Below are 72,089 nucleotides of genomic sequence, written 5' to 3' on the forward strand. Positions count from 1 at the left end.
TTGTGAGCTCAAACGTAATCAGGGATCTCAGGGCGATCTCCTACATTCCAGTCAGCATGGATGCCGAGAACATCGGCCGGACGAAACCCAACTCGACCTATTCACAAATAACACCCTTAAAGCTATGGATCAAGACAGTAATGTACATGCAGTATTTCTTGACAATCGAGAAGTTTAATAACGAAAGTACAATCATATGAGGTATAAAGTTAAATTAATGGGATTGACGATTTGTTGGTATGGATGACGCAGCATGTTATTTTGGATGGAGAGTCATCAACAGTTGTAGAAGTAACTTCAGGCGTGTGCCCTAGGGAAGTATTTTGGGACCTCTGCTGTTCATGCAGTATATTAATGACGTGATAAACAATATTAATAGTAACCTCAATCTGTTCGTAAATGATGCAGTTATCTGTGATGAAGTACTGTCTGAAGAAGAAGATTCACAAATGTTTCCTTAGGTCTTGATAAGATTTATAAGTGGTGCAAAGGTTGGTAACTTACTTTAATTCTTCAGAAATATAAAATTTTGCACCTCACAAAAATCAAAAGTGAATAATTACACATACATGGCTGTAAAAAGTTATAGGGATATGAAATGGAATTTTTACACAAACATAGTCGTAGGTAAAGCAAGTTGTAGACCTTGGTTCATTGGTAGAATACTGGGAAAATAAAATCTGTCGTCAGAGGAGACAGCTTACAAAACACCCGTGTGATATATCCTAAAGCATTACTTACGCGTGTGGGACCCTTTCCAAATAGGACTACCAGGCCTTTTGAACACATACAGAGGGAGCACAAATGATGGCTGGCTTGTCTGACTCGTGGGGGAGTATTACCTCAACTGGCAGGCGCTTGAAAATGGACCCCAATTACCCTGCGAAAGCCTGCTTACAAAGTTTAAGGAACCAGTAAAATTTCTTTACTCTTGAGAATCCCTAAATATTTAATAAAGTCGTAACAACTTTGGGTCTTGAAAAGGACCAATTTTGTGTGTTCGCCATTTCTCTTTGGTGTACAATATGTACACAAATGATCAGCCACACCAGCCGAAAATAGAAAGATTCGTATATACAAATGACAGCGCTACTGCTGCTCAATGAAGAGCATTTCAGGAGTTGGAAGAAAAATGAAATAAGCTTTGAAAACCTTAGGGAACTACTGTGAGGAAAACCATCTGAGACCCAATCTAGAAAAAAACCTCAAATATCACTGATCCATAAGATTTCACGTTTTAGTTTTACAGAAACGTAAGTAGCTGTTCTGTATAGATTTAGATTCACTGAACGCAAATATCAAGGATAAAATTGTCTCTAGCTCAGGGTTAAATGTAAATAAGACGTTTACATTCCACAATCACACTTATGGGACATTATAAAAAATAATTGAAAGAGCGTTGTGACAAAGGTTCCTCTTCTGTTAGTGAGTGAGGTGGAAGCTTCCAGTCTAATCTGGCAACACTGCTTTACACTGTGACTCAAGTGCACAGTATCCAGTCACGTGAGCATTGTTGATGTAGAAACCAGACACGATTTAATTGTTGTTTGTCAAGGCCACGTGCTCTTACGCTGTTTCAGTTCACTTGTTACTAGAACGAGTGTGATGGAGGTTGACATTGAATGTACGTGAGGTGAAGTCTTGAAATTGAAGAATTGTGTTGTTATGCACATGTATGCTTTCACAAAAATGCCCTGCACCTGCAGTAACAAACCTGATAACTTTTGTTAAATTTGTGCACATGTTATTTGTGGTTCACGAAGGCAACGCTTGACTGAAGCAAACGCCTTGTATTTCGGGTGTCAAGTACAGATCAAGATAAATCGTGGGCTCTACACGTGTTGCATCTCGTGTTCGTCTACACTACATGCTTGGATGCATTGTAAAAACGTCTCCATCATGTTTCATTTGGCTGCTATTTGGCGTGAACCCACCAATCATGCACTGGATTGCTATTTTTGTATGGTAACTTTCTCAAGAAAAGGAATCTATACCAAGAGGAAGGAGGATATTCAGTACCCTGACATCTCATCTGCCATACACCCTGTGGTTCATGGTGAGGGTTTACCAGTTCGTGTTCCCCCACAGGTAGCATCATCAAATAGCGGTAGCGATAATGCTGAACTGACACATACAATCGAAGAAATGCAGTCATTAGCCAGTGACCCTGACCCTATATTTACACCAACATTGTCATCTGGAGAACCACATAAAATTACAAAGGTAGGAAGATTTTTCTGTTTAGCAAAAGTGACAAAAAGCAAATTACAGAGTACCTGACGGCTCAACACAAAAGTTTTGTCTCAAGTACAGATAGTGTTGAGGATCAGTGGACAAAGTTCAAAACCATCGTACAATATGCGTTAGATGAGTATGTGCCAAGCAAGATCGTAAGAGATGGAAAAGAGCCACCGTGGTACAACAACCGAGTTATAAAACTGCTGCGGAAGCAAAGGAAACTTCACAGCAAACATAAACATAGCCAAAGCCTTGCAGACAAACAAAAATTACGCGAAGCGAAATGTAGTGTGAGGAGGGCTATGCGAGAGGCGTTCAATGAATTCGAAAGTAAAGTTCTATGTACTCACTTGGCAGAAAATCCTAAGAAATTCTGGTCTTATGTCAAAGCGGTAGGTGGATCAAAACAAAATGTCCAAGACACTCTGTGACCAAAATGGTACTGAAACAGAGGATGACAGACTGAAGGCCGAAATACTAAATGTCTTTTTCCAAAGCTGTTTCACGGAGGAAGACTGCACTGTAGTTCCTTCCCTAGATTGTCGCACAAAAAAAATGGCTCTGAGCACTATGGGACTTAACTTCTAAGGTCATCAGTCCCCTAGAACTTACAACCACCTAAACCTAACTAACCTAAGGACATCACACACATCCATGCCCGAGGCAGGATTCGAACCTGCGACCGTAGCGGTCACGCGGTTCCAGACTGTAGCGCCTTTAACCGCTTGGCCACACCGGCCGGCCATTGTCGCACAGATGACAAAATGGTAGACATCGAAATAGACAACAGAGGGATAGAGAAACAATTAAAATCGCTCAAAAGAGGAAAGGCCGCTGGACGTGATGGGATACCAGTTCGATTTTACACAGAGTACGCGAAGGAACTTGCCCCCCTTCTTGCAGCGGTGTACCGTAGGTCTCTAGAAGAGCGTAGCGTTCCAAAGGATTGGAAAATAGCACAGGTCATCCCCGTTTTCAAGAAGGGACGTCGAACAGATGTGCAGAACTATAGACCTATATCTCTAACGTCGATTAGTTGTAGAATTTTGGAACACATATTATGTTCGAGTATAATGACTTTCCTGGAAACTAGAAATCTACTCTGTAGGAATCAGCATGGGTTTCGAAAAAAGACTATCGTATGAAACCCAGCTCGCGCTATTCGTCCACGAGACTCAGAGGGCCATAGACACGGGTTCCCAGGTAGATGCCGTGTTTCTTGACTTCCGCAAGGCGTTCGGTACAGTTCCCCACAGTCGTTTGATGAACAAAGTAAGAGCATATGGACTATCAGACCAATTGTGTGATTGGATTGAGGAGTTCCTAGATAACAAAACGCAGCATGCCATTCTCAATGGAGAGAAGTCTTCCGAAGTAAGAGTGATTTCAGGTGTGCCACAGGGGAGTGTCATGGGACCGTTGCTGTTCACAATATACATAAATGACCTGGTGGATGACATCGGAAGTTCACTGAGGCTTTTTTCAGATGATGCTGTGGTGTATCGAGAGGTTGTAACAATGGAAAATTGTACTGAAATGCAGGAGGATCTGCAGCGAATTGACGCATAGTGCAGGGAATGGCAATTGAATCTCAATGTAGACAAGTGTAATGTGCTGCGAATACATAGAAAGATAGATCCCTTATCATTTAGCTACAAAATAGAAGGTCAGTAACTGGAAGCAGTTAATTCCATAAATTATCTGGGAGTACGCATTAGGAGTGATTTAAAATGGAATGATCATATAAAGTTGATCGTCGGTAAAGCAGATGCCAGACTGAGATTCATTGGAAGAATCCTAAGGAAATGCAATACGAAAGCAAAGGAAGTAGGTTACAGTACGCTTGTTCGCCCACTGCTTGAATACTGCTCAGCGGTGTGGGATCCGTACCAGATAGGGTTGATAGAAGAGATAGAGAAGATCCAACGGAGAGCAGCGCGCTTCGTTACACGATCATTTAGTAATGGCGAAAGCGTTACGGAGATGATAGATAAACTGCAGTGGAAGACTCTGCAGGAGAGACGCTCAGTAGCTCGGTACGGGCTTTTGTTAAAGTTTCGAGAACATACCTTCACCGAAGAGTCAAGCAGTATATTGCTCCCTCCTACGTATATCTCGCGAAGAGACCATGAGGATAAAATCAGAGAGATTAGAGCCCACACATAAGCATACAGACAATCCTTCTTTCCACGAACAATACGAGACTGGAATAGAAGGGAGAACCGATAGAGGTACGCAGGGTACCCTCCGCCACACACCGTCAGGTGGCTTGCGGAGTATGGATGTAGATGTAGAACTCAGTGATCTGAGCTGAACTCTTGGCCTCATGGCTGCAGCAGTGGACCTTCTCGATTACACAGCACATGTGTCTATGTTTCGGGAGACTCAGAAAAGCTTGAGTGTCATTTCAGTACTGAAGGCTACATTACATTCTGCATTGCGTTGATGGTTTGTTGGATTACCTGTACGTTACATAGAAACCAAATGAGTGGAGACTCTTCATAGACAGCTCAAAAACAAGCCTGGACGCTACAAAGAAATGCTCTGGACAGCACCCAAAAGAGTAAGGCAAAGAAATGGTGCGAATAAACGAGGTAAGTTCAGTTAATGTACGTATCTTATAGTTTATTGTAGCAGTATACCCATTCATTCGGTGAGACTGAGGAAAGTGTTTTAATCATGATATTCGTGTTCAGAGCACTGAAATGTATAAATGCGCTCTTATTTGGTTTCTGCAAAAAATCTACTGTGGACCAGTGTATGTGCATTCCACCTGTGTAACAGAGAAGCCGCAAGACATCTGGAAATAGAATGGAGAATAGTTAGACGACACCACTGCACCAACCCAGAATAATTGGGAATCAAGTATGTGCAAGAAACAATATTGATAGAAACTGACTGGATCAACAAGGAGAGCTCAGCCTGAAGTTCTTTGACTATCAGCAGTGAGACTCTGTTTTACAGCCAGAGCCGGCCGGTGTGGCCGGGCGGTTCTAGGCGCTTCAGTCTGGAACCGCGCGACCGCTACGGTTGCAGGTTCGAATCCTGCCTCGGGCATGGATGTGTGTGATGTCCTTAGGTTAGTTAGGTTTAAGTAGTTGTAAGTTCTAGGGGACTGATGACCTCAGATGTTAAACCCCATAGTGCTCAGAGCCATTTTTTTTTTGCTCAGAGCCATCTGCCATCTTGCAGCCAGAGAATATTCAACACCAGTATTGGAGGCGTCTCCAAATCGTCTTAAATTGAGGAAGAGCATAATCCAACTGATAGCACCGCTAGAAGGTCTACCTGAGACCAGCCATGCATCTTTATTTTTGGACTCTCTGCAAAATACAAACCTGCACCTCAAAAAGGAAATCTGGCAAAGGCAGCAATTACAGTATAGTGAGCACTGAATATATTAAGAATCAGGAGTCGTAAAATGTAAAGTAAAAATGGTTAAGATGGCCAGTGTCAATGCGGGGAAACAGGAAAGACTGAATATATGCTCATTTGCCCGAGGGTGGAATTTACTTACACAGCGGTAGATCTAGTTTTATGCAATGACAAGGCAATTAAAGCTGCAGTTTTTGAAGAAGAGATTACGTTCCTCCGTCGCACACGGAAAGAAAGGTAAGTACGTAAGAACAGAATTAAGTTAGGAATTTAGGAATATTCTACAATCCCGTACGTATCGCTCCAGTAGGATCTGGGAAGAAAAAAATTTGACCTACTACAACACGTACAAAGGCATGTGAACATCATAGCTTCTACAACCCGTATGCGAATGAAGCAGGAAGAAACTTCAGTATATGGTACAGTAGGAAGCACCCTCTACCATGCTCTTCATAATAATTTTCAGAGTATAGCTGTAGATGTCACTGTAATTCAGTTTTGAAAGCAGGGAATTGAGTTGAAGCGATATATATATATATATATATATATATATATATATATATAAAGTTACAGTGTGGGGTACCTAACGTTGTTAGGATTCAACAACTAAATTTTTTGAAAGAAAAGTCATATTTTCAAATTTTTTTATTAAAATGCATTCATACAAGTAATAAATTATTTTGTACATTAAAAATAAATAAGAATGATTAACTTTCACATTAGTGTATAATCATTCCACTCATGCTTCATAAATATATCACAAAATGAAAAAAGCTTAAAGCTCGTTGTTAAGTGTTAAAAATATTCGTTCTTGGAATATTTGACTGAATGTAATAAATAAATAAATAAATAAGTAAATAAACATAATCCTTTGGAAGTATTTGTGGAGTTTTATACTGGCGACACTGCTATAATGATTCGTAAATGTTGGAGACTGAGGTACTGGAGCTGTTTCTCCTTAATGTATCAGTGCTGTCAGTGATACGTAATCTGTGATGCTCCCTCGGACGCGGAAGGTGAGTGCTGTCTTGTGTTCAGCAACGGGGTAATGTGACGTGACGTGACGTGACGTGACGCGACGACTAAAGGGAAACTGTACGATAACCGTGAGTTTAGTAAAGATTGTTAGGGGTTTATTTGTTCGGCCTTCGGATGCGCCGTGGGCAGTGTGGTGGCAGCGGAGCTCAGTTGCCGGAGGCGGGTTGGTGCGCCGAGTAGGCCATGGCGTGCGCGTCGGCGGGCTGTCCGTCGATGCTGCGGCTCCAGAGCCCGGACCAGCCGCCCTTGTTCTCGTCGTCGTAGTGGTGCTCGTGCTCGTAGTGGTGCTGGTGCTGCGCGTGCTCGTAGTAGATCACCTTCTGCGGCGTCTTCTTGTTCAGCCACTCGAGCCACAGCCGGAACAGCCCAACCAGCAGGTTCAGCACGGCCAGGCCCAGGAATTTCAGCTGCAGGATTGTGCCGAGCGCGCCCATCAGCAAGCTGATCTTCGACTTGATGAGCATGCCCAGCATGAAGAGCTTCATCAGCGCCTCCTTCTTCTTCTTCTTCTTGCCTCGGGCTGAAAATAGAATGCGACCGGTTTTATTCGCTTTTCTTCAGCACCAGCTTCAATTGCTTTACGAAAAAGGTTAAGGACTATCCCACTGGCGATCAGATTGTAGCCGAAATACTACAATTGTGGAATGTACAACTCTTTACCAGTAAGGTTTCTTTCGAGCAATCTACTGTTAATGTGATCGTTGCAAAGGGGTGAAGTTCCATTACAAAGTACGTCATTTACGGAGGTTTAACCTCACATAATTTGAAGAACGAAATACATTACACATTAAAGGATTATTGCCCTTCATTTTATACGATTAAAATGAGGACTACTGAAGCTAAAGGGAAGATTTATGGAATGAAAATCAATAGGAAGAAAACAAAAGTAATACGCTGGGAGGAAATACAAAGGTAGAGATAATGCTGAACGGAGAAGTATTAGAACATGAGCAAGGCTTTAAATACCTCTGAAGCAGGATAGAAACTGACTGGAAGAGCAGAATGGAAATTAAACCAGAATTAGAATGGTGAAGGAGACATTTTATAAGAAAAGGAGAATTTTCTGCAGGAATGTGGACACAGTTTTATGGAAAAGGCTAATAAAATGTTTTGTATGAAGTGTCCTCCTGTATGGTCCTAAAACAGTGACACTGAGGGCGAAAGATAGAGCAAGGCTGGAGGCCGTTAAAATGTGGACATGGCGGAGGATGGAAAGAGTGAGTGAGAAAGACAGAGTGAAAAATGAAGAGTTACTGAGAAGAGTCTGAGAACAAAGACAGTAGCTGGATGTAATAAAAAGAAGGAAACGAAACTGTTTTGGACATATATTAAGAATAAAAGAGGGGCTTATAAAAATAGTCTTAGAACGGTTGTGGAAGGAAAGAGGAGGCGACGGAAGTAGAGATTTGTGGAAGGAAAGAGGAGGCGACAGAAATAAAGAAAATATAGTCTTAGAACGGTTGTGGAAGGAAAGAGGAGGCGACGGAAGTAGAGATTTGTGGAAGGAAAGAGGAGGTGACAGAAATAAAGATTTAAAATCTTGGATAATGTGATGGAGGGCAGCATACATACCGACATTAAGATGGAAGCAATTGGAGATGGAGACGCAAAGAACCTGCTAATAAAGCAAAACTGATGATGATGACTGAATTTAAGAGTGGCCGTGCATCCATTGAATATGACGACGGTCATGCTGTCCAAAAATGTGAAGGGCTGATGAGATTGGAACAAAAATTCACAACGCTCTATTTGATTATAGAGTAGTACGCGACCTCGCTGGCATTTAAAATACCTTAATAGGTCATCTCCTTCACATGTTACACGACCGCTTTGGAATGACTATTCTTCTCACCCGACAAGTGCAGCGTATTCGAACAGCTGATCAAAAACACACTGAAATGAACATCGCTCAAGGGTGTTTAGGATTATTGAAACATAATTCCATCGAATTTCTCCAACATTTCATAACACTAAATCAAACATAAACATGTATTTATCGTTACACGACATTGATGATGGTATATTCTGAACAATGTGAGGCAAAGAAAGCAAAAATTCTTCTATCTGGAAGAGTCATGGCTAACGTTTCTGGGATTCTCTTGGTGTGGTGCTCCTATACACACAAGGGCAGAATCATCACCGAGGAGTATTAAGCTCATAAAATATTCCCTTTCGTAGGATCGTGATACGAGCCAATGGGAAAAGTTTTTCATTAGTTACAGAGTCATAGTTTCTACCGAAGAAGGTTAATAAGACAAATGCAACGTGTTATCGAAACAATGAACGTCGAGTTCATGATTTACAACGTTTGTTGGAATGGATCCTACACTGGTATCTTGGCACCTACACAGACTGAAACCACTGCCTACCTTCGTCGATCTGCCTGCCGGCCTCCTGGGATTCTTCTTGCTCGCTGCCCTCCTCTTCGTCGTCCTCCTTGGACAGCCCACCTTCTTCCTCGCCGTCCTGGAAGAGCCTCGACATGCCCAGCGACAACAGGTCCAGCAGGCCGTGGTCATCGTCGTCTTCCTCTTCTGACTCGCTGCGGGCACCTGGAAATTGAATACAAACCTCACGTCATCCCCAGCACCGGCGTTATTATGCAGAAAGTAGGAGTCTCGGAATAGTCCAGTCAAATGACGTATGCGCCTGAAGGTGGAGTAACACTGACCCGTGTTCGTGCTTCTGATAGAAGCACATTGAGTTGTTCCTTTATTTACGAAAAATGAAAACAGGAGCTTTATAGCAACCTATACAGGGTGTTACAAAAAGGTACGGCCAAACTTTCAGGAAATATTCCTCACACACAAAGAAAGAAAATATGTTATGTGGACATGTGTCCGGAAACGCTTACTTTCCATGTTAGAGCTCATTTTATTACTTATCTTCAAATCACATTAATCATGGAATGGAAACACACAGCAACATAACGTACCAGCGTGACTTCAAACACTTTGTTACAGGAAATGTTCAAAATGTCCTCCGTTAGCGAGGATACAGGCATCCACCCTCCGTCGCATGGAATCCTTGATGCGCTGATGCAGCCCTGGAGAATGGCGTATTGTATCACAGCCGTCCACAGTACGAGCACGAAGAGTCTCTACATTTGGTACCGGGGTTGCGTAGACAAGAGCTTTCAAATGCCCCCATAAATGAAAGTCGAGAAGGTTGAGGTCAGGAGAGCGTGGAGGCCATGGAAGTGGTCCGCCTCTACCAATCCATCGGTCACCGAATCTGTTGTTGAGAAGCGTACGAACACTTCGACTGAAATGCGCAGGAGCTCCATCGTGCATGAACCACATGTTGTGTCGTACTTGTAAAGGCACATGTTCTAGCAGCACAGGTAGAGTATCCCGTATGAAATCATGATAACGTGCTCCACTGAGCGTAGGTGGAAGAAACTAAAATGAGCTCTAACATAGAAATTAAGCGTTTCCGGACACATGTCCACATAACATCTTTTCTTTATTTGTGTGTGAGGAATGTTTCCTCAAAGTTTGGCCGTACCTTTTTGTAACACCCTGTATAATATGTATTATTCTCATCTCCGGAGAAGAAAAACAGAATAATAATGAACAATCAGTACTTAAGAACGATAGCTCCGATGAATGACGGACTGTCTGTATAAAATACGATGCTGTGGAAGGTGTATAAATGTGTATCACATTCTCGTGCAGCGAGATCAGCGTTGTTTAAAACTAGATGGCTCAATTGGCATTTTATGGTGAGACATCAATCGCAAATATTGTATTACATATGATCGATAGAACTGATGATATGAAAATCAGATTCGTTTGAGTGGATACCTATTACACGATGCTCGAAATTCCTAAATTCCGAAATTCCTAAATTCTCTATGTGAGTGACGGTAGTCTGTACTAAAATGTTTACTGAAAAAGGCTTTCATATTTGGAGTGTCATTTAACATAATGTCACGGGTAAACGGTGGATTGTTTTTAGAATCACTCCTATGTTTACAGAGAAAGTTTATTCTTTCACAACAGACACTGACAATCGTGGAATTGACTTTCATAACACCAAGATATTGTGGATAGCTTAGTTTAAAGATTCTGTCATGTGTTTCCTGCATTAATTTATCCGTCAAGAGTGACACAATACTTGAGCAACTGTTCGCCACCTGTTGCTCTCTTTACAAGAAAGATGGAAAAAGCATTTATATTCCTCTTGAACTCCTGTTCTCGTCTCTCCTTCTTATCACTTCGTATTACGAATTGATAACAGTGGACTTTGGCTTCACTGTATGAACAGTGAAACCAGTTTTTAGACTTCAGTTGCTGAGGTGTTTTCATATATTCGCCAACAATCGAATGAATTACAACGATGTTAATAAAGTAGTGACGTACCAAAGTAATACCCAAATGCATATGTCTTAGAGTTAGATTCAGTGGAAATCGAACACTGATTTTCTACGGGTTATATAATGTAAAATAGTCGCAGGACACGATACGTCTAAACGATGAGCAACAAATCGAGTGGGACTCCGTTACATCCTCCAACACAATCTTCGTAATTAGCAAGTAATTCTGGAGCCGATATTCTGCATCTACACAATTACTCTGCAATTCACAATTAAGTGCCTGGCAAAGATTTCAACGAACCACCTTCAAGCTGTCTCTCTACTGTTTCACTTTCGAATAACGCGCGGGAAAAATGTACATTTATATATTTCAGTGCGATCTGTGATTTCCCTTATTTTATTATAATGATTATACCTCTATACGTAGGTACGCGCCAACAATTGATGATTGAAATCTAAATGAGATCTTGATGCATCGAAAAACGACTTTGTTTTAATGGTTGCCACAGCTATTTGCCAATCATATCCGTGGGATTCTCTCCCCTATTTCGCGACAGTACAAAATGAGCTGCCCTTCTTTGAACTTCTGCAGTGTTCTCCGTTTCATCCTATCTGACGGGATCCCAGACTGCGCAGCAGTACTCCAGAATAGGGCGGACAAGCATACTGCAAGCAGTCCCTTTAGTAGTCCCGTTGCATTTTCTAAGCAGTCTACCAATAAGACGCAGACTTTGGTTTACTTTACCCGCAACATTTCCTATGTTATCGTTCCAGTTGAAGTTATTCGTAAATGTAATCACTAATTAGTTGAATTTATAGCCTCTACGTTAGTGTGATTTATTGTGTAGTAGAAATTTGGCGGATTCCTTTCAGTAATCATGTGGATGACTTCACACTTTTTATTATTTAGAGTCAATTTCCGTTTTCTGCACAATACAGAAATCTTTTCTAAATCGTTTTGCAATTTGCTTTGATCATCTGATGGCTTTATAAGACTGTAAATGACAGCATCATCTGCATACAATTTAAGAAGACTACTCAGATAGTCTCCTAAATATTTTGGGAGGATCAGGAACAGCAGATGGCCTATAATACTTCCTTGAGGAACGCCAGATATTACCTCTATTTTACTCGAGGACTTTCCAGGAACTACCACGAACTGTGCCCTTTCCGACGGGGTATCACAAATCCAGTCGCATAGAATGTTACTGTAAAACGTACGTGAAGTCATTAACAATAAACAATTGACTTTAAGCTAAATAAAAGGATGAAATGTATATGCACGTTGCATGTCTATGGGTACTGCAAGAGCACAGATCGTGCCATGGAGTTATTCAGTTTTGGCAAGCCTCACCTTGGTAGTAAGTACCGCGGTTGTTAATAATGGTATCTGCACGGGTCGAGTTAAAGGAAAGATATAAGACTGCACGATTTATTAAAGAGTGTCGTTCATTTTATACGGTACATCTTCAAATTTCTAAACTCTTAAGCGAACCCCCGAAAAGGAACTTGATGTACCAATCCCTACACACTTCTGTCATTCAGTCGCTTTCCGCACTGCATTAGCTCGCAAGGAAATACATGTCACAGGTCCGGATGTAAGAGTCCGGTATGCAAATAACGGGGTGTGTCCATAATGAGAAGCTGTGCGTGGCCCCATTGTCAGCAGCGGCCGTCCTCGAATGCGTGCGGCCAGGAGCGCCTGCCAGACAACGTTCCAAGCCGGACACAGCACGCGTGTTCGGTGTTGCGCTCCTTTTGTCTGCCAGACAGCCTGCATTGCTACCACGTACATCATCACGTACGTGCTCAGCATAGGCGAAGTATCTGCCGCCTGATATTTTCGAGCGATGCCCATGTCCCGGAATTGTTCACTCACTTGCGTTATGTCACTGAGAGAAAGCACAAAATGTAATATCAAGTACGAAACGGAACGATGTCCCAGTGGGTATATTTGCGGCGCTTTGCTCAGTCAGAACAATTCCGACAGTTATCTGTAAACAGAATTATGCTGTTCGATATACAGGGTGATTCAAAAAGAATACCACAACTTTAAAAATGTGTATTTAATGAAAGAAACATAATATAACCTTCTGTTATACATCATTAGAAAGAGTATTTAAAAAGGTTTTTTTTCACTCAAAAACAAGTTCAGACACGTTCAATATGGCCCCCTCCAGACACTCGAGCAATATCAACCCGATACTCCAACTCGTTCCACACTCTCTGTAGAATATCAGGCGTAACAGTTTGGATAGCCGCTGTTATTTCTCGTTTCAAATCATCAATGGTGGCTGGGAGAGGTGGCCGAAACACCATATCCTTAACATACCCCCATAAGAAAAAATCGCAGGGGGTAAGATCAGGGCTTCTTGGAGGCCAGTGATGAAGTGCTCTGTCACGGGCTGCCTGGCGGCCGATCCATCGCCTCGGGTAGTTGACGTTCAGGTAGTTACGGACAGATAAGTGCCAATGTGGTGGCGCTCCATCATGCTGAAATATGAATTGTTGTGCTTCTTGTTCGAGCTGAGGAAACAGCCAATTCTCTAATATCTCCGGATACTGTAGTCGAGTTACAGTAGCACCTTCGAAGAAAAAGGGACCAAAAACTTTATTGGCTGAAATGGCACAGAAAACGTTCACCTTAGGCGAGTCACGTTCATACTGAGTTGTTTCCCGCGGATTCTCAGTGCCCCATATACAGACATTGTGACGGTTGACTTTCCCATTAGTGTGGAAAGTTGCTTCATCACTAAACACAATCTTTGAAACGAAAGATTCATCTGTTTCCATTTGAGCCTAGTCAACAGCGCCTCAAGCGAACAAATGTACAACTAAATGAAACTTTATAGCTCCCTTAATTCGCCGACAGATAGTGCTTAGCTCTGCCTTTTGTCGTTGCAGAGTTTTAAATTCCTAAAGTTGTGGTATTCTTTTTGAATCACCCTGTACAGTTACGTAAAAACCTGTTGTGACCTGGTAAACTGCTAAATGAGCTACATAATGGAATTTCGAAAAGCTTCAATTAATCTCTGTTGACCAGCATGCGTCAGAAAAAATACACTGAGGTGACAAAAGTTATGGATATTTCTAATATCATGTCCGACCGTCATTTTCCCAGCGTCGTAAAGCAACCAGACGTCGCATGGACTCAACAAATCGTTGGAAGTTACCCGCAGAAATATTGAGACTTGTTGGCTCTACAGCCGTCCATAATTACGAAAGTGTTGCCATGGTGGGTTTTTGTGCACGAACTGACCTCTCGATTACGTCCCATAAATGTTCGATAGGATTCATATCGGGCGACCTGGGCGGCCAGTTCATTCGCTCGAAGTGTCCAGAATGTTCTTCAATCCAGTCGCGAACAATCATGGCGTGGTGTCATGGCGCACTGTTATCCACAACATAAAGTCCATGAATGGCTGCAAATAGTCTCCTGGTAGCCGAACATAACCATTTACAGTCAATGATCGGTTCAGTTGGACTAGAGGACCCAGTCCATTCATGTAATCACAGCTCACGGCATTATGGAGCCATCACCAGCTCGCATAGCGCCTTTTGACTACAGGGTGATTCAAAAAGAATACCACAACTTTAGGAATTTAAAACTCTGCAACGACAAAAGGCAGAGCTAAGCACTATCTGTCGGCGAATTAAGGGAGCTATAAAGTTTCATTTAGTTGTACATTTGTTCGCTTGAGGTGCTGTTGACTAGGCGTCAGCGTCAGTTGATGCTAAGATGGCGACCGCTCAACAGAAAGCTTTTTGTGTTATTGAGTACGGCAGAAGTGAATCGACGACAGTTGTTCAGCGTGCATTTCGAACGAAGTATGGTGTTAAACCTCCTGATAGGTGGTGTATTAAACGTTGGTATAAACAGTTTACAGAGAATGGGTGTTTGTGCAAAGGGAAAAGTTCTGGACGGCCGAGAACGAATGATGAAAATGTAGCACGCATCCAGCAAGCATTTGTTCGCAGCCCTGGAAAATCGACTCGCAGAGCTAGCAGAGAGCTGCAAATTCCACAATCAACTGTATGGAGAGTCCTACGAAAAAGGTTAGTTATGAAACCTGAACGTCAACTACCCGAGGCGATGGATCGGCCGCCAGACAGCCCGTGACAGAGCACTTCATCACTGGCCTCCAAGAAGCTCTGATCTTACCCCCTGCGATTTTTTCTTATGGGGGTATGTTAAGGATATAGTGTTTCGGCCACCTCTCCCAGCCACCATTGATGATTTGAAACGAGAAATAACAGCAGCTATCCAAACTGTTACGCCTGATATGCTACAGAGAGTGTGGAACGAGTTGGAGTATCGGGTTGATATTGCTCGTGTGTCTGGAGGGGGCCATATTGAACATCTCTGAACTTGTTTTTGAGTGAAAAAAAACCTTTTTAAATACTCTTTGTAATGATGTATAACAGAAGGTTATATTATGTTTCTTTCATTAAATACACATTTTTAAAGTTGTAGTATTCTTTTTGAATCACCCTGTACTTGGGTCCATGACTTCGTGGGGTCTGCGCCACACTTGAACTCCAGTACCAGCTCTTCGCAACCGAAATTGGGCCTCATCTGACCAGGCCACGATCTTTCAGTCGTCTACGGTCCAACCGATATGCTCACGAACTGTAGGAGGTGTCGTGCTGTTTACAGAGGCACTCGCATCAGTCGTCTGCTGCCATAACCCATTAACGCCAGATTTCCCCGCATGGTCCTAACGCATACGTTCGTTTTACATCTCACATTGATTTCTGCGGTTATTTCAACGTCGTTGCTTCTCTGTTAGCACTGAAAACTCTACTCAAACGCTGCTGCCTCCGTCGTTGAGTGAAGGCTGTCGGCCACTGCGTTGTCCGTGGAGAGGTAATGTGGTATTCTCGGTACACTCTCGACACTGTGGATCTCTGAATATTGAATTCCCGAACGTCTTTCGAAGTGGAATATCCCATGCCTGTAGTTCTAACTTCCATTCTGCGTTCAGTATGTTAATTTCCGTCTTGCGGCCACGATACATCGGAGTCCTTTTCGGTGTATCACCTAAGTACAAACAAAAGCACCGCCAATGCACTGCCCTTTTGCACCTTATGTACGCGATAGCCGGCCGAAGTGGCCGTGCGGTTAAAGGCGCTGCAGTCTGGAACCGCAAGACCGCTACGGTCGCAGGTTCGAATCCTGCCTCGGGCATGGATGTTTGTGATGTCCTTAGGTTAGTTAGGTTTAACTAGTTCTAAGTTCTAGGGGACTAATGACCTCAGCAGTTGAGTCCCATAGTGCTCAGAGCCATTTTGTACGCGATAATGCCGCCATCTTTATGTATGCATTTCGTTATCCCGTGGTCTTTGTCACCTCATTGTCGTAGCTCGACGGTGTCGAATGGTGATGCGGACAAACCGTCGATCAGTTGGATCACAAATAATAATCTCTCATACCAACACAGACTAAATGTGCTACAGCTTGCAATATGCCTTGTTACGACTGTGTTGCAGAATGTTTTGGGCCAAATACAGAAGAGATTAGGCTAGATACCTCTTCGTGCACCCACACACCCAGATCCATTGCTAGCTGTCCAAGATATACGGCCCTAACTTCCCCGTATCGACTGGGCAGCGGAGAGCGGGGAAGAGCGTAGCGCGTAATGCTCGTGATGGTATCCCGCCTGTGGGAGAGTGGCTGGCGGGTAACGGTCGGGGTGCGTTCTCTGGGTCACGGCTCTCACATGAATCAGCCGCGCGCCCGCTGCGCCATCTTCTCATCGGCACCTAGCTCATCTCAGCTCGGCGGCCCTGCATTACACACACGGACTTTCTGCGCAGCCACTTAAAAATTTCTAAATCTTTGACTAATTGGTGCGAAGCTGACTCGTATTTGATAAACGACAGATACAGCAGATCGTGGAAACACTTCTATTCTCTCAATCTGCGTCGCGAGGATATCAAAGAAGTATTCACAGTCTATTAAGCAGCAGACCCCTCGGGGGATACGTTGAGGAGGAGGAGGAGATTAGTGTTTAACGTCCCGTCGACAACGAGGTCATTAGAGACGGAGCGCAAGCTCGGTGAGGGAAGGATGGGGAAGGAAATCGGCCGTGCCCTTTCAAAGGAACCATCCCGACATTTGCCTGAAGCGATTTAGGGAAATCACGGAAAACCTAAATCAGGATGGCCGGAGACGGGATTGAACCGTCGTCCTCCCGAATGCGAGTCCAGGGATACGTTGAGTATCACGCAGTAGAATGCCGCATTATTCCACTTCATTTCACTTCCGAAGGAAAGTGTATGACATTTTTATCCAACACCTGCTGGCTACAGACAAATATAATTTTTTCATTCTAATTTATTTCTGAATTATCTTTATTCCAAATAAGGAACACACAGCTCTTAGTTACAAGTTATTTTCCCCGTCTCTGCAAGATATTAGATGACAATTCTATAAACAAAATATGTAAACAGTTACTGGCATTTCCATCCCCAATGTCTTGCGATAAAGTCTATCGCCTAGCAGATATTGCCCTCTTCAATATGAGGGGAGAAGCGCCGGCCAGACATAAGAAAGAGGTTGCATGTAAATAGCAAACGTAAAATACTCACATAACGGAGTGTGCAGTCACTGCTGGACTACACTTGTTTTCTGCTTTTGACTGAAAGACTGCGCAATACACCATCCTCTCAGGGATTGTCGTACTGCGAGCGCAGATGCTCCCATCTCACTGAATGGATGGTCCCATCTGAATCACTTCCCTCAAAACGTGAAGAAGCATGGGCCACGTGTAAATACCTAAATTACTTAGATTCAGTTTCCAGATCAAAGGCCATGGTGGAGAAGAGAAACCACGGCTAAGCAGCCGAACAGTACGTCATACCCTCTACAGTGGTCCATGGATGACTACCTAAAGCAGCTCCGAATGTCCGCGAACTCTGTAAATACGGGTCATAAGTACTTTACTAGATGCGCCTGTTTCCCATTTATAATGATTTCCCTTCAAAGGTTGGGTAGAATAATTCACGTATGTACACACATTATCATTTCATGCCTATTGCTTAAAATTTTTAGCATGCTAGTTACATCACTAAAGAACACCTTTTATGGTATTCATATTATCACTGACAAAGGTAAATAAAAGTTTTTTTTTTTTTTAGAATTTAGGAAATATTTAGAATTTGTGATCGGCGAGCGCAGAACGTCAAATGCTTGTTGCTGAATTTAAACAGGAGAATCATAGACAGAGCCAAATGTTGGATTTGTTGCCTGCTTTTGCTTTGTGTGCAGGTTACAAACGAAGTCGTAAGATGACGAAAATAACTAGAAGAGATGTACGACAGGGTGCTAAAATTTTGGCTGCCGTTAATAGACGGCTATGCGACAGGGGCTTGGAAAGCCTGCAACTATGCCAATAATGAAAATCTGAATGTGCCACCAGCAAAACTAATTGTCGAACGACTGAGAGTGGCCAAATTTTGTCCGTGATTTTCTCAAAGCAGTAGATGAAACGTGTCTCATAGTCGACAAAAGGAACATGCTTCGAATATGAACAAAATAGTGCAGTTCTCCGTACTCTGTTCTCCATACTCTGTTAGACGTAATGCTCTTGAAACTGCTATTCGACCTGTTTAATGTTGCTCGGGAAGTGGTTTATTTTTAGGGAATCATATTAGAACAGCTGATACAGCATCCTTAGTGCTGAAAAATGTTTAGCTTCGGAGGACTAGGTGGTATAAATGTCGCCACCCTGTGCTAATATCGATCTACTGTGAGAGAGAAACAAATGAGTGACTGTCTTATTCTTTGTTAGTATACAGGGAGTAAGAGTATGGATTTTGCACTGCATCGAAGCAAATGAAATTTGACAGAACAACTATTGTAAATGCTCTCCGCTATCATTGTTTTCAGTAACGTCTTTATTCTCAACAGACATCTAGCACCATACCTATAACATTCTGCGTTTCCCTTCAGATTCTTGCCCTTCTAAATCAAAGGAACATACTCACTCCACATTATCTGCTGTATGGTTATCGCAGTCCAAAGTTATCATGAAGTCAAATATTTGGTGCAAGATATCCGTCGCGTCCATTGCAAAGAAACCATCCTACCATTTATCTCAAGTAATTTAGGAAAAGCATGGAAAACCTAGATATGGATGACCGGGCGGTGATTTCCAGCCCGCCTTTTTCGAACGTGAGTCTATTGTCTTAAACATTCTGTCACCTCATTTTAAACTTAATTGCTGTACACATTATTGTAAGAGGAACTATGGTCAGCTTATAAACGATTCATTTCGCAGTGATACTTTCATCTCTACAGTGAAGCGGTAGCTTTTCCCCTTTCATTCATGCTATAAAGTTGGAAAAGTTTTTCTTATGGCACCACCGCTACGAGGCTCATTACACAGGCATAAAATGTTTATGGCAACAACAGACTTTGAATGAAACAGAATATATACATTGTGCTGTAGGTTCTCAGGCGAATAGCCTGCAGAAAAACAGCACAAGTTGCCACGTTTCACGAACATTTTACGCTGACGCATTGTCCCCGTGGGCTGCTGTTCAGAGAGAAGCAAGTCATTCTCGCTACACACGGTGCACAGTGACATGGTTATGAGTCGGAAGGACACGTACTTACAACGTGTGAAGTCGGAAGAGTCTGCGTGTCAACACGAAGAAGAAAGCTAACCTCGTTTGACTGTCCCTGTAATCTAGAAGGCGCTCTCAGGAGCACTTCCGTGGCCGACGTGCCGTACTGGGAGGGACTGCCTTCCGTAACAGGAAACTGCTCGCAAGCTGCACTTACAACTCGGTGCACCGGCGGAAAAAGAACACCGGTAGTCCATTAACACGGAACAGAGTTAGGTGTTGCTCAGATGGCGCTATGCTGCTCTGGAACTTTCGCTCATCGACACCAAAGCAGTAGTTGTGTTTTACATCTAAGTTTCCTCGATACCTACTTTCGGAGATGCACCCTGTCGTGTAGTAACAGCCATTAACCTAAACATGCTGTTTTACCATTTATCAGACCGTGACATCGAATTTCCAGAGAGTGCCACAAATTACACTTGTCGCAGTTTGCCTGGGTGAGGCCTATAGAAATGTTCCGGATAGACACCATTACAACTGTACAAAATAGCGTAAAGCCTGCTGCTGGTTTATTCACCGAGATATTTCAACTATCAAGAATATTATTGAGTTACTGGTAGGTTAAACTGATGGCTTTGACAAAAACTGTCATTTTGTTTAATCTGTTCTCGGCTAGTTTTCTGACTGTAGCGTCTTATCGAAGCACTCCAAGTCCTACGCCTTTAACATTTACAACGCTGCCTGGAAAAAGTTTTCTTAATCTTTAGTAAAGCAGCCTAACTTCCTTGTTGCTTCTGATTCGTATAACCCGTGAAATTAGGGAATATACATTATGAAAGTCTGCTTTTAATTACAAAATTTTATGTATTCAAAATGTAGTGGGACGGACGTATTTCAAACAGCATTCCGTAACTGCGCCATTCTCCAACTATAGGTTTCTGAAACATGTTCAAAATGTCTCCCGTATACTCCACTGCACACAATGTGCCATGTTTTTGATTTTACGGAACCAGTAAAAAATAGTAAGTGCTAGCTGCGGTTCTTGAGACACGATTACAATCTAGAAAAACAGATATTCCTTCAAGACCTCGAGTGTTCGCTAAGCTACAGTCTTAATGTGTCCCTAGAGAAAGAAGTCCAGTGAGACTGGATTGAAATTTTTATTGTACGATGTACACAAACTTGTTAATATGTGTTACGGAGATAAATCCGTTTTTTAATTGTTTCATATTAAACAGTGTCTCAGGTATGGAAACTATAGATAGTAATAGTTATTTTCGCATTTCTAGCTAAGACATCTGGTTCGCTTTAGTATGGCAATAGTACGCCAACAGGTGGAATTTCAATGAAGTGATTAAAAAAATAGCGGAATACAACAGTTCATGACACAGACCTGGCTTTCAATATTGGACTAATACAGTGCGAAACCACCAAAAAATATGTATGTCCACATGTTACCTTTCTCGAGTGTACAGCCTGTTCCATTAAGCTATGTTTTAGAAGTTTCATTCACTCTCCACGTTGGTACTACCATGGCGAGTAAGGGGGGAACGTATAACGTAGAAAATTCCTTTTTTTGTTTTGTTTGGAAAGTATGACTCTTTAAGTGCTGCGCGTGTTAAGTGGCATATTTCAAGCATATTTTTAGCTTCTTGCCAAACACCACCCCATTTATGGCTGCTGTCAAGCCGCTGGCCACACATGTCTGTGAAACGATATTGTTGTTTCTTCGGCGACTTCGGCTTCTATAGTCTTGAGATTGTTAACCTTCAGACATCGATTGTACAAAAAATGAGCCGGCCGCGGTGGTCTAGCGGTTCTAGGCTCTCAGTCCGGAACCGCACGACTGCTACGGTCGCAGGTTCGAATCCTGCCTCGGGCATGGATGTGTGTGCTGTCCTTAGGTTAGTTCGGTTTAAGTAGTTCTAAGTTCTAGGGGACTGATGACCACAGATGTTAAGTCCCATAGTGCTCAGAGCCATTTGAACCATTTTTTTTTTTACAAAAAATGCAGAGTTTAACAGTTAAATGTCTTTGACGTCTGGTATAACAGAAACATCTCTGCATTTTAAAATCATTTTTATTCAGTTTTAGCTGTTCCAGTCGTCCTGCTTCCCTTGTAAGATGAGGAAGGACATAAGATGACGAAACAAATATAGATATCGTCTCTTTGTGATGATTTTACTATTATGATTTTTATGAAATAGTGGCAACTCTGTTAACCATCTTACGATAGTGAAATACTGTATTAATGAAGCTCCTCCCCGACCAGGTCAGTTAAATGCATTGATGAATACCACGGCTAGGTCGTACGTTAGGCATCCACTGTAGCCGCGCGATCTGAGGCGCCTTGTCACGGTCCGTGCGGCTCCCCTCGTCGGAGGTTCGAGTTCTCCCTCGGGCCTGGGTGTGTGTATTGTCCACAGCGTAAGTTAGTTTAAGTTAGATTAAGTAAAGTGTAGGCTTAGGGACCGATGACCTCAGCAATTTGACCCCATAAGACCTTACCACAAATTTCCAATTTGCATCCACTGCAGAATATAAGATTGTCGTTCATTACAGCCAGTGGCAAAGCGCTATTTGTACGATATTCTTCGATATTTCCTTTCTATCTCATTCGTGTATGGAGCGAGTGAGAAGAAGGAAAAGGTAGATTGAATTTAGCGTCCCGTCGACATCGAGGTCATTAGAGACGGATGACAAGCTCGGATTGTGTCAAGGATGTGGAAGGTAATTGGCCGTGCCCTTTCACAGGGACCATCCCCGCATTTGCCTGGAGCGATTTAGGGAGATGACGGAAAACCTAAATGTGGATGGCCGGAAGCAGGTTTGAACCGTCGTCCTCCCGAAAGCGATTCCATTGTGCTAGCGAGTGTGAAGAGACTACCTCTATGTTGCCGTATGAACCCTATATGGACTGAACGGACAGATTACACCGAACCATGTCCCTGAAATCCTTCGACGCATTTCTTCGCAACGATCTGCTGAAGATCGGAACCTCAATAGTCAGGGATGAAGCATTATTCGTAAAGGTATAGACAGCTGAGAAATTATCGACCACTCTGCTACGGCAAATAATCGGCAGCATAAAATCCAGTTCACTTTATTTTAAAAAAGGTAAGTTTCTAGGCAAGTTTTAAGAGAAGAGATTTGTCCTGTTGAATACCTGTTTAAGAAAATACATACAGAAATATTTTCCACGGAAAAAGTTGCATACGGGAGTGAAAACAGTCGGCGAGACGAGTTTAGGTGGTTGCGCACACCGGAAGAACTGGTTGAGAAGACGGGCTGAGCAGTACCAGCTGCGCGCCTCCGACAGCGAGCAAAAACGCCTGCTAGCCACACAACCGGTTATCGTTCCTCTGAGGTTGACAAACACTGACGCTCTTTCTCTCGGAGGAGAGGAGTCTCTCCTCCAAAACGAGGGTGTGAGGCCCCTGGACAAATAATAGTAAAAAGAAAACACCTGTGGCTGCACTTTCACGTTATGCAAACTTTCACGTGAATGTGGACCTCGCTGAGGCAAAGTTTTCGCCCTCTTCCACTCGTGACCCAGTTTTCCCACAAACCAGCCGACCGACTTCTTCGCCATCGTGGTGGCTGGTAAACTGAGACTATGACATCAGTTGCACTCTGTAGATAGTAGTAGTGCAGCTGCCTACGTTAGAGACGCATAAATGTCCTGTCGTGACGAGTCTAGCGGCGTTTGAAATGAGTCCTTGGCGCAACGTCTGCCATTCATCTCCACTACTTGCAACCGCAAGCCGACGACGATGTTATCGGCTGGTTAGAACTTTAAAGCTTCATCAACAGAGCACAAGCATTGTTCCATCATAGACTTTGTAACCGTATGTGCAGTATCCCATGACGACACATCGGAGTGCTGTGCGGTAACAGACAAAATTATGTTAAGCTGTAAACTTTTTCTAGCTTTTGTTTTCTAAGAAACGTGAACGTAATGGTATTATTTGGCAGTCGTGTGCTGAGACAATCTTACGTCACAAACTACTCCTTCTATGCCATGTTGCTTCAGAAGTCCACAGCGGTGTCGAGCGGTGTTGTTTCAAGCAGAAAAAAATGGCTCTGAGCACTATGGGACTCAACTGCTGAGGTCATTAGTCCCCTAGAACTTAGAACTAGTTAAACCTAACTAACCTAAGGGCATCACAAACATCGATGCCCGAGGCAGGATTCGAACCTGCGACCGTATCGGTCCTGCGGTTCCAGACTGCAGCGCCTTTAACCGCACGGCCACTTCGGCCGGCGTTTCAAGCAGAGCTAACTACAATGCTGTCGGGTCGATTTAACGATATCATTAACATCCTACATTTCGTTACGTTAAGGTCTCTGAAACGAAACGGTTACCACGAATCCGGTTGCTTCACGGTCTGGTTCCTGTCCAAACAGCGAGACTGGTGGCATTAGCTACATCGTCTGTATCTCTTCGCTGCGCTGCTTATTTCCGCTGAAATAGGTCGAAGAGAACATTATGATATTTGATTCATTATGGAGAGACTATCCAGTAAAGTGAGGCAAAAAAAAGTTAAAGAGCTGTAAGCGTGACACTGTGCTTAATTACCGGTCTTCGTCTACACAAGACAGCACCAGAAACATGTGACAAGCTGCTTTGTCATCCCCTATTTCGAAAGTCTATAACAGTGTACTAGTACGAGAATGACCTCTCAACTCCTCAGAAGGAATGGGAAATTCTGATTCATAAATATGGCATTGTTAAGGCAGTTACTATCAGAATGAGTCTTTTCATGTTTATTTGGCTCACAAAACCTTTTACACACTCTGTTTTTGGCTAGTACTATTACGTACACTGGAGTGATGAACCCACAAAACATTCATTTCGAATTAACAAGATGAAGACCATGCACATGTTTTCCTACCAGCCTAGTAACTTCTGAGTGCTCCTCCACATTGAAGCAGGTGAATCTTCGACTTTATCTCTACTTCTGGTTATTTTATAGACAGTTGTCGTCAGGTTAACATTTCAGATAACTATGATGTCTTAGAACCGCTAAGTTACTGCCTCTAACAACATGGCACAGCTCTCTGCGTGTTCTTACTAGGCAGTCATATTATCTGTTGATCCAACTGGCTTTCGTCCAAGGAAACCCGGGAAGTGAATTAAGAGATACAGTCAGGAAAAGAAGCGCGTAGACTGCATTTAATTATGATCGTATATCTTCCGGTTGAGTGAGTTTATCAGTATTTTCGTGAGGTATTTCTGCATAGGTACAATGAGGACACAGTTCCCTTCGCACTAGCAGTGTGTGACTTATTCTACATTTGTTCCAGTGACGAGGAGAAATTGTCAGCCTATATCTGCAAGCCAAGCAAAAATGAAATACTAATCTCGAGACATTTTGTTACGAAATGCGAGTTCGAGGGGGAAACAAGGAACTGAAGGCATCCGCCTAAATAGATATAAAGTTAAAAGGGCCTTCAATCGGAAGAATGCTTTTAAAAGCATACTTCTCCATAATATCATGCATTAGGACAAAATTTCTAGTTGGTGTGGTGAATGGCAAGTAGCTCTAAATGCATAAAAATGTAAGTTAACGCAGATGATTATGAAAAATAAACCCGTTATGTTCGAGTACAGCAGTAGCAGTGTGCCGCTTGAGACAGTCACGTCATTAAATGTCTAGGCGTAACGTTGCGAAGCAGTATGAAATGGAATGAGCATGTAAGGATTGTAGTAGAGAAGGCGAACTGTCAGCTTCGGTTTACTGGGATAGTTTTTGGAAAGTCTGTAGAAAGGATCACATATAGGACATTACTGCGACCCATTGTTGAGTACTATTCGAGTGCTTGGGATCCGCACCGGGTCGGATTAAAGGAAGACATCGAAGCAGTTCAGACGCTGGTTGCTAGATTTGTTACCGGTAGGTTCGAAGAACACACAAGTATTACGCTGATGTTTCGGGAAGTCAAATGGGAATCACTGGTCGGAAGGCGACGTTCTTTTCGAGGAGCACTACTGAGAAAATTTAGAGAACCGACATTTGAGGCTGACTCCAGAACGATTCTACTGCTGCCAACGTACATTTCTTCTAAGGACCACGAAGGTAATATTAGAGAGATTAGAGCTCGTACGGAAGTATGTGGCCAGTCGTTTTCCTCTCGCTCTATTTGCGAGTGGGACAGGAAAGTAAAGACCAGTAGTGGTACAGGGTACCCTCTGCCACGCACCATATTGTGGCTTGTAGAGTATGTACACTACTGGCCATTAAAATTGCTACACCACGAAGATGACGTGCTACAGACGCGAAATTTAAACGACAGGAAGAAGATGCTGTGATATGCAAATGATTAGCTTTTCAGAGCATTCATACAAGGTTGGCGCCGGTGTCGACACCTACAACGTGCTGACATGAAGAAAGTTTCCAACCGATTTCCCATACACAAACAGCAGTTGACCGGAGTTGCCTGGTGACACGTTGTTGGGATGCCTAGTGTAAGGAGAAGAAATGCGTACCATCACGTTTCCGACTTTGATAAAGGTCCGATTGTAGCCTATCGCGATTGCGGTTTATCGTATCGCGACATTGCTGCTCGCGTTGGTCGAGATCCAATGACTGTTAGCAGAATATGGAATCGGTGGGTTCAGGAGGGTAATACGGAACGCCGTGCTGGATCCCAGCGGCCTCGTACCACTAGCAGTCGAGATGACAGGCATCTTATCCGCATGACTGGAAGGGATCGTGCAGCCACGTCTCGATCCCCGAGTCAGCAGATGGGGACGTTTGCAAGACAACAACCATCTGCACGAACAGTTCGACGACGTTTGTAGCAGCATGGACTATCAGCTCGGAGACCGTGGCTGCGGCTACCCTTGACGCTGCATCACAGACAGGAGCGCCTGCGATGGTGTACTCAGCGACGAACCTGGGTGCACGAATGGTAGAACGTCATTTCTTCGGATGAATCCAGGCTCTGTTTACAGCATCGTGATGGTCGCATCCGTGTTTGGCGACATCGCGGTGAACGCACATTGGAAGCGTGTATTCGTAATCGCCATACTGGCGTATCACCCTGCGTGATGGTATGGGGTGCCATCGGTTACACGTCTCGGTCTCCTCTTGTTCGCATTGACGGCACTTTGAAAAGTGGACGTTACACTTCAGATGTGATACGATCCGTAGCTCTACCCTTTATTCGATCCCTGCGAAACTCTACATTTCAGCAGGATAATGCACGATCGCATGTTGCAGGTCCTGTACGGGGCTTTCTGGACACAGAAAATGTTCGGCTGCTGCCCTGGCCAGCACATTCTCCAGATTTTTCACCAATTTAAAACGTCTGGTCAATGGTGGCCGAGCAACTGGCTCGTCACAATACGCCAGTCGCTCTTGCTGAACTGTGGTATCGCGCTGCATGGGCAGCTGTACCTGTACACGCCATCCAAGCTCTGACTCAAAGCCCAGGCGTATCAAGGCCGTTATTACGACCAGAGGTGGTTGTTCTGGGTACTGATTTCTCAGGATCTATGCACCCAAATTGCGTGAAAATGTAATCACATGTCAGTTCTAGTATAATATATTTGGCCAATGAATACGTGTTTATCATCTGCATTTCTTCTTGGTGTAGCAATTTTAATGGCCAGTACTGTATGAAGCTGTAGATATATGCGATATCCTTTACAGACAAGCCACACTTTCCTAAAATTCTTCCAATAAACCGAAGCCGACCTTTCGTCTTCCCTACAACAAGCCTTACATGCTCGTTCCACTATAAATCGCTTCCCAATGATGCACCTAGATATTTAATAAGGGATAGGCTACAACCTTCCCAACTACTGCTTCCCTTTCCTGCTGTGTGCGCCACTGACCTCCGGCTGGGAGGTGCTGCTTGAGCGCGAGCACGGCGCTCTCCTCGAGGCAAGTAGCGACGTCTGGCCGGTCGGCGCAGGTCTGCACGTAGCTCCAGGCGTCCTCCGTGGCCGGCGCCGCCGCAGCAACGCCCGCCTTGGCGGGGTCGGCGGTCGCCGTCACGGGTGGCATGGCGGCCGCGCCTGGCTGCTCCAGCGCCCACCCGGCGCCAGCCAGCATCAGCGTCACTACTGCTGTCCACACGAACATCTGCAAACGTTCAACTCTGCATTACAGTATGCTCCCGTATTGTACTCAAGTAAATTTGGTAAAATATTTAGCAAGTGACTAAGCTTAGATTGTCAACGGCTTTGACACTGTGGTAACACCGGTTCCTATCAGATCACCAAAGTTAAGCGCTGTCAGGCTTTGCTAGCACATCGGAGTGGGGGAGGGAGAGTGTCCGTTTAAGTCTGCCGAAAGCTGTTGGCAATCCGGGTGCACCAGCCCTCGTGAGGCCAATTGAGGATCTGGTTGGTTGGTTGTTTTGGGGGAAGAGACCAAACTGCGAGGTTATCGGTCTCATAGGATTAGGGAAGGATGGGGAAGAAAGTCGGCCGTGCCCTTTCAAAGGAACCATCCCGGCATTTGCCTGGAACGATTTAGGGAAATCACGGAAAATCTAAATCAGGATGGCCGGACGCGGGATTGAACCGTCGTCCTTCCGAATGAGAGTCCAGTATTGAGGAGCTATTTGACTGAGAAGTAGCGGCTCCGGTCACGAAAACTGACAACGAGCGAGAGGGCGGTATGCTCACCACGTGCCCCTCCATATCCGCATCCAGCGACACTTGAGGCTGAGGACGACACGGCGGTCGGTCGGCGCTGCTGGACCTTCCGAGGCCTGTTATTACGGAGTTTGAAGCTTAGACTGGTGACAAATGTGACTGATGCTGTCATCAACCGTCATCAGAAGATTTAAATCAATTACAGAATGACTTAGACACCTTATGTCTTTGGTGCGAAAAGTGGCAATTGTATGATTATAAGGAATAGGACAAATCTAAAGGATGTCAACTAAATACGTGGGAAAATCTAAAATTGGCACGATCACATCATGTTTTGGGAAGCAAACCAAAGACTGCATTTTATTGGATGAACACTTACAAGATGCGTGGCAACGGCCTTGACGCAGTGGATACACCGGTTCCCGTGAGATCACCGACGTTAAGTGCTATTGGGCATGGCCGGCACTTGGATGGGTGACCATCCAGCCGCCATGCGCTGTTGCCATTTTTCGGGGTGCACTCAGCGTCGTTATGCCAATTGAGGAGCTACTCGATCGAATAGTAGCGGTTTCGGTCAAGAATATCATCATAACGACCGGGAGAGCGGTGTGCTGACCCCACGCCCCTCCTATCCGCATCCTCCTCTGAGGACGACACGGCGGTCGGATGGTCCCGGTAGGCTACTCGTGGCCTGAAGACGGAGTGCTTACAAGATGCAACACGTCTGCTAAAGAGACTGCCTACTCTACGCTTGTCCATCCTGCTAGAATACTGCTGTGCAATATGGGATCCTTACCAGATACGTCGAAAAAGTCCAAAGAATGCCAGTTCGTTTTGTATTACTGACCGCGAATTGGGGAGAGAGTGTAACGGATATGATACTTGAGTTGGTGTGTCAATCATTAAAGCAAAGTCGTTTTACGGTGCTGCGAGATCTTTTCACGAAATTTCAAGCACCATCTTCCTCACCTAAATGCGGAAATATCTACCGTCACAAACCTACGAAGCGAGAAATGATCACCGTAATAACATAAATCAGAGCTCGTACAGAAAGATGGTTCAAATGGTTCAAATGGCTCTGAGCACTATGGGACTCAACTGCTGTGGTCATCAGTCCCCTAGAACTTAGAACTACTTAAACCTAACTAACCTAAGGACATCACACACATCCATGCCCGAGGCAGGATTCGAACCTGCGACCGTAGCAGTCGCACGGTTCCGGACTGCGCCCCCTAGAACCGCGAGACCACCGCGGCCGGCTCGTACAGAAAGATTTAAGTGTTCATTTCTCCCACCCGGAGTTACGGAGTGAAACGGTAGAAAAATAGTCTGAAGGTGATTCGAAGACCCCTCTGCCAGGCACTTACGTGTGAATTGCAGACTTGTCATGTACATGTGGATGTAGACTGCCGTGCAACAGCTCAGAAGTACCCATACTAGTACTTACGATACACAACAACCGTCATGGATCAACAAAATTTCCACGCCCGTTGTTATTTTTTTTTCAGCGATATGCCCAAGGGATACACGCAACAATATTATTGGACTTCATTTATCAGAGCAAATGTGTTTCAGTTAGTTTCTATGCCGTGACGCCTGGGGATTCTCCAAGAAGGAAGTAATTGTTTACTGTGTAATATTGCTATTTCCGGTGAACAATCCTGTCGGAGAATGTCTATAGCCGTCATTGCATTACTGTGGACGTGGAAGAGAAATTGGTCAGCTTGAAATAGATAAAAGTCGCACCACAGTTACAAGCGCAATGAGAATGATTAAAACAATAGTCCTATTACTGAAGAAAGCTAGTCACGGTCTAAGACGAAAAGGTCCACTACTTCTTCAGAAATTGCTTCAGATCTTGCTTATGCTTCCATACGTTTTCGCCGGAATAATTTTGTTATCCAACAAGGGACCAGGGTAATATTTTCATATTACTCCAGCTTTACTGTAACGAACGAGTCTGAATACAAGCTGGTATAAAGAAAAAGGAGGGACACCTTATTGCTAATACCGTAATGTGAAAGTGATGAGGGACATCGAGTCATGGTCTAGTCGAACCGTGCGTTACCATTAACGGTAGACATTCTCCTAAGTGATCTTTTTGCAAGCATAGGATAAATACCACTTTTTCATCTCACGAGACCGTTCCGAAGACAGCATTCCGATTTTTTTAAACTTCTGTCGGTTTATAATCGGTGATTCCCGCCGCATGGTTTATGTAAAGCTGGAATATTCACTAGATTTTACTTTTTGTGCATCCCAGTCGCCTTGTTAAGGAAAAAAAGACGAAGCACAGTATAGATTTATTTCTTATACATTGCCAAGCCGTGTACTTAAGACTTCCCACTGTTTTACAGCTTTTCTGTGTGTGGGAAAGAATGGAGAGCAACATCTACTCTTCAGCTGGTCTATAGCAAATGACGCTACGTTGCTCTAATAGGAGAATTCTTACGATCGTTGTAGCGTTCCTGTACTCTATTAGAGTCGCTGGTCACAGAAGTACTCTAACCCCTTAGAAATGTGAGGGTCTTATGAGTTGATTTGGCTCGCTACTTTTTACAGATGAGACACTGGAATGCAGAGTTCTTAATCTGGTCTCTACAGCATCCTGTACGAGATAAATGTTTTTCAAAATGTGTATTTTGATATGCTTTCCAATAACTGAAAACGTTGTTTGGCTTCAGAAACACTCCAAGGTATTTCAACTTTGTATTTAACGATTAAGTTTACAATTTCGAATCGAACATCGCACGCAAACACCAGATCCTGTCTTAGAGAAGAAAGTGATCGACAAAAGAATGCAAGCCACTGTTGTGCTGCTCTGACTCCTGAGGTCTAATGTGGTGACAAAAACTACGACCCTCTATGAACTCTGTTTACAATAGAGTCTAGAAGGCCATATAGGAACCCATTTGGTAAATAACTATAACTTATAGCTTCATGAACGGTAGAGTAAGACAAAGGTTGCCGTATGCGGTTTTTGTAAGCCTCAAAACAACTACGAGATAGCGTGTGTTATCCTCGAGAAATCACATATCTCCCTCAGTGTCGCAACTGCCAGTGATCGTCCAGTAGGCCGAGCAACAATTGTGCGCTGCAAGTGCTTCGCCTTAACCGTCAATCGTCAAACATGGTCGACTGGCAGGGAAAGGATTCACCTTTTACAAATATTTTCTATACGCGAATTATTAGTTTGTAAGGCATTCGTAGTTACTGCACCTAAGAATTTTGGGCATGTCTTCTCACATCTATCAGCAATTACTTTAGGCCGTAGATAGTTTAGAAAATTACCTCTGTTATTATTTGTCTCAGTGCAAAATATGGCAGAATGATTGAGCCAATTGTAATGTACATTAAAAAAAATTTGAAATAAATACGTTTGGCAGTGAAACAGTACATCTTATAATTGACCTAAGCGTATGAAGATCCGAGGAAAGATAAACTACTATGGTAGGCTTCTGGAATTACTTAATAAGAAGCTGAAATCTGAACTACAGGAGATATTTGGCTCCTGTACCGTGACAAGTGCGAGGGAGCAAGCTACTTGCTTCGCAGAGAATCCAGAAATTTACTTTCCTTCGCTCTCATTTGAGTTTCTATAACGTAAAACCTCGGTACAGAACATGCTAATTACTACTACCGCATGAAGGGAAATGGTAATAAGCAGCTGTTGTGTCCTAAAGAGTCCATAGAAGTGCGAAACGCAGGGAACCACTGCGCTCTTGTTTTGAAGCAACTGATACTCGACGTCTTCACACACTAAACAGATAGTATTGTATTGTATTATATGGAACTGGGGACCTAGAAACGACTGAGAGGCTTCGTCCCCGCCGTAGCCCGCAGTGGTTCACAACCCCACAACAGGCTACAACAGTCCACTCACCGCACCGCCGCCCGACACCGAACCCAGGGTTATTGTGCGGTTCGGCCACCAGTGTACCCTTCCGGGAACGTCTCACACCAGACGTAATTGTGCGTGCAATGTTTGCGCGGTAGAGTAATTATGGTGTACGCGTACGTGGAGACAGTGTTTGCGCAGCAATCGCCGACAAACAGATAGTGACTGACGTGTTGACACAGTTTGTCACGCTGTTACTGGTCAGCACATATTTTGTTCCGTGATGGAACATGGCGGCAAAGCATCTCTATCGCTTCAGTATAATGCCGGTGCCGGCAAACTTTTACGTTTCAGGTAGCAACTCTCCAAGACCAAGACATCTGTTACACTCTGATAATGGCTACTACCTAATAAATTTTCGTCAAAATTCTTTTTTCTTTCTTTTTTGCTACTTAAAGCGATCCGGAGAAGTTTAAGATGGAATACAAAAATATTTCTACTTGTTGCGCAGACTGATGCTAGGCTGAAATTAATCGGAGTACGAATAGTTCTCCGTAAGTGAGTTTCTTCAACGCAGAAGACCACTTAAGAACCTCGCTTTCGACCGATTCTTTTGTATTCTGTTTCAGTATGGAATGTTTCCCAAGCAGATTAACGCAAGAGAGAGAGAGATAATATTCATTGCGGCAATGTGCGGCTCTTCCAGACTTAGTTTTGTCAGCACAAGAGTGTACAGAAGAAAGCTGAATAGACTTTAAAGGAAAACACTACTTGAATGACGTTACTATGCACTAGCGTTCACAAACTAAAGCATAGACCTACTTCCCAAACAGTAGTGGCGTGAGTCACTGTTCTTGATTAAGCTATCAAGAAATATAAGAATAATGAACACACTGTTGAAATTCTGCAGAGAACTAAAATTTCTTTCGAAAATACTGCAAGTGTGATAACTCAGTGATATACGTCATTGATAGTTTAATTGTTTGACAAATTTCCTGATGGTTTCTACGGTGCTAATCCTACTTCTGCAGAATAGCTGCGTAATAAATAGAGCAAGGACCTGGAAGACTAGTTTTCAACACATTCCCTGTCATCCGTAAATGTTATTCATTCAAGTGACATCATAGTTGACTAGTGAGAAATATTGCTTCTGGAATCAGTGTCAGTTTTTCTCTGCACGCTTACATTTCAAAGCTTTCCTTTACAGCCCATAACAACGTTATATACTTCCCATCTGTAAGATTATTATTATTTTATTAGTGTTAGTGTTATTATTATTACTATCAACATATCATTATTTTAATCCTTCACAATAATATCATCCATAGAATGGCCCATTAATATGTGATCTAATACATTTGCGAGTAGAATGCAACCATAATTTCCACACTATTCCCAGACAATGTCTCTGCAATATATCAGTGTCTTGGGAAATTTTTGTGCGTTATCTTATTCTTTGACTTAAGTGGCCATCTATCGTTAACAAAAAGTTAATTTAGTTTGTACAAATCCATCGATAAAACTGAGTCATCTGTCATATTATGGAAGCAAATGAAATAAATCTGGAAGTGGTGAAATATTGAAGACTTTCTAGGATGCTGTACACTTTAGTCAAACAGAAGTGAAAGCAAAGCAAAACCCAGTGTGGCACAGCAAAGAGCTCTAGACAGTAAAATATCAGCCGCCAGAATTATTTTAGCAGTAATACTGATCGCTTACCGCAATATGTTATTCGATAATGATAGCCACCAGCCACGGAGTTGTCGTTACCGATCATCAATTTTCTCTACTGAAAAAGTTACTGATTTACAAAAAAAGACTGAAAAGAAGCTACTCAGGAGAACTGCAGGTGCAGATGTCTTCCAGAAACAAAAGCCTTCGAAATTCGTAGTGCCGGCCGGAGTGGCCGAGCGGTTCTAGGCGCTTCAGTTTGGATCCGCGCGACCACTACGGTCGCAGGTTCGAATCCTGCCTCGGGCATGGATGTGTGTGATGTCCTTAGGTTAGTTAGGTTTAAGTAGTTCTAAGTTCTAGGGGACTGATGACCTCAGATGTTAAGTCCCATAGTGCTCAGAGCCATTTGAACCATTTGAAATTCGTAGTTGGTGTGGCAAAGTCAACGGTTGGGCATTGAGACCGCCGGAGTGGAAATGTTGCCGCCCACGACTCATAAAAATTGGGGAAATACGTCCCAGCGTTTCGTGGAAGCGACAGTCGACACTGAGAAGGCTATAGAAAGTCTAGAGTGGGGGCAGCGAAAGAAATCGAGTTAAACTCTTCTGAAACGTGACTGCTGTTGTCTAGTGCTGAATGTCAGAAAAAGATTAGACCTGGTTTTGGTTCAGCAAATGATTTATTTGTGGATATCAATGTCTCCCAGTGCTTAGGTTTTCGTCAATCACAAATCCTGGGAAGCGTAATGAGGAAATCGGCTGAAGTTCGAATAATAAACCTAGTGTGATAGTTTCGACTACATAGCTCGGTTAGAGTTAATGCCGAAAACAGGGAAAATTCCTAACCATAAAATCTATTATACTGGATACGATCGTGTAAAAAGTGTGCCGTGTGTTAACGTGTGATGGCATCGTAATGTCTTAAATTTTAGACGCAAGGAAAGTGGAAATACGGAATATTTTATGTAGTTTTTTGCGTTGCGTTATCACATAGGTTACACACACCGCAAAGCGATGTTTCACTATTGTGTCGGGAAACAATGCTAAGGTAACTACATTAAAAGGCTAAATGTAAGGACAAGTTTATAGCTACAAATAAGAGGCTGGTTATTTAGTTATGATGTCATGTGGGTTCCTATTAAGCCGTTTTACCAGCATCGTTTACTGCCGTGTAGTTCTTCGACTCCTTTCCGCTGTGTTTGGTCCCTCCACGGGTGTCCAATGCTTACCTCAGTAGTAACGTTTATCGCATTCATTGTTACTGCAATCTGAACGGTGGAGGAAACAATACGCGTAACGCAAAGAGTATGGAGAGAGAGCGTCCAGCTTCCGGAGGCGCAATTGGCTTTCGAGGTCATGGGAGCGATATGAGACGGGATTAACGGACGCTTCTAGGTCAGCCGGCGCAGCCGGAACGCTGCGGCCGGCGGAAAGTGCAAGCTGAGCTTCCAGAAACCTCCCCGCCTCTCCCCGCCGCAGCGACTGGAATTTCTTGTACCTCAACAGCCTTCAGTGCTGGAAGTTAGGGACCTGCCCGTACCCAGCATTGCATCATGGAGGACCTGTACTGAGTGGTCATTCGGCTACGATCGCCTCACCAGTCCCTAACCTTGGTTGAGTGATCGTGTCAAGTTCACAGCGAGCCATTGTTTATTCCTGTGACGGGGTCGCTCAGTCAGACGACAATTAGCGAACGAGCGTAACAGTGAAATGAAGGATTTTTAGTGTTTATAAATGACAGAGGATGAGTGTCTCTACCATCAATCGAAACGGATGCGTAACTGGAGAGCCAGAGTGATAATATTGCTGACGGATGTCGAGATTTCTGTCAGAATAAGGAATTCGAGAAGCATAAGTAACAGTAACGTGAAAAGTAACAGGAGCGATAAGGAGAGAACCGGGTTCTGTGAGTGATACATGCCACTCACACTACAAGCCACCTTACGGCGTGTACTTTCGTACCACAGTCTTTTACCGCCTTCCCTGTCCATTCGCGAATGCTACGCGGGAAGAACAATTGTCACGAAACCTCCGTGTGAGTCCTCATTTCTAATATTTTCTCGTCAGTCAGAAGACTGCGGGAGGAAGTAATGTGTAGTCCGACTCTTCTGGAAACTTACGCTCTCCGTAACGCACACCACCTCTCTTGTAACGTCTGCCACTAGAGTTTGCTACGCATCTCCGTAACGCTCTCACGTCAACTGAACGACCTCGTGAAGAAATGCGCCTCTCTTCCTTGTATCTTCTCTATCCCTTCTATTAATCTAACTTGGTAAGGGTCTCAGAGTGTTAAACAGTACTCAAAAATCGGTCGACAAATGTTTTGTATGCCACTAATTTCGTGGACGAATAACATTTGCTTAAGATTCCCTCCAAGAATCTCAGCCTGGCATATGCTTTCCCCACTATTTGTTTTATGTGAACACTCCACTATAGGTCACTCCAGATGGTTCATCTACGTATCGTACTGTAGTTACGGTCTCCAGTAATTATTCGCCAATACTGTGGATATCTTCGCCTATTTATAGGCGATGTTTAGCAGACCACTCATCAAACATTCCCGGTAAGACATGTGGATTCTGCCTCATCTACTCCATTACCAAAACATACAAAAAAGATTTACGTTTCATGATATTTTAATTTTTCTAACAAATCACGTTGTTTGTGCCCTCAGTTGAGACTGTCACCACAAAAATGTGAGTCAGAGAGCTGACAGGCGAAATGTTTCGAGATCCGTATCTTAGAGGATTTGGTTGCGTATAGGCTCAAGATCGCTTCACTCAGAGGATGCAGTAGTGCAATACATTTAATAGGACGTTAGCAAACTTACAGAGAAATAAATTGCGTAGTCTGTTTCACAAGAGAGTTAGGTAAAAACCCACAAAGTATTTTGAGTGCCTGTAACTACGTCGCGATAGATATGCCCCTGGTGCAATAAAAAATGTCGTGCAATCTTATACCATTTTTGCCTCCAAATCCCATGTAATGGTCTGAAAACTGAATAAGGTACAAGCTAGGAGTGTATCAACACTTCTTACTTTGTAGTATGTGGAATCAGCTGGAAAAAAATCGTCAAAAATTGAGTGTACAAGAACAGAAAAGTACAGGAATAATAACGAAGTGGACACGATCAGGTGTGAGCAAGAGGCAGCTAAACCACCGAATATTGGAGGACGATGCTTTGAGTAATATATTACTCTGCACCTTGGAGGGCATTAAAGTAAAGTTTTAGAAAAGTGCATGGATTCCGAAGTTCACCGTGTCGAATATTGCTGCGTCTATAACGCGCAGCACACGCGTATAGCCTTCATATGCTACCTAGACGAATTAATCAGCATCTGGTCAGTGGAAATAGTATCTCTTCACAGCTACACACACACACACACACACACACACACACACACACACACACAGACTTCTGCCACAAGTGTGGCAAAAGGTGAAATTCCACGACGTAATAAGTGAAACAATCAGTGTCTACAACACGCGACGGAGAGAGATGGCTCAGTGGCTAAGGCACTGGTCTCAATTTGGGAAGGAGCGGGGTTCAAATTCCTGTTCCGCCATCAACCATTAGGTTTCTCATGATTACCCTAAATCGCTCAAGGTGAATGCCGCGATGATTCCTTTGGAAGTGACTCGAACGACTTTTGTCCTCATCATTGTCCAATTGGGAACTGTGCTCCGTCTATAATGACCCCCGTCGTTGACGGGACGTGAAACTCGACCATTCTCTTTCTCGATGACTGGATGATTATTATGGCGAGTTGTCATAATAAGCATCAGAGTTCCAACAGAGGGTCAAAACCGTATATTCGACGTCTGTGACGCCCCGAAGCAGCTCTGAGAAACAGGACGTCTGTCTGGATACGTCCTTAATGGAAAAACGTCCTGTATCGTATTTACAAAGCTGCTGGCTTTATCCTCTGTGAAGTGAGTGGTATCTGGGACCCTTAAATCAAAATTTATCTGTGACAAAATGTACACATGAAATATTTCAGTCCTACTTCAGATTCTCCGCCGCTTCCATATAGTCCCTCATTACAGCCAAGGAAGTAATCAGTTAATTGTCTCTATGCTGATGAAACTGAGATAAAGCACTCTGATGAAATTGCTTCCATTGGAACACTGAATTCCAACATAAAGTTAGTAGCTGAAACCGTCACCTGCCAAAATTAGTCGCGTAGTTGATGTGTTGCATTCAAGATTCATTCCCACGCACCTAAGGAAGTACGACAAACTAGTGTGCCCAATGTGACATCAGTAACGTAACTCGGATTAGAGGTTAGGGGGCACAGGTGGACACAGTGTATAAATCTGGGCAGTGTTCCGGAGAGAGAGAGCTAGCGGTTGTACCATCAAAAACTCGATCCTTAGGTATGTGGAACGAGAGTCCCTGCTGCCATCGGAATAAAGCTTTCGTGAGTCCAGCCGCCGGAACTGGTTTCAAGGTTTCCTAAGAGAACCGCTCCCATGTTCCGGACCGCTGTGGGTCAATGCTGCATCGGCGCCTTCACGTGTTTTCACTTCAGAACTTATACAGACACATCTAAATTAGCCTCGTTTACGGTACTTGGATTGAAGCTTCGTTAAGAAGATCTACAGTGCCTGCTATTGAGACTAGGGACTGAGGAATTCTTTTACCTGTCCTAGTATTCAGTTTGATTACGTATGTTGGACTACCGTTTATAGCTATTTGGCATTTTAATCCTCTTAGATATCTAGCACTAATCCTACATACTACAGATCGAAGCACCGTCTCTTAGTTATTTACGAAAACGTATGTTGATTGCTGAATTATTAGCTTACGACTGGCGGGGATAGAACCAGGCGAAACCATGATTACAAGATTGGATTAATGTTTGGAATGAAATGGATTCAAGCCCTGATCTTGAAGGTGTGGTTAAGTGTCTGCTGTCAATTCAAGCGAATACCAAAACGATGTTTCATACAAAGCCAAGCCGTTTGCTGTCTCGTCCTTGCCCAGCTAAACTAGTGCAAAATCCACGCTGTGGAATCGAATCGATGGTACATTTTAATTGAAAAGATCAAGTGAACACAGGTGAAATTGTGGGACTGTACCTAGCGCGCGCCTCAAGCAGTCTTTTGCCTTATTTATCATTTTGTTTTTTAAATTGTACTACGTTGAGTATCTACGGAATTGCCTCAGCGTCAGTGGAAGGTTTCATGTACGCTAAGGTCCTAGCACAGAGTACCTGAAAGTAGAACCTAATCATGGCTCCGCTTAATGGTGCGTCGCTTAAGTTGAAAATAGATGTTCCCTGTGCGTACATATCTGTATATTAGGTTGTCCTCACTTCGTGGGGGCTAGCAGACTTCTAGGCACTTACGGCCCTCCTCATTCGTCCGAAAAAATTACTGGATGCTTTTTTGCATTTCTACAGGCTGCATCTCTGAGCTAAGAGATGACGTACACAAGTGCTTCTGTCTGTAAAGAGTAACGTATCATATGGTAGAATGTTTCTCTCCTCCAATCGCATCTTCAACTCTTAACATCTTTCCTATCTTCAAGAGATAGCTGGTACTTCATTCTGCACATGTAGATTAATTTTGACGTGCGCATAAGCCAGTATATATGAGTATATCTTATCCTCGATTTTTACTTTATTGTCATTAATAAAAATTAAAGCATTCTCGCTTCAGTTTTATCCTTTTATCCCCAGTTCCTAATGACACGCCTAATGTGGTAAAATTACGATTTTCCTGGTAAATGGCACAAGGATGAGTGGATGAAAAAGTAAATCACTGCACACAATGCCTCGCCTTTTTGTGCTCCTCAACTTCTATAAGTCTCAAAAACGATATAATACTTAGCCCAAATGCTGCTGTTTGATTTAGTCTTAATTTCTACAATTAGCTTTGGTAAAACACCGTCATCTGGCAGACGTAAAGCCTGTAGGGTTTCATATAAGCGTTTAGATAACAGCACATTCAGCATTAGAACGTAATGCCAAAATCTCTTGTCACTTGTTAGACATCAAATCGCGCAGTCTGTTCAGGCATCAAAAACACCGTGCACGAATTACTCAAGGAATGTAGTGCAGGCGAGAATGAAACTCAAATAATGTAGAAGAGCATAAAGGAAGAGTGTCAGAAAACCGAGGAATGACCTGAAGAGCATAAAGAAAACTAATATTGCTAGATTTCAGCATTTAACACAGAAAATGAGTAGCCTAATCCAGGCGCGTCAGGAAATAATGAATTAAAATGTGAGTTCACGGGGAATTAAAGTTAAAATTACTAACTCAGTTTACAAAGCGAATCAACACATATATTGTAAAGAACCAAGATGGTCTTTCTTGGCTTGTAAGTTTGTAAGCACCACTGAAATGACTCCACGTGAAGATCAGTATGGAATTTGAGTCGCAGGTCATACACCAAGGGATGAGGAGAGCTATGCGCTGCCCCCATAACAGATACTAGCTAGACCCCCACAAGTGACATTGTAGTATATATGCTTCCACAGAGTCAGAAAATTTAAAATATTAGTAGGTAAAGTGCCCTGAGATTTTAGAGTGTACCGCTACTTTATTTTGACACTCATGGGCTCAAAACACGCGAAGGGCATGGTTCATGATGAAACAATTCACGTAATAAACAAATGCAATTTAAAGATAAGAAAGATGATTGATATTTGCCCTGGCCTTAACAAAATATAAACGCATTGCCCTTTTCTGTAGAGACCTTGTACAATGTTCGATTTTCCAAAAATTAACTCATTCGGACTGAAGAAGCAAATGATGAAATATTTGAAGTATATTCATACTATAGGCAATGCTGCACAGTTCACAACTTTTCTGTGTGAATATAACCAAACTAGAAGATAACATGGAACCATGTATACGGAGCTCAATAACGAAGTCAAATAACTTCGTACGCAAAACTTATGATACCAACGCTTTGAGGCGTAAAGTGATACTGCTGTTTAAATTTTTTGGCAACAGTTTCTCTTACAAAAGACAAAAAGTGCTGTATTCGTATCGCGTTGTATGGAATGTACAAGTGACATTACTAGAGATGTAATAGTACCGAACGTAAGCAACTTTGTCTGAAACACTGATTTATTGTTTTTATATAGTGTAGATGGTATTGCAATGAACATAACTTTTTACAGAAGTCGAATTAATTGTTGGTATAAATCGCCGCTATAGGAGCAAGAAACTTATTAGATCTAGCGATTAGACTGAACATTGGGAGAGAAAAAAATACAAAGTTATTTAGCTGGTGTCGGTAAAAATTGCAAAGGGTATTGTTAAGTAGCCAAGCAACACGAAGCATGTAAAATCATCAGTATGCATGATTAGTAGCAGAAAACTTTTCATTTGCTGGTAGACAATGCGTATCAGCCTGTGTGTGCCTTCTTTGCCTCTGTTTCTGTTTATTTTCGGAACAGTCGTACGTTTCCTGTAAAGTCGCACAGTGCGGACATGGGTGTAAGTTTCGCGAAGAACTCTTCACATCCTCTTGTACAATAACGAGACGAAGTATACGATACCTATGGAGCATAAAGTAAAGAAGGATAAAATATGTAAACTGACACATGTAATACGACGAACGAAGCGTCACGGTGGTTAAGACACTGGACTTCCGTGCGCACCAAGTGATATCCAAATCCGCGCCCGATCATCTTAATTTAGTTTTTCCTCATTTCTCCGAAAAACTAAAGTCGAATATTTCACAGGAGCACAGTTAAATTCCTTGACATTGCCTGCCCGATCCGAACTAGTATTCCATCTCTTGAAAATCCTCGATGTCTACAGGACATTATAATGCAACTATCCTTTTTTCTTGAGATTAAGTGTCAACTTATATAAGAACTGTCGAACCGTGTCATTTTTGAGTTTCGAGAGTTGACGCTACGTTCCGTAAACAAGAGAGGTTATCATCTTACAGCGCCCATCCCTAAATCCATTGTTACTCTAAACCGCAACCAGACATATTCCAGCACTTCCTAATGTCAGCTTCTGCTGCTGTTACGCGTATGTTGATATAACTTATATAAGCCGCGCACTGATTTTGACGGTATTCCAGAAACAGGCCTAACGCACATTTTACAAACTCACAATCTGAACAGATCGCGACAAGGACGCGAAGTCCCAAGCGGATTGCTGGTGCTGACTTTTTACTGAAAAGACCAGACCCACGCGATCACAAACGGTACAGGAACTTCTCTAGAGTGAAAGAAGACACACACTTTGCCGAACACGCTGTTAAAGGACAAGTTACGCAGCGAAAGAAGCACGGCTAAGGCCGTCCGTGCGGCGGAACACTCACTGTGTCGGTTGCTGCGGAGCGTCGGAGCGAACTGACGGTGTGAGCCGCTGCCGGCGGTTTTAAAGGCCCAAGTGGAGCAGCGGGGCCGCTAATGCGCACTTACGATGCGCGAGGCGCGCGCGCCCTGGCGCTCCCGCTGGAGACCCGCCGGACGCTCCGTCCTATGTCTACAACAATGCTACACACCAACAGTCACGTCACCAACTATGGTCACGTCTCCCCATTGTGCCTCTTCTATGGCCCTGCGTCTCCAAAACTGAGACCTTTTCTTCTCTAAGAAGAAAATACTTCTCATTCACTGCTATCGAGTAACATTTCATTCAGTTTAGTAAACGTAAACATGGTCCGTAGTAGATTGTAATGCGATTTTTACGTCGCCACAAAACCCTTCCTGTTCAGAGAGTTCGTTTCTCCTCATTTATTTATTTCCTACGATATTTCTCTTTATACTGAATCGATACAATGTTGACTGGAATACTCTCTTTCAAATTCTGAAGGAGAAAATATAAAAATGCAGTAATTGAAGCAGGCAAAAAGGAATACCAACGTCTCAAAAATGAGATCGACAGGAAGTGCAAAATGGCTAAGCAGACATGGTTAGAGGACAAATGTAAGGATGTAGATGCTTATCTCACTAGGGGTAAGATAGATACTGCCAACAGGAAAATTAAAGAGACCTTTGGAGAAAAGAGAACGACTTGTATGAATATCAAGAGTTCAGATGGGAGCCCAGTTCTAAGCAAAGAAGGGAAAGCAGAAAGGTGGAAGGAGTATATAGAGGGTCTATACAAGGGCGATGTACTTGAGGGCAATTTTATAGAAATGGAAGAGGATGTAGATGAAGATGAAATGGGAGATATGATACTGCGTGAAGAGTTTGATAGAGCACTGACAGACCTAAGTCCAAACAAGGCCCCGGGAGTATACAACATTCCATTAGAAATACTGACAGCTTCGGGAGAGCCAGTCCTGACAAAACTACCATCTGGTGAGCAAGATGTATGAGACAGGCGAAATACCCTCAGACTTCAAGAAGAATATAATAATTCCAATCCCAAAGAAAGCAGGCGTTGACAGATGTGAATATTACCGAATCATCAGTTTAATCAGTCACGGCTGCAAAATACTAACGCGAATTATTTACAGACGAATGGAAAAACTGGTAGAAGCCGACCTCGGGGAAGATCAGTTTGGATTCCGTAGAAATATGGGAACACATGAGGCAATACTGACCATACGACTTATTTTAAAAGCTAGATTAAGAAAAGGCAAACCTACGTTTCTAGCATTTGTAGACTTAGAGAAAGCTTTTGACAAATGTTGACTGGAATACTCTCTTTCAAATTCTGAAGGTGGCAGGGATAAAATACAGGGAGCGAAAGACTATTTACAATTTGTACAGAGACCAAATGGCAGTTATACGAGTCGAGGGACATGAAAGGGAAGCAGTGGTTGGGAAGGGAGTGAGACAGGGTTGTAGCCTCTCCCCACTGTTATTCAATCTGTATACTGAGCAGTCAGTGAAGGAAACAAAAGAAAAATTCGGAGTAGGTATTAAAATCCTTGGAGAAGAAATAAAAACTTTGACGTTCGCCGATGACATTGTAATTCTGTCAGAGACAGCAAAGGACCTGGAAGAGCAGTCGAACGGAATGGATAGTGTCTTGAAAGGAGGATATAAGATGAAAATCAACAAAAGCAAAACGAGGATAATGGAATGTAGTCGAATTAAGTCGGGTGATGCTGAGGGAATTAGATTAGGAAATGAGACACTTAAAGTAGTAAAGGAGTTTTGCTATTTGGGAAACAAAATAACTGATGATGGTGGAAGTAGAGAGGATATAAAATGTAGACTGACAATGGCAAGGAAAGCGTTTCTGAAGAAGAGAAATTTGTTAACATCGAGTATAGATTGAAGTGTCAGGAAGTCGTTTCTGAGTGGAGTGTAGCCATGTATGGAAGTGAAACGTGGACGATAAATAGTTTGGACAAGAAGAGAATAGAAGCTTTCGAAATGTGGTGCTACAGAAGAATGCTGAATATTAGATGGGCAGATCACATAACTAACGAGGAGGTATTGGATTGGGGAGAGGAGAAGTTTGTGGCACAACTTGACTAGAAGAAGGGATCGGTTGGTAGGACATGTTCTGAGGCATCAAGGGATCACCAATTTAGTATTGGAGGGCAGCGTGGTGGGTAAAAATCGTAGAGGGAGACCAAGAGATGAATACACTAAGCAGATTCAGAGGGATGTAGGTTGCGAGTAGGTACTCGGAGATGAAACAGCTTGCACCGGATAGAGTAGCACGGAGAGCTGCATCAAACCAGTCTCAGGACTGAGGACCATAACAACAATTGAATCGATCCCATGGTTTTTAATGTATTTTATAAAAATGGTTCAAATGGCTCTGAGCACTATGGGACTTAACATCTATGTTCATCAGTCCCCTAGAACTTAGAACTACTTAATCCTAACTAACCTAAGGACATCACACAACACCCAGTCATCACGAGGCAGAAAAAAAATGTATTTTATATTATGATAGTATCATACACTGTAAGTAATAAAGTACTTGATGTTCCCAATACCGGATGATCCATTTTATAGCACAGGTGACATTTGCTTAGCACCCTTTCAGGCATTTAATATTGGTTGTTACTGTGGGTTATCTTTCCGTACAAATAGTCAGCTCTGGCTCCTGTATGTCTAGAAATAGCTTCCAGACACTGATGACTTACGATATAACGCAGTCGTTATACGTGGCACGGCAGCAGCTGATGGCGTATTCTATTTCTATTGTCTGTGGAGTTTTGTACGTACATCATGTATAGTTTTGTTAATATGATGTTTAACCCTCGAGCGGGCGCTCCTATGTACGAAGAGCATCAATCACAGATAACATTGCGAACCAGTATCTATCCCTGCATTATTGCTCCAGCTAACGCTGTGATAAGCTGTGATGTCATACCTTGAAGTGAGCAACAGTGATATAAAATAAACAGAGAGCTACGCGAGAAAAAATCCGTGCAAGAAAATGGCCCTCATTCCGAGCTAGCAGCGCAATCCCACAATGAGGCAGCTGTCTACGATATAATTAGCAATCGAATAAGCCGTTGGCTGGGATTTCATGCAACTGAGCTGTTTAATGCTTCGAGTGGGTCATTACTGTGGGTAACACTTCTATGCGGCAACAAAGTGATATAATGAATGTTAATTTTAATACTGTTTAATGAAACAGCGATTCAGCTCGTGTAATGTAAGTTTATTTTATCTTTGTCCAATTAAACTAAGATTAAACTGTGATTTTGCTCATACATGTTTAGCTTGGTAACATGAAGACACCTACTCTTTACATGTGTACAAAGTACGCCACGCTGCAATTCGTGTTATCAGAATCGGCGCGTCTGTTCGAGGGTTAAAATAATGTAGTTTGCCCGGTGATATGACATATACTGTATACAATATTTCATGTCCATTTGTATGCCCTTTATGTATTCTTTGGTTGCTGGCTGTTTTTATACATGACATCGACTAAGTCTGGCACAGCAGCAATATACGTATCGTGCTTATGATATGTCCTATCGAGAGTCTTAAGGTCTTTGGATGAATATGAATCTGTGGCAACAAATTATCAGCTGCTGTCAGTTATCATGTGGTTGAACAAAGAGCAAAGTTCAGAATACGATCTTAATAGGTGGCAGTGTAGTGTGGATCCTTTCGTAAAATGACGGAATATGGCTACTTTCTACTAGTAATTAAGATTGATTTGAAAATGACATGATGCACAGATGTTACAAATGTAAGTAAGAAATATATGCAGTAATGTTTTATCTTGATGTGAGATGTGTAAAGTGTTATTTATACACGGTGATGCATGCAGACAATGTAGTGTCTTTCCATGTAGGTTTTACAGGTACTTGACAGTGACGAGTAGTCGAAATTAGCTATTTGCACGTTTAAATAAAAATCGCATTACACCCTACTACGAACCATGTTTACGTTTATTAAACATCGGGAGGCTGTGGGTCCCACAAATACAAAAAAATTTAATTCAGTGATAGAACCACATCATTTTAAGAAAATTTGTTAATATACAATAACCAGTCCCGTATTTACGCACGGACCACGTGGACCCGAGTCCAGAGCGACAAATTCTATAGGAGCAGCAAATTTAAGCGCATTTCTGAAGAGAAAAGAGAGAAAGCTGTGATTAAATAAAAAGCAACAGGAAAATTATTAAATGTTAGGTTTAAAGATAATTGCATTCGTGGCTACAATGTGGGGTAGCATTTTGGAAGGTTTCAGTGTAGCAGAAAATGACCTGACTGTGAAAATGAGAATGTGATAAAGGTGTTTGTCAGTAGTTCAATGGCTTTCTTCTTGCATTATCAGCATTCTTTGTTGATATATTAATCGATTCTTTGTTTCTACTGAGTTACGCTTTGTGTGTAGTTAATAATATATGTTCGGCATCTTCATCCTGAATTTTGGAAATGCTGCGACCTATATTTCTACCCTGAAATAAATATTTTTCCTTTTCTAATATTTGTTCCTTAAACGACATGTAACTATTTTAAATAGTCCGTTTACAATTCTGCTGCTAGATGTTTCACGGAATTGCCTAAATACTGGTCTGACGATAACCATCCACATTTGTTACCGAGCGAATGATTTCTTGAGAGACGGAGCGCAGTGCGTTACAACGCGCAGGAGTGAGGGGACGAAGGACCGCTCACCAGAAAACAGTGAAAGTAAGTTTCGGATATGCCTCACGGAAGTATTTTAGAACCATTACTGTTCAACTACATTACTCAAGTATTCATTACCGATCTGGCTGATAGTATTAGATGTAAACTCAGCCTTTTCCTAGGAAACACAGTTCGTCATGACATTATGGTATGAGATGAAACCTAGTACAAGTGTTCTGACATTTCATCACAAGATGTTAGCCCGATGATAGGATTTTTAGCGAAGATTAAAAGTATAATAATGTAAATAAGTGGACTTAAATGTAATTAAAAAAACAAGAAAATAAATTATCCTGCCCAAAATTAGCATGCCATTGCTAAAATCAGTCGTATCATATACAGGGTACTCAGAAATAGTCTGAGAAGTTTGTAAGGGTGTTTCAGGGTGTATTGTGCTGAGGAATAATTTTCAAGAAAAAAATTCGATACATTGTGCTGTTTCCGAGTTAATTTGCATCTAAGTTCGCCAATCAGACCGTTTCAAGCGGCCCGCCAAAGGCGATGGTTTCCTAAAACAGAACAAAAGAGCGACACAAAAATTGGACATGAGGCAGTAATAAAGAGCGAAACCAGGCCAAAATGGCAGACTCGAGCGCTATCATCTACGTTATGAGAACAACTGACATTAATTGTGTCTGGTGGGGCGCTTGAATTTGTCCGCGTGACGGCCTGATTGGCTAGCGTCTAGTGTGTTAATTAACACATAGAATTTTTTTCTTAACAATTATTTCTCAGCACACCCTATCCTGCAACAGCCTTGCAAGCTTTCCAGACTGTCTCTGACTGTCCTGCATATTAATTTCAGGATAACAATTGTGAGTTAACGAGCATTTCGCTCTCATTTAAGTACATGGCTGAAAGAGATAGCCTTCCAGGAATTGTGAAACGAATCCTGTCGTCCAGGACCGTGTACCACAAAGAGCGCAGATTCGCCAGGAGATGGGGAAATTCACAGGCGTCTATTGTGATGAATGAGACCAGGCTGATCAGGCCTAAACGCTGTAGTGTGCTAGTGAGACAGACGAGAACCTACGTCATAGGGATACCCCGTAGGAGCTGTTTGTGCCCAGGGAGGCGCATCAGTGTTAAATATGGTGGACCTAATACGGGTCATAAAGGGAAGCATTTAAGAGACCTATTTAATTCCGTGGTAATTTAGGGAATGAAGCCACAGTAATTTTAATCTAACATCTTTTTCTTAAATTTTCATGATGATCCCAATAAAACTTGAATATTGATCATATCGATAGTAGTTTATGATTTACTGTTAAAGTGAAATTATCAAGTTTTGTAACAAAGACCTGAATGCTAAAATGTGGGGCTACAATGTGGTCGATCTTAACGATCGACATTTCACATAAAAGCGCATCATTAAAATGAAAAATGTTGTAAATATCAACTCCGTAACTTAATGTGTTCAAAAGATATTATAAATTTAAATTATCAGTATTATCAGTTAAGCATCAGATCATCATTTCCTCCACACAAAACACATTTAACGATGACAGCATGACACCTTATTGAATCATTAGGTAATATAATATTTGTTGCAAAGTTTAGTGCATAATAGTTACTTTTGTTCTTTATTTATTTATCAGAAAGCACATTGGTGCAAGGCTACTGGCCGTGACATTCAAAGTTAAGAAGGAAATTGTATTGGTTTAAAGTAAAAGAATTTAACGTTTATTATGTAACGGATATTGTTGTTACTTTATTTAGAACCTGAAAGTTGTCAAGCTTTGATTATTTAAATATGTTAAAATGTAACATAATGTAGAATCGGCTGTAGCCAATAAGATGGACGGCTTCAGGGAAGGTAACTGCACTAATCAGTTGAGCGACCATGTTCGACACGCGGGAGACGCGGCCGGAGATGGGCAGAGGGGCAGATCTGGTCTAGACACCAAAGGGACAGTGCTGGTGGAGACGCGAAAGCGGATGGTCGGTCTTTTGGTAGCTAGGAAGCGAAACGTCTTAGAAAATTTCGAGTTCTGTGGTATCGCGGGACTTCGTCTCTGAGCGGTGAGCAGCTGCGCGCCTGGTGTGAACTCTATAACCTCTGGCGTAGTTAACGAGGTGGAGTATTGGACTTGTATTTCGCGATGATATTGGGAGTGGACGAACTGTGTCAAATGGATGTGCGCTCGAGTGTAATTGTAACTCTAAATACGACAACTTTCGCTATTAGTTTGCTTTCTGAATAAACATTAATCTAACCATATCGCAACTGTGTGGCCTACATCATTTATGGGTCGTTAATTTAGCTCCCGATTTTATTATTACTGTTATTATATGTTTAATTAACTTTGTATGTTTCATACAATTTCGCAAACTTGCCGTCAGCCAGGCAATTTAACCAAAGGGTCACAAGCGTCTAATTTAGTGCGTGTAATGCGACACATGCGGTTCAACATTTTGACGAAGAGGAACCGCATGTGAGCCCGAACATCTTTGAGATGTTAGCTCGCAGAATGCATGGTGTTTTGGAATTGGACTGTAGCATAGATCCAAATGTGGGAAAGGTGACGATTCGGAACATTAGTAGAAAACTGGAAAACTAAAGATTGTCAACCAAAGAGCCTGCGTAAAAAATACTTTGGTTACTGAATTGAAGAACCCTTTTGCGTGAAATATTTAATACTATCTTCTTTTCCTTTTTTTTTTTTTTTTTTTTTTTTTTTGAGCGCTATGGGACTTAACTGCTGTGGTCATCAGTCCCCTAGAACTTCGAACCACTTAAACCTAACTAACCTAATGACATCACACACATCCGTGCCCGAGGCAGGATTCGAACCAGCGACCGTAGCGGTCACGCGGTTCCAGACTGTAGCGCCTAGAACCGCACGGCCACTGCGGCCGGCTTTAATACTATCCTCACTCCTCAGACTGTCAGTTATTAGAAGATAAAGCTAGATCATTTGTACCGCAATTCAAACACAGATGAACGGTCACTATTTCCGCTCACCATTCATAAATGTCACAGCCAAAGGAGTTAACAGTGTGGTTCAATGAAACGATCCTTCGCTGTATACAAACGTCTTAGATACAAACGGTAAAGGGACTTTCTTTAAATTCATCTCTCTGAAATACACATATATAAAGCAGCCGAAAGTTTGTGCTTAGCACTAATCATTTCGGTAGCGATATACATATATCTGACGTCACATGCTCATGAAAGAACAGGCAGAGGAGAAATCACACTATCATCTGACGGGTGCTATATACGAATACTGCAAAATACTAAAATTTATGTGGACTGACTGAAACTCGCAGTTTATTCTTTAAAGTCCTACTCGGCTGTGTTACTGTTACAGTATTTCCATCATCTCAAATTTTCTTTGCCTATCCACTGGCCTCAACATTGAGCTAAATTCTCTACTGCCTTTTTGGACGGTTTATTAAATTCTAACCTTTCTAAATTTGTGCCTGTAATCAGAAAAACTCAAATGTCAAATTGTGGCTCTGAGCACTATGGGACTCAACTGCTGAGGTCATAAGTCCCCTAGAACTTAGAACTACTTAAACCTAACTAACCTAAGGACAACACACACATCCATGCCCGAGGCAGGATTCGAACCTGCGACCGTAGCGGTCGCGCGGTTCCAGACTGTAGCGCCAGAACCGCTCGGCCACCAGCGGCCGGCGTCAAATTGTTATTGCAGTGTAGGAAACATCTCATTTTCTGAATTTCCTTAATTATTGCCATTCACAGTATATATAAATGACCTTGTGGAAGTTCACTGAGACTTTTTGCGGATGATGCTGTAGTATATCGAGAGGTTGTAACAATGGAAAATTGTACTGAAATGCAGGAGGATCTGCAACGAATTGACGCATGGCAATTGAATCTCAATGTATACAAGTGTAATGTGATGCGAATACATAGAAAGAAAGATCCTGTATCATTTAGCTACAATATAGCAGATCAGCAACTGGAAGCAGTTAATTCCATAAATTATCTGGGAGTAGGCATTAGGAGTTATCTAAAATGGAATGACCATATAAAATTAATCGTCAGTAAAGGAGATGCCAGGCTGAGATTCATTGGAAGAATCCTAAGGAATTGCAGTCAGAAACAAAGGAAATAGGTTACAGTACACTTGTTCGCCCACTACCTGAATACTGCTCACCGGTGTGGGATCCGTACCAGATGGAGCTGATAGAAGAGATAGAGAAGATCCAACGGAGATCAGCGCGCTTCGCTACAGGATCATTTAGTAATCGCGAAAGCGTTACGGAGATGATAGATAGACTCAAGTGGAAGACTCCGCAAAAGAGACGCTCAGTAGCTCGGTACGGGCTTTTGATGAAGTTTCGAGAACATACCTTCACCAAGGAGTCAAGCAGTATATTGCTCCCTCCTACATATATCTCGCGAAGAGACCATGAGGATAAAATCAGAGAGATTAGAGCCCACACAGAGGCATGCCGACAATCTTTCTTTCCACGAACAATACGAGACTGGAATAGAAGGGAGAACCGACAGAGGTACTCAAGGTACCCTCCGCCACACACGTCAGGTGGCTTGCGGAGTATAGATGTAGATGTAGATGTAGAACACGTCCGTTAATGCTCACCAGATATTCGCCAGGTACATATAAAGTACATAAAAGTTTCACATCTTGTAACCCGACCAATAACTCAATAAGACTTCATTACTCTTTTCCACCAATGTTATTTTCATCGCTACTTGAAAAGAGAACTTCGAAAAATAAAAAAAAAATGAATATAGTGCATCTCGTCTTGTGAGTAGCATAGCCTCGGGCAATAAGACCTTGCTTTATTGTTGTGATGCTTCAATCGTCTCTCGATGTTTGAATATAAGGGTTCAACGGCTGCAGGCGAATTTAGATTCTGCGAAGAGTCACGAACAAAATAATGGCTTTCTTACATTGTAAATCGATTTAAAATCATTTGATCCAGCCCGAGAGTCAGAAGATGGTTCTTTAAAAATGACGACGCTGCAACGCGACGACAGTAAATTTATAATCGTTATTTGGTAGCAGTGAGCTTCAAGATTCTAGAGAAGCCTCACAATAGCACTGATCATGCCCAGTGTCCGTCTGCAACGAGCCACATGACGCAGTTGTTTAGATACTAGACTCGTATTCGGCGTGAGGGGGAATAGTTTGCCGTCCACCCACCCTGGCTCAGGTTTTGCTAAATGATTTTAAGTAACTGCGACATAGTCAAGGCGGAGATTAGAGCGGTCATTATAAATAATATTTTTATCACTTTGATAAACTGACCCTGACCGACTACCTACCACCTTATGATCTAGTGCGCAATGAGCGAGGTGGCGCAGTGGTTTGCACACTGGCCTCTCACTCGGGAGGACGACGGTTCAAACCTGCGTCCGGCAATCCTGATTTAGGTTTTTCCCTGATTTCCCTAAATCGCTTCAGGCAAATGCCGGGATGGCTCCTTCGAAAGGGCACGGCCGACTTCCTTCCCCATCCTTCCTTAATCCGATGGGACCGATGACCTCGCTGTTTCGTCCCCTCCCGCAAATCAGCCAACTGCACTCTAGTGCTTGCTGCTCAGAATCCTAACATCTTTCAAGTGAGTGTCTCGTTTTCTCAAGTTATCAGCTAACTGAAAGGAGACCAGTTTTGTATGGATGAAATAACTTTTAAAAGCTTAGAATCACAAATTTTCTGCATTTACCGGAAGACACTTTGGAAAAACGGTCTGAAAAATTGTTAACAGAACTGAAGAGATACATTGAGTCTAGAGGGACAATTGTTTTGAAAAAGTGAAATCAACAGTGTTATAAAGCAACATTATGAATTCATTAAGGAATGGGGTCCCTCTCATAGACTCAGCTATACGGGGTTTTTCTTCATACTCCGAGGGATATGCCACTATTTTTCCTACTACAAGATACGTAGATACTGACAGGAGACTTGGGTAGCCATGGAGCAGACGTGGTCCTATTCGTCCGAAATGTTTTCAAACAGGGACCTCGGAAACTAAGAAATAATGTTCACACCTCACAGGATCTGTAAGTCAAATATGTTATCGTGTTATCTTGGTGTATAGATGTAGTGGTTGAGCAATGTAGAAGGAAATATATGCTCCAGCTTTTTACACTAGGAACACTGTTGCCCATATTCTGTTCAACAGTAAAGGGAAGATTCCATCTTTCGAACCGATTGTAATTTATAGTATTTCCTGCAGTCTGTATGACAAATCATTTGTAGGCCAATCAGTTACGGCTATAACTAATAGACTAACTGAGCATGAAAGGAGTTGTGCACTGAAAAAGGAAGAGTCCACATTTGCTTAATATTCTCTGAATGATTGCCATTCATGTTATATGAAATATGATTTCTCCATACAGGAACTGAAGGCAGAAAACTTAACATTACTCTAAATTCTGGTCATTGATAAACACCAGTCAAAGAATCCTCAACTGGTCCTTAATGACCAAACAAAATTCCATTACTCACCCTCACCGAAGTAGCAGCAGTCAGATGTTATTTATCTCACCATTAAATAATGAGGTAAATAATAAGGTTGTTATAACTGTTCCACATCTACATTTCTCAGACTTATTTCTCTGCCCCCCCCTTCCCCTCTTCTGTTCATTACGTTCAACAGTTTGTCTATATACCCACATAACATAGTAGCCTGTGTCGTTACTCACTTCTACAACATATTTGGATTGTATACTCATATAGCTTTAATATTGGAATGTACTGTAACGTTAGATTTATTTGTTCAGAGTCTCGTTGGGTATTATATTATGCTTGTGTTTCGTATCGATATAGTCATAAAATGTCACATAACAACAATCTTTGTACAGCTATGAACTCTCTATGAAGTTTTATGGACTACTTGTTTAGTATTAAGTTATGTGACGATAGCCTAAGAAGCCGAAAGCCGGTTCATAACGAACTATTAAATAAATATTATTGTGTAATTTTAATCCTGTGTATTAAAGATTTTAATATATCAACGTTCCTCCGAAATCCGACGGAGTATTCCATAAACAGAAGGAAGACTGAGGTTTAGCGTCTGGTCGATGACGGTCGAGGTTATTAGAGACGGAGCACAAGGTCAGATTGGAAAAGGGGCGGGGAAGGAAACCGGCTCTCTCCTTTTGAAAGCAACCGCCCCGTTATTTACAGTAAACTATTTCCGGAAACTATGAAAATCGAAATGGGGTGACCTGGCGGGAATTTGAGCTCGAATGCGCATCCAATATCTTACCACTGCGCCACCTCACCCGTAGCAACCTGAAATTGTAAGATTTGGAACTATAGAACCTTGTGGTGAAGCTTGTATGGTAGTCGAGAATCGTAACTAGCTTTGTTGTAACTCCTTCGAGATGTTTGATGATCATCTATCTGTGCTAGATAGTTGACTTATACAGCGCTGTGCTAAGCTATGATGTTGCCAAACAAGACAGGCGTGAGATTTGTCACAAAAGGAAATGTGTCACCATTCCTGAGTCGAGGTACGACGTTCCACGCATGGGTCACGACGCACCGCACGACGCGAAGAGGTCAAGCGGAAACAGCGCAGGACGCCGTATGTATACGGTCAGGACTTGAGAATCAGATCAAGGACAGAAGTGTTGCTGAACATTTCCCCAGAATGTCACATTCCAAGTCCGGTATTTTTAGACAATGTACACCTTTTTCTTAGTATTCAAGCCTCTTAAATCGAAATCCTGTTAACATAGTGCGGTAAATGTTACGACATTGGAACGAAATATTTGTGAGAATCTACCAATGTCTACTAATCAGCTGTTATTTGAAATGAATAATAATGACTTCACTATCAATTAAACCCTTATCAGTGTGTCAATTATAATTAGTAATCTCTTTTCAGTAGTCTTCAGTGTAGTCTGTTTTTCGTGTCTAAGTTCTTCCATTTCCTTTAGATAATGGCACTGTAACCTATGCACCAAACGCCATGCTGTATAAATAAAAACACTTTCATATAGGACTTACCTATTTGTTAGAGTTCTTCTTAACTGCTGTGGACACGCACAATGACTTTCCCCACTTACTTGAATGTTTCAGCACGCTTAGGCATTGATGAAAATGTAGAGAACTGTTTCTAACATCAGAGTCTCTTTAGAAATCTACATGTTGACCAGGAGTAAATTTTATGCTTCAGTTCTCGTTCGTTGCATTGAACTTTCAATAGTGCAGCCATGACAGCATACCCATGTTCCTGAACCCCTTGTGCCCTTGAAACACGAAAAAACCTGCAGCTTTACGTCATCATTGAAAGTTTATCTCTAGTCGCTGGTTCTCTTGCTCAGGCTTATTACTGTGCAGGGTTGAGGCATCTGCTGGAAGGTCATCAAATGGCTTCCATTTGACGTAATGGAAATTGATTAAGATTTCTTAACATCTGTAACATCGAATATCTTGTAGAAGTTGGAAATAGAAAAAAAGGACTGCTGGCATTTTTTCTTTTATTTGTGACTAATGTATTGCTATTACTAACGTCACTTAGATAATAAAGCCACGGCAAAATAGTTCTCCTCTTTCTATCTTCATCCGAATTTTCGGCAGAAGTCGTCACGATTCTCCTCCAATACTCTTCTCGTCGACTATCAGTAGCATTCCATGTATACAAGCCCGTCTCTGTCACGCCAATTTTCCATTTGTAAGAGGGAGTGCTACTTCACAGTCCAAAAGGGCACCCTCCCTCGTTCACGTGAATAGAACATACGAAGTTTCTCTCTATATTACGCACTTAGACGTTAATTGCTGCCTTCAGTTATTACTCTCCAACATTCAGTTTTCTCTTTCTAAGACATGTTTTTTGTCAATTATGAGATAAACAACACTGATTTTCACATTACACAAAGTAATCCATACATATTTGACAAAAATCCGTGAAGGCGTTGGGGATGCACAGTTGATGTAACGACATGCAATCATGATTATTAGGTAAAATATCAACCCTAAACTCTAGACGATTCAAATCAGATGAACAAACTTCACAGTCAAAGTGATGCTGGTTTCAGCGTCAAGAAAATCGTAAACAAGCCCAGCTCGACGTAGATGGACATTATCATCCACGATGAAGTTTTGGCCAAAGCTCCTATTGAAAGTCTCACAGACGCGGGTGCAGTACTCCTTCTCTGAATTGCTGGCCGTTACCTGACTTTCTAGGAACGCCACTGAAGATGGTCCTGTGATTGTATTAATTACCACTTTCACTTCAGATGAAAGTGAAACAAGAATCATTTTCCGTATTCACGATGGGACTCACCTGTGAAGAGAACATATTTCCATTCCTTAATGATCAAGTCTCGATGTTGCTTGTCTCTTAATTGCCGTGAGTGGAGTAAATTTGTGGTACGTTCCTATGGGACCAAACTGCTGAGGTCATCGTTCCCTAGGCTTACACACAACCTAATCTAACTTAGACTAACTCACGCTAAGGACAACACACACACCCATGCCCGAGCGAGGACTCGAACTTCTGACGGGGGGAGATGCGCGAACCGTGGCACTGAGCTTAAGACCACGCGGCTACCCCACGCGGCTGTGAGTGGAGTGCACTCTGCTGGTTGCCTGGTATAAAAATTCGTCTGAGACTCCAAATCTATTGAGAATCACCAACTTCTCAGACAGCTGGTTGCGTATTCAACTAGATTTAACCTTGTAGTTTACGTCAAGTATTGCCCTTCTACACACATAAAAAAAAATTTTGCATCACCTCGGTTACGAGAGTTCCGGAATCTGTACAGAAAATTGGAATAGAGATCAACATAAACATCGTTTCCGTCCTTTTAATTGCTCATGAAAACCACACATATCATGTGGTACCACCATACAACGAGACATTCAGAGGTGGTCGTCCAGATTTATGTACACACCCAGTAGCACGTCCTCTTGCATTGATGCATGCCTGTATACGTCGTGGCATACTATCCACAAGTTCATCAAGGCACTTTTGGTCCAGATTGTCCTACTCCTCAACGGCGATTCGGCGTAGATCCCTCAGAGTGGTTGGTGGGTCACGTCGTCCATAAACAGCCCTATTCAATATCGCGGGCATATCCGATAGGGTTCATGCCTGGATAACATGCTGGCCACTCTAGTCGAGCGATGTCGTTAACCTGAAGGAAATCATTCACAAGATGTGCATGATGGGGGCGCGAAGTTTTGTCCATGAAGACGAATGCCTCGCCAATATGCGGCCGATATTGTTCCACTATCGGGCGGAAGATGGCATTGACGTATCGTACAGGCGTTACGGCGCCTTCCATGAGCACCAGTGGTTTACGTGGACCCCACATAATGCCACCCCAAAACAGCAGGGAACCTCCACCTTGCTGCACTCGCTGGACAGTGTGTCTAAGGCGTTCAGCCTGACCGGATTGCCTCCAAACACATCTCCGACGATTGTCTGGTTGAAGGCATATGCGACACTCATCGGTGAAGAGAACATGATGCCAGTCCTGAGCGGTCCATTCGGCATGTTGTTGGGCCCATCTATACCGCGCTGCATGATGTCGTGGTTGCAAATAGGGACATCGCTGTGGACGTCGGGAGTTAAGTTGCGCATCATGCAGCCTATTGCGTACGGTATGAGTAGTAACACGACGTCCTGTGGCTGCACGAAAAGCAGTATTCAACATGGTGGCGTTGCCGTCAGGGTTCCTCCGAGCCATAATCCGTAGGTAGCGGTCATCCACTGCAGCAGTAGCCCTTGGGTGGCCTGAGCGAGGGGTGTCATCGACAGTTCCTCTCTCTCTGTATCTCCTTCATATCCAAACAACATCGCTTTTCTTCACTCCGAGACACCTGGACATGTACCTTGTTGAGGGTCCTTCCTGGCACAAAGTAGCAATGCGGACGCGATTGAACCGTGGTATTGACCGTCTAGGCATGGTTGAACTACAGACAACATGAGCCAAGTACCTCCTTCCTGGTGGAATGATTGGAACTAATCGGCTGTCGTACACCCTCCGTCTAATAGGCTCTGCTCAAGCATGGTTGCTTACAACTTTGGGCGGGTTCAGTGACATCTGTTGACAGACAAAGGGACTGTGTCTGTGATACTGTATCCACAGTCAAAGTCTATCTTCAGTAGTTCTGGGAACCAGGGTGATGCAAAACTTTTTTGATGTGTGTAGTACATTTGCTTACTTTGTATTATCCTTGACGGAGTAGTAATGCAGCTGTTGCTACTGCATTTGCTTTTTTCTTTTTTTAAAAAAGAAAGAAACTCATATATTCATCCCCTTAGGAAGGGAAGGTGTCATGTTCAAACCGAAATCATCTTTCTGAGATAAGGCGTCTGTGGATTCCGTAGACTCTGACCAGAAAGAACGTGGAGACTGTGGGTCATTTCATCCCGTCTTAACTTTAAAACAAAATCGCGGCTCTGGAAGGGTCATCGTACCTTTTCCAGTCACATTAATGTGACCATGCGTCTAAAGCCTGAGTAACCACATTCTCCAGCGCGGACCACTGCGAGACGTGCAGGAAAAAAGTGAGTGAGGTACTGGAAGGCACCGACAGTGATGTGGAGCCATACTGACTCCAGTACCATGGCCAGCTGCACTAGGTTTCTCGGTTGAGGATCCATGACGTGCACAGCCCTATCGAGATGGTCCCACAGATTCTCGGTTGGGTTTCAGTCAGGAGAGTTTGGTGACCAGAAGAGTACGGTAAACTCATCCTTGTACGCTTCGAGCCAAGGACCCATACAAGAAACGTTCGCTGGACGCTCGCTGAGGAGACACTGTTGCTAGCCTCTTGGTTCATCTGGGCGGTCAGTAGCTCAACAGTTGCACGTTGCACCACAGTTGACTCATCGCCGGTTTTTCATAACGCCATTTTGCTATGCACAGTACACTTTAATCACGCAGATATGCGAACAGTTTACAAACTTAGCCATTTCGTAAATGGTTTCACCCTTGACCGGAAAACCAATGATTGTGGCTTCTAGGTATCAGATAAATCGCTCCATTTGCGCATTACGACAACAACTGCACTCTTTTCCGGGGTTCCTCCGGCTCGCTTTGTGTACACTCCACTGCTATTGCTGCCATCTGCCGTATGTGGGTGGTTATTGGTCGTTGACGTCAAGCACAGGCGGTGGTCACATTAATGTGACCCAACCGCGTACAATGAGGCGCATATAATTCTGATAGGAACGTTTGAGCTATTGTGCTATGACAAATTAGTCTTTCGTCAAACTTAAGAACAGATAGTTACAGTTCACATTTGTCGATGACGCCAAGGTCATTAGCTCATACAGTGATGGGCACGAGAGGGATGAGGCCGTGACCTTGTAGAAGTGACGAACTCAATATTCTTTTGCAGCGAAACGACGTCGAAATGGCCATTTAGTAATCTGAACTTCGTTTCTCCAGGATACAGATCCATTGTCTTAAGCACTTCACCATCTCGGTTATAGACTAAATCGAGACTAATTTTTCAAAAATTCAAATGGCTCTGAGCACTATGGGACTTAACATCTCAGGTCATCAATCCCCTAGAACTTAGAACTACTTAAACCTAACTAACCTAAGGACATGACACACATCCATGCCCGAGGCAGGATTCGATCCTGCGATCGTAGCGGTCGCGCGGTTCCAGACTGAAGCGCCTAGAACCGCTCGGCCACCAGCGGCCGGCACTAAGTTTTCGATGGCTTTTATTATCTCGTTAAAAATCTGGTCTCAGAAAAAGACGTCGTGTTTCATATTCGACACTGCTGTGGACATGAATCAGCATTAGCCTTATTTGATCAATCATATTAAAATTAATGAGAAAACTAAGTTTTGGCAACACGACTGGAACTAGACTCCCCCGTCAGCCCAACGAGTTACTATTTTGTCGTACGACGTAATATGGGCAATCCTGTCTCAAATAGTTCTACATCAACGGCGGAAGTAACGGAACTTTTTAAATGAAGCCCTTGCAGGCTAACGCTAACGAATGAAAACCCAGGTGGCTGTGATCGTTTAACGTTCACTCCAACACGGGTCAGGTACGATCAGACGTTCCATTTTACGCTCCTGTGGGGCAGGATGGAGAGATGGAAGCAGAGCCTCATCGTTCGTGTGACCTTGTGATACAGGAATGAGGGCAACGCGTTCAGTGTTACGTCCCGGATAGCCTTCAACTTTCCCAGTACGCATCTAATTCATTTCATTCATTTGAACAGTGCGCTCCAGCTTCTCATTTATTTAACACGTTACTCACTATGGCTGCGGAATCTCGACTAATAGTGTTTCTACTGACGAGAAACCTTAGTTACACCGTGTATGTCGTGAGTAGCAATTATTGCAGAAGTTAGTCGATGTATTTAGCTCCGCTCATTAAATATTCGATGTTTTCCGGTAGCAGGAAATCTCGTAGTTTTTAAGAACTAGTCACTGGTTTGCTGAAGAGAAAAATCTAGCACAACTGTTGTAGTGTTCGAATTTTAAGGTGGCTTTTGCACCCAAATAGAAAACTGTAGGACTACTTGGCACGTATAATTACCCAAATTGATACGAAGTGCACTTAATTACTAGTACCTAAGTGAAGCTGCAGAAGAAGTACATGATAATTCTTTAGTACATGGCCTAGATTAAATTTCTTATGAAATTGCCTCCAAGCCCAGGCTTCCATAGGACAAGCCGCTATTGCGATATTACTTGGTGGGGCTGGACTTGGATATAACCGATTCAAATTCTACTAGTGAAATGAAGTTTGACAATAATCTTCAGAAGTGGAAAGTAAATGGGTGAGGTAAATTTAATAATCACATAACTTTGCGCAATGTTCTGGGTTCAATTTCAAACCATTTTGCAATGTATAATGAAATTAAGGCAAGGTACAGTGTTCACGGTGTTTCGTCCGCCATATTGGGACGGGAAGCTCGGTGTCACCTTTGGAGCTTTTGAGTGGGGCATGTTACACACATCAAAAAAAGTTTTGCATCACTCCAATTCTCAGAACTCCTGCAGATAGACGTTGACTGTGTGATATTGTATCACAGACACAGTCCCTTTGACTGACTAGAGATTAGATTAGATTAGATTAGATTAATAGCAGTTCCATGGATCATGAAAACGATGTTACGTAATGATGTGGAACGAGTCAAATTTTCCAATACATGACATAATTAAGTTAATTTAACAACATAATTAAGATAATATAACAACTTTTTATTTTTTTTATTTTTTATAATTTTTGTTTGTTGTTTGTCTTTTTTCTTAATTTATATCTAAAAATTCCTCTATGAAGTAGAAGGAGTTGTCATTCAGAAATTCTTTTAATTTCTTCTTAAATACTTGTTGGTTATCTGTCAGACTTTTGATACTATTTGGTAAGTGACCAAAGACTTTAGTGGCAGTATAATTCATCCCTTTCTGTGCCAAAGGTAGATTTAATCTTGAATAGTGAAGATCATCCTTTGTCCTAGTATTGTAGTTATGCACACTGCTATTACTTTTGAATTGGGTTTGGTTGTTAATAACAAATTTCATAAGAGAGTATATATACTGAGAAGCTACTGTGAATATCCCTAGATCCTTAAATAAATGTCTACAGGATGATCTTGGGTGGACTCCAGCTATTATTCTGATTACACGCTTTTGTGCAATAAATACTTTATTCCTCAGTGATGAATTACCCCAAAATATGATGCCATATGCAAGCAATGAGTGAAAATAGGCGTAGTAAGCTAATTTACTAAGATGTTTATCACCAAAATTTGCAATGACCCTTATTGCATAAGTAGCTGAACTCAAACGTTTCAGCAGATCATCAATGTGTTTCTTCCAATTTAATCTCTCATCAATGGACACACCTAAAAATTTTGAATATTCTACCTTAAAAAATGGTGCAAATGGCTCTGAGCACTATGGGACTTAACATCTATGGTCATCAGTCCCCTAGAACTTAGAACTACTTAAACCTAACTAACCTAAGGACATCACACAACACCCAGCCATCACGAGGCAGAGAAAATCCCTGACCCCGCCGGGAATCGAACCCGGGAACCCGGGCGTGGGAAGCGAGAACGCTACCGCACGACCACGAGATGCGGGCTATTCTACCTTAGCTATATGCTTCTGATTAAGGTCTATATTTATTAATGGTGTCATACCATTTACTGTACGGAACTGTATGTACTGTGTCTCATCAAAATTCAGTGAGAGTCCGTTTACAAGGAACCACTAAGTAATTTTCTGAAAGACATTATTGACAATTTCATCAGTTAATTCTTGTTTGTCAGGTGTGATTATTATCATCAGCAAAGAGAACTAACTTTGCCTCTTCATGAATAGAGAATGGCAAGTCATTAATATATATTAAGAACAACAAAGGACCCAAGGCCGACCCTTGTGGAACCCCATTCTTGATAGTTCCCCAGTTTGAAGAATGTGCTGATCTATGCATATTATGAGAACTGCTTATTTCAACTTTCTGCACTCTTCCAGTTAGGTACGAATTAAACCATTTGTGCACTGTCCCACCCATGCCACAATACTTGAGCTTGTCTAGCAGAATTTCATGATTTACACAATCAAAAGCCTTTGCGAGATCACAAAAAATCCCAATGGGTGGTGTTCGGTTATTCAGATCATTCAAAATTTGATTGGTGAAAGCATATATGGCATTTTATGTTGAAAAACCTTTCTGGAAACCAAACTGACATTTTGTAAGTACTTCATTTTTACAGATATGTGAAGCTACACTTGAATACATTACTTTCTCAAAAATTTTGGATAAAGCTGTTAGAAGGGAGATTGGACGGTAATTGTTGACATCAGATCTATCCCCTTTTTTATGCAAAGGTATAACAATAGCATATTTCAGTCTGTCAGGGAAAATGCCCTGTTTCAGAGAGCTATTACACAGGTGGCTGAGAATCTTACTTATCTGTTGAGAACAAGCTTTTAGTATTTTGCTGGAAATGCCATCAATTCCATGTGACTTTTTTGCTTTTAAGCAAGTTTATTATTTTCCTAATTTCAGAGGGAGAAGTGGGTGAGATTTCAATTGTATCAAATTGCATAGGTATGTCCTCTTCCATTAACTGCCTAGCATCTTCTAATGAACACCTGGGTCCTACTATATCCACAACATTTAGAAAATGATTATTAAAAATATTTTCAACTTGTGACTTTTTGTTCGTAAAGTTTTCATTCAATTTGATGGTAATACTGTCTTCCTATGCTGTTGGTTGACCTGTTTCTCTTTTAATAATATTCCAAATTGTTTTAATTTTATTATCAGAGTTGCTGATTTCAGACATGATACACATACTTCTGGATTTTTTAATAACTTTTCTTAATATAGCACTGTAGTTTTTATAATGTTTGATAGTTTCTGGGTCACTACTCTTTCTTGCTATCAGATACATTTCCCTTTTTCGGTTACAAGATATTTTTATACCCTTAGTAAGCCATGGTTTGTTACATGGTTTCTTACGAGTATATTTAACTATTTTCTTGGGGAAGCAGTTTCCAAATGCATTTACAAAAGTGTCATGAAATAAATTATATTTTAAATTGGCATCAGGTTCACGGTACACCTCATCCCAGTCTAACTGCTGTAGGCTTTCCCTGAAATTTGCAATTGTTAAATCGTTGACTGAACGTACTACTTTGGAGGATTGTTTAGTACTGCTGAATGGAGCTATGTCATATATTGTAACCAGCTGTGCACCATGATCAGACAGACCATTCTCAACAGGCTGAGCATTTATCTGGTTAAACTTATCTTGGTCTATAAAGAAGTTCTCTATCAGTGAGCTGCTATCCTTTACCACCCGAGTAGGAAAATCAATAACGGGTGTCAAATTGAAAGAACCGAGTAATACTTCAAGGTCGTTTTTCCTATTACCCTCTTTCAGACAATCTACATTAAAGTCCCCAAAAATAATAATTTGCTTCCCCCTGTCTGTTGTGAGATGTCACTAATCCCGCCCAAAGATGTAATAAACCATACATGAACAGCGCCTATTAGACGGAAGGGGTCCGACAGCCGATCAGTTCCAGTCGTTCCACCAGGAAGGAGGTACACGGCTCGTATTTTCTGTAGTTCAACCATGCCTAGACGGTCAATACCGCGGCTCGATCGCGTCCGCATTGTTACTTTGTGCCAGGAACGGCTCTCAACAAGGGAAGTGTCCAGACTTTTCGGAGTGAACCAAAGCGATGTTGTTCGGACATGGAGAGATACAGAGAGACAGTAACTATCGATGACATGCCTCGCTCAGGCCGCCCGAAGGATACTACTGCAGAGGATGACCGCTACCTACGGATTATGGCTCGGAGGAACCCTGACACCAACGCCACCATGTTGAACAATGCTTTTCGTGCAGCCACAGGATGTCGTGCTACGACTCAAACTGTGCGCAATAGGCTCCATGATGAGCAACTTAACTTCCGACGTCCATGGCGAGGTCCATCTTCGCAACCACGACACCATACAGTGCGGTACAGATCGGTCCAACAACATGCCAAATGGACCTCTCAGGATTGGCATCATGTTCTCTTCATCGATGAGTGTCGCATATGCATTCAACCAGACAATCGTCGGAGACGTGATTAGAGGCAAACCGGTCAGGCTGAACGCCTTTGACACCCTGTCAAGCGAGTGCAGCAAGGTGGAGGTTCCCTGATGCTATGGGTTGGCATTATGTGGGGCCGCCGTACGCCGCTGGTGGTCACGGAAGGCGGCGTAACGGCTCTCCGATACGTGAATGCCATCCTCCGACCGATAGTGCAACCATATCGGCAGCATATTGGTGAGGCATTCGTCTTCATGGACGAAAATTCGCGCCCCCATCTTGTACATCTTGTGAATGACTTCCTTCCGGACAACGACATCGGCTCTGAGCACTATGGGACTTAACAGCTGAGGTCATCAGTCCCCTAGAACTTAGAACTACTTAAACCTAACTAACCTAAGGACATCACAAACATCCATGTCCGAGTCAGGATTCGACCTGCGACCGTAGCGGTCGCGCGGTTCCAGACAGAAGCGCCTAGAACCGCTCGGCCACTCCGGCCGGCACAACGACATCGCTCGACTGGAGTGGCTAGCACGTTCTCCAGACATGAATTCTATTGGATATGCCTGCGATAGACTGAAAAGGGCTGTTTATGGACGACGTGACTCATCAAACACTCTGAGGGATCTACGCCGAATCGTCGTTGGGGAATGGACAGTCTGGACCAACTGAGCCTTGATGAACGTGTGGATAGTATGCCATGACGAATAAAGGCATGCATCAATGCAAGAGGACGTGCTACAGGGTATTAGAAGTACCGGTGTGTTCAGCAATCTGGACCACTACCTCTGAAGGTCTCGCTGTATGGTGGTACAACATGCAATTTGTGGTTTTCATGAGCAACAAAAAGGGCGGAAATTATGTTTATGTTGATCTCTGTTCCAATTTTCTGTACAGGTTCTGGAACTCTCGGAACCGAGGTGATGCAATACTTTTTTTGATGTGTGTATTTGAAGGCTCTGGGTTTCAATTACTGTCGTCTCTCTTATCATTATAAGCACGACACTAACTGCTACACACTGTCGTCACAGCCATCTGCATTCCAGGGTTACACTTAATAGATATACATTCGAGTTGCCTAAATGGCATCGACTGAAAAGCGATGAGTCATGCAAATATTAGCAGCCGTAGTGGTAGTGAGAGCAATGTTTTCTGAAGACGCATAGGCCCCGTTCATATTTTCCGCAATGGTGCTTAAATAAAGGGTATAAATAACAGGTAGACTACTGAAATAAGGTTGGTTGCACAACATTGTCTAATATATGAAGTGAGTGGATGTAGTCACTCAAACAGCAAGAAAAGTGACTTCCATATTCCTATGTTCTTATATCATTGAGAAAGTGACTTTTTTAACCTCCACTGCTGTATGATCAATACATGTCGATACGAAAAATTAGAAACCGAATATCGACGTTGTTAGAGTTGCTGGAGTAAAAATAACAGGGTGTCCGAAAAGACTTTCCCTGATTACATAAATTGATAACTCAGGCCAGAAGTAAGATACAAATATGAAACTTGTGTCGAATTGTTTACAACTATCAAATTTTTTTTCTGTTTTAGGTTCACAGTACGTAAGTAGTGGATGAGGTGCAGTGCCCAAGAAGCCATGTTAACCAATCAGGAGAAGGCACAGTGTGACCTGTGGTACCATGAGACACGATCACCAACCACAGTGCAGAGACACTTCCAGACAACATTTGGAAGGAATCCACCTGATGTAAAGAGCATTAAAGCTTGGTATGAGAAGTTCAAGAACACAGGATCAGTTGCTGACCTTCCGAGGTCTGGTCGACCAAGAACCTAAGCAGACAGGGTGGAAGCTGTAAGGCAGTCTTTTCTGCGAAGTCCGAAGAAATCGGTGCGCAGGGCCTCACGTGAATTACAGATGCCAAAAAGCTCTCTCCATGACATTTTACACAAACGTTTATTGTTTCGTGCATACAAAGTGCAAATCGTTCAGGCCTTGTTGCCCAATGACAGTACACGTCGATATGACTTTGCGGTCGAAATGCTATCACCTATTGAGGGCGATGATGGTTATCTCAGACGAATTGCCTTTTCCGACGAAGCGACCTTTTTTGTCAGTGGAGCAGTGAATCGCCATAATGTGCACATTTGGGGTTCACAACCCCCTGGCGAGGTCATGCAGTGCACCAGAGGCAGTCCAAAGGTGAATGTTTGGTGCGCGCTATTGCACGATCGAATTTTCGGGCCATTTTTCTTCGCTGAGGTTACCATCACATCGGCAGTGTATCTGGACATGTTGCAACTGTATGCTGTTCCTCAGCTGCTTCAGTATCACCCCGATGTCTTGTTTCAGCAAGACGGTGCACCGCCTCATTGGGGTTTGGACGTCCGTGCCTATCTCGATATGACCTTTCCTGGGCGATGGATTGGTCGTGATGGGCCAACGGTTTGGCCCACGCTCTCCTGACATAAACCCATTAGACTTCTTTTTATGGGGTTATGTCAAGTACGAGGTCTACCGAATACGTGTACCAGATCTTGAAACCCTGCGTCAACGGATAACCACAGTCGTTGATCGATCCCTCCAGTGATGTCGGCTAATGTGTGGACGGAAATTGAATATCGCCTAGATGTGCTACGTGCTACCAAGGATGCTCATGTGGAAGTTTACTGATGTGTGAAAAAAACTTTGATAGTTTGTAAACAATTAGACGCCAGTTTCATATTTGTATCTTACTTCTAGCCTGAGTTATCAATTTATGTAATCAGGGAAAGACTTTCCGGACACCCTGTACAGTATGTCGTTCACTAAGAACTTTTTCTGCAAACATCAGAGAGATATTTCGAGAATTTAAACAGTATATTTCTGGGGTTGAAGTATCATTAGAATATAGAGAAAAGCGAAATACGTATATCTTCCTGTTTGCTAGAGGCTATCAGTGTGGTAACTAAGCAACGAACTGTAACAGTGTAATATCCTACGTTGGCCTAGTGTTACCACCTGCTATGACCTGCGGAGTGCGGAGCTGCCTCGTGTTTCTCTTTTTCATATGTTGCCGTTGTAAGCCGAAGGCGAAAAAAATTTACTGGAATGAAAAGACACCAGGACTCATAGCTTCTTATACTGACTGCCTTTGTTTTTTTTTTTTTTTCAGTCTATGCTCCCTGTTACTTCCGAATGAGCAGCTGGACGAAGCCGAGAAGGACATGTCGGGATTTTCCTTATCATTGTGCAGTTCCTCAATTTCTTCAAACACATAGTCTATCCTTACGTGGAATTCACCACCCAATGCTATACCATCGATGGTCACTGATATCTCTTCAAATGCAGCAACGTTTCTTCTGAATATTCCTCAAGCTAAATCATATACTACTTTGTGAAATGGAACGGTTATAGAAATACTATCCTACCTTTATTAATTTGTAACCATTATTTATATATGTAACACACTGAAGAAAGTACCAGACTAGACGTTCTTACTAAACATAAACTGTTCGTAGTGCATTTTTAACATCACTCAATCAATTGCACCAACTTACCTTATTGTAATGAGTAGCTTTTCAGAGGGAGAAGTAGCAAGTCGAAAATTTTTCTCCTGCTTTGACAGAGTAGCTGATACTAGTTGCTCCAAAAAGTGGAAACTGTCTGGTTTCATTCTGTAAAATTCGTGGAATTTGTGTTTGTGTTGGGAGAGTTCATAAGAAACCACAGCTGAACGTGTTCGATATCTGTATCATTGTACTGGTGCACCCAATGTTTCCTTTTGTTTTTCAGTTTTTTGAGCTTTCAATAATGATAAGCCACAATAAAGTCCTCTTAAGAAGAGCTCATGATTGCGACTGGAACTGAAACAGAAACGTGATTAACGCTGTCTTGTCGTATACAGAGTTTCACCACGTATAGTATCACATATCATATCATCCCAATCGGAACACAAGTATCGCACCTTCGACCTTCATTGCAACCTGTCGTATAGCATATCGTATCATCTCAGTGTGACCTGCGCCTTATTGTTCTGAGGTAGTGTTGCTCACAATGATCAGGACCCCATGATTGTCATTGCGATTACACAATCAATGATTTCAGAAGGGCCTTTCTCAATGCTATGAGAATCTCAGCCCACCGGAGTGGCCGTAGGTTCTAGGCGCTACAGTTTGGAACCGCGCGACCGCTACGGTCGCAGGTTCGAATCCTGCCTCGGGCATGGATGTGTGTGATATTCTTAGGTTAGTTAGGTTTAAGTAGTTCTAAGTTCTAGGGGACTGTTGACCTCAGAAGTTAAGTCCCATAGTGCTCAGAGCCATTTGAACCATTTTTTTTTAGAATCTCAGTTACCCCACCTGACCAGCGCCTGAAAGGACAAACATATTGTTCACTCAGCCATACAGCTAGACAAGTGTCCTCATAGACAGCAGAACAACGTCTGAAGCACCACAGACTGTCAGCAAGGCTACTGCTACTGTGGCTTCCCTTGACAGGGCAACAAAGAGACAGTGGGGAGCTCAACGACAACATTGGACACGTAAGTGGCACCACTTCATCTTTCCAGATGTGTCCCAGTTCTGGGTACAGAATCACGATGGACGTATCCATCTGCGGAGGCTCTGATGAGAACGAACGTTGCATTGATAATCGTCACATGGGGCAGCAAACTGTATGATGGCATGGGTTGCTATTGGGTACACAACACGATCACGATGGTTCGCATAGCCTGTAGTTCAGACAGCTGTCATTATATTTCTGATGTGTTAAGGCTGGTCGCCGCATTTTGTCTTTGAGATCTAAGTGGTTCAAATGGCTCTGAGCACTACGGGACTCAACATCTTAGGTCATAAGTCCCCTAGAACTTAGAACTACTTAAACCTAACTAACCTAAGGACATCACACACATCCATGCCCGAGGCAGGATTCGAACCTGCGACCGTAGCAGTCCCGCGGTTCCGGACTGCAGCGCCAGATCCGCTAGACCACCGCGGCCGGCGAGATCTAAGTGATATTACCTTTTAAAAAGATTATACGTTACCTGTGCTGCTCTGGTCTGCCACGATACAGACGGGTTCTACTGTTGCACTGGCAGTATTTTATCCAGATCTCTTACCCACTAGAAACATATCATCATTGGTTGTCGAGTGACCGGCATGTCACTACTATTGTTGAATACTGGCACAAAGCTGAAACAGCGTAGAATGACATTCTCACATGTCTCATCAAATCAATTTCAACTAGGTTAGAGCTGTTGTTGCTGCCAGATGTGGCATCTATGTGTACTACATTTTGCATCACGTACACTGATCAGCCAGAAAATTGTGACCACTTCCCTAATAGCCACTATGTCCACCTTTGGCATGGATAACAGGGTGACTATCGTGGCATGGTAGTTATGATGTCTTCGTAGGTCGCTGGTGTGAGTTGGCACTATATCAGCACACACAAGTCGCCTAAATTCCGGCCGTGGAGGGGGGGCATGAGTTCTGACGCCACGTTCAATCACATCCCAAATGTGTTCGACTGGTTTCAGATCTGGAGAGTTGAGGGCCAGCCACACTTACCACTGTGTTCTTCGAACCACTCCATCACACTCCTGGCCTTGCACCATGGCACATCATCTTTTTAAAAAATGCAACTGCTGTCGGGAGACATGGTTGTCATAAAGGTGTATACGTGCTCTGTAATCAGTGTACGATACTCCTTGGCCATCATGGTGCCTTGGACGAGCCCCACTGGAGCCATGGATGACCACTTGAATGTTCCCCAGATCATAATGGAGCCGCTGAAAGCTTGTTTCTAGTCCATAATACAGGTGTCAAAGAGCTGTTCCCCTGGAAGACGACGGATTTGCGCCCTCGAATCGGTATGATGAAGAATATATAGGGATTCATCAAACCATGCAGTGCTCTGCCACTATGCCAACATCCATTGCTGATGGTCAAATGCCCATTTTAGTCGTAGTTGCCGATGTCGTCGTGCACATACGAGGTGCATTCAAGTTCTAAGGCCTCCGATTTTTTTTCTAATTAACTACTCACCCGAAATCGATGAAACTGGCGTTACTTCTCGACGTAATCGCCATGCAGACGTACACATTTTTCACAACGCTGACTCCATGATTCCATGGCAGCGGCGAAGGCTTCTTTAGGAGTCTGTTTTGACCACTGGAAAATCGCTGAGGCAATAGCAGCACGGCTGGTGAATGTGCGGCCACGGAGAATGTCTTTCATTGTTGGAAAAAGCCAAAAGTCACTAGGAGCCAGGTCAGGTGAGTAGGGAGCATAAGGAATCACTTCAAAGTTGTTATCACGAAGAAACTGTTGCGTAACGTTAGCTCGATGTGCGGGTGAGTTGTCTTGGTGAAACAGCACACGCGCAGCCCTTCCCAGACGTTTTTGTTGCAGTGCAGGAAAGAATTTGTTCTTCAAAACATTTTCGTAGAATGCACCTGTTACCGTAGTGCCCTTTGGAACGCAATGGATAAGGATTACGCCCTCGCTGTCCCAGAACATGGACACCATCATTTTTTCAGCACTGGCGGTTACCCGACATTTTTTTGGTGGCGGTGAATCTGTGTGCTTCCATTGAGCTGACTGGCGCTTTGTTTCTGGATTGAAAAATGCCATCCACGTCTCATCCATTGTCACAACCGACGAAAAGAAAGTCCCATTCACTCTGTCGTTCCGCGTCAACATTGCTTGGCAACATGCCACATGGGCAGCCATGTGGTCGTCCGTCAGCATTCGTGGCACCCACCTGGATGACACTTTTCGCATTTTCAGGTCGTCATGCAGGATTGTGTGCACAGAACCCACAGAAATGCCAACTCTGGAGGCGATCTGTTCAACAGTCATTCGGCGATCCCCCAAAACAATTCTCTCCACTTTCTCGATCATGTCGTCAAGCCGGCTTGTGCGAGCCCGAGGTTGTTTCGGTTTGTTGTCACACGATGTTCTGCCTTCATTAAACTGTCGCACCCACGAACGCACTTTCAACTTATCCATAACTCAATTACCACATGTCTCCTTCAACTGTCGATGAATTTCAATTGGTTTCACACCACGCAAATTCAGAAAACGAATGATTGCACGCTGTGCAAGTAAAGAAAACGTCACCATTTTAAGTATTTAAAACAGTTCTCATTCTCGCCGCTGGCGGTAAAATTCCATCTGCCGTACGGTGCTGCCATCTCTGGGACGTATTGACAATGAACGCGGCCTCATTTTAAAACAATGCGCATGTTTCTCTCTCTTTCCAGTCCGGAGAAAACAAATCGGAGGCCTTAGAACTTGAATGCACCTTGTACATGGTTCGTTGGCTGTGGAGGCCTGTCGTTAGGAGTGTTCGGTGCACTGTGTGTTCAGACGCACTTGTACTCTGCCCGGCATTCAAGTCTGATGTTAGTTCCGCCACAGTTCGCCGCCTATCCTGTTTTAACAGTCTGTCCAGCCTATGACGTCCGACATCTGTAATGAGGAGTGGCAGCCCAGCCTTTCGATGTCTGGGCGTTGTTTCACCTTGGTTTCGCCACGTGTTGGAGACACCCACCCCAGCACTGCTCGAACATCCGACAAGACGTGAAGTTTCCGAAATGCTCGTACCGAGCCTCGTTCCCCGTTCTATGCACGGACAGCACACTTACTGATACTACATGCACCATGGGTGTGTCTGACTAGCACTCATTCCTCGCTAGGTGACGCTGCTATCGCCTAGACAGGTTTATATCAATAGCCGGTCGGTGATCATAATGTTCTGCCTGATCAGTGTATAATCCCAATTTACATATAAATTTAATAATGGTTTCTTCGAGGTAGTATACCTACCTCCATTCTGGGACACTCTGCACTTAAATTCCGCATTTAAGTATGTGATACTAATGATGACACGACTGAAGAGCACGGTCACTTGACCTTGAAAATTGCTAA

General features: G+C 42.9%; 1 protein-coding gene across 1 annotated transcript; it reads right to left on the reverse strand.

Moving 5' to 3' along the window:
* Positions 1-6,352: 6,352 nt before the first annotated feature.
* LOC126249542 (uncharacterized) lies at positions 6,353-27,581 on the reverse strand. Its single transcript, XM_049951206.1, has 3 exons — positions 27,384-27,581; positions 9,021-9,203; positions 6,353-7,171 (listed from the first exon to the last, which is right to left on the reverse strand). Exons 1-3 carry the CDS (start codon positions 27,553-27,555, stop codon positions 6,798-6,800), a joined length of 729 nt encoding a protein of 242 aa, XP_049807163.1. The 5' UTR covers positions 27,556-27,581; the 3' UTR covers positions 6,353-6,797.
* Between the last annotated feature and the right edge of the window lie 44,508 nt (positions 27,582-72,089).

This window comes from Schistocerca nitens, chromosome 3, assembly GCF_023898315.1.
Source record: "Schistocerca nitens isolate TAMUIC-IGC-003100 chromosome 3, iqSchNite1.1, whole genome shotgun sequence".
NCBI classification, from domain to species: domain Eukaryota; kingdom Metazoa; phylum Arthropoda; class Insecta; order Orthoptera; family Acrididae; genus Schistocerca; species Schistocerca nitens.

Coding starts and splice junctions, on each gene's coding strand:
- LOC126249542 (XM_049951206.1), bottom strand. CDS start 27,555: ATGCCACCCGTGACGGCGACCGCCGACCCCGCCAAGGCGGGCGTTGCT. Junction 9,204..27,383: donor GCAGCACCTCCCAGCCGGAG/GTCAGTGGCGCA, acceptor TTCAATTTCCAG/GTGCCCGCAGCGAGTCAGAA. Junction 7,172..9,020: donor CGGCAGGCAGATCGACGAAG/GTAGGCAGTGGT, acceptor TTCTATTTTCAG/CCCGAGGCAAGAAGAAGAAG.